General features: G+C 33.8%; 4 protein-coding genes across 4 annotated transcripts; 2 read left to right on the forward strand and 2 right to left on the reverse strand.

Moving 5' to 3' along the window:
- Positions 1-1,421: 1,421 nt before the first annotated feature.
- On the forward strand, positions 1,422-14,360 carry LOTGIDRAFT_121442 (hypothetical protein; the record flags this gene model as incomplete). Its single annotated transcript, XM_009059063.1, has 10 exons — positions 1,422-1,599; positions 1,885-2,057; positions 2,319-2,471; positions 2,825-3,057; positions 5,507-5,973; positions 7,142-7,299; positions 7,447-7,617; positions 7,792-8,092; positions 13,502-13,594; positions 14,122-14,360. Coding segments are annotated over 10 exons (2,166 nt in total), but the record flags the coding sequence as incomplete, so codon positions are not given.
- A 7,616-nt stretch (positions 14,361-21,976) lies between these two features.
- LOTGIDRAFT_163009 (hypothetical protein) lies at positions 21,977-24,717 on the reverse strand (the record flags this gene model as incomplete). Its single annotated transcript, XM_009059064.1, has 2 exons — positions 21,977-22,284; positions 24,528-24,717. The coding sequence occupies 2 exons, from the start codon at positions 24,715-24,717 to the stop codon at positions 21,977-21,979; spliced, it is 498 nt and encodes a 165-aa protein (XP_009057312.1).
- Positions 24,718-31,144: 6,427 nt separating this feature from the next.
- LOTGIDRAFT_163010 (hypothetical protein) lies at positions 31,145-32,456 on the forward strand (the record flags this gene model as incomplete). The annotated part of the gene is made up of 2 exons (XM_009059065.1): positions 31,145-31,502; positions 31,771-32,456. 2 exons carry the CDS (start codon positions 31,145-31,147, stop codon positions 32,454-32,456), a joined length of 1,044 nt encoding a protein of 347 aa, XP_009057313.1.
- Positions 32,457-35,916: 3,460 nt separating this feature from the next.
- On the reverse strand, positions 35,917-55,856 carry LOTGIDRAFT_163011 (hypothetical protein; the record flags this gene model as incomplete). Its single annotated transcript, XM_009059066.1, has 8 exons — positions 35,917-36,083; positions 36,495-36,598; positions 37,342-37,468; positions 38,447-38,503; positions 41,798-41,978; positions 43,567-43,665; positions 46,113-46,710; positions 55,714-55,856. The coding sequence occupies 8 exons, from the start codon at positions 55,854-55,856 to the stop codon at positions 35,917-35,919; spliced, it is 1,476 nt and encodes a 491-aa protein (XP_009057314.1).
- Between the last annotated feature and the right edge of the window lie 16,233 nt (positions 55,857-72,089).

Genomic DNA, 72,089 nt, shown 5'->3' on the forward strand with positions numbered 1-72,089 from the left:
TTGTTCAACTGTTCGTTATGAGGAAAAGCACCATTCCAAGCGTTAAAATCGTTTTATGATATTCATCCCCATATGTTTAGTATAAAAAAACCTCAACCCATTACTTGTTTATTTGATAGGATTGCATACAGCCAGGTCAAACTCGTTTCAAAGAAGTAATTCTTGCCTGTTAAAGAATGGGTGAAATTTCCAGACGATAAATAAAATAACACCTGCATATTCTTACTAATGGTTTATTTCAATTCCAGGGTACTACTGTAATATGTCTATGAGTCAAGTTCCATGTCCACCAGGATACTACTGTCCAGAAGCATCGGGTTTCCCGATACCTTGTCCACAGGGTTATTATTGCGGAGCTATAGATGACTGTAACATTACAAATGCTGGTAGGTAACAATTTACTTGAACTTTATTATACTTGTCTGTTTTTGATTTTGCTTGTATCCCAAGAATGGGAAATCGGCGGTATTATCATATATGGTACTTCGAAAGTTTATTTTTATTATAGGTGCTATTGAACCAAAGAAATGTCCTTTGGGTTATAAGGAATATGATGGTGCAACAAGAAAAACTTTTGATGATACTTGTGAACCATGTATGCCAGGGACTTATGGTGCTCACCCTGATAGGGCTATTTGTGAACCATGCCGAGCTGGAGTAGTGTGTAGAGCTATGGCGACTACAGACCGTCCTGTAGCTAATACAAGTTCCTTAGCTTATGTGGCTGGATATCCAGCAACAAACTCCTACATTTGTCCAGAAGGTAAGGAGTCCCGTTAATCTAAAGATTGTGTTATCCAGTGTCCAAATACTTAAACCTCTCAAAAGTGTAGTTCGCTGTTGTATTTTACCCATGGAATAAGTCAGAATAATTATATTTTTTTTATTTGCAAAAAAGCTTGACAGTAATGGGAAACGGGTTTTAGCTTATTTAACCCCTCTCTTTCGATTGATGAAAACCAGCGTCTAATTATTTTGTAGGATACTATTGTCCACAGAACAGTTCACAACCTACGCCTTGTCCAACTGGTACATTCAATCCTGACCCAGAAGCTGGTAGTCTATATGAGTGTCAGAATTGTCCTACTGACCATTTCAATAATAAAGAAGCACAACCTGGATGTTTCCATTGTGGTACAGATGCATCCCAACCATCAACTGGATCCACAACCTGTATCTGTCGTGGTGCTGGTAGAGATTTCCAGGTGAGGTCCCATCCATGTTATGGAACTATCTATTTTGTTTCAGCATAAGCCATGTCAATCTATAACCGGTCATCAGAAATAATCAAATTGTGATGATAATAATAATTTCAACACAGATGTGTTAAATTTCTTTTTCCTTTTTTGCTTAAAGATGATTTATCATTATGTACTACGAATCTAACAAATTGCAACAACTTACATCATTCATAATATCCTCCTCTCCTTCAGCCTAGTGATAGAAGATGTCCCTGTGCAGCAGGTTACATAGAAACCACAGACCAACAAGACTGTAGTAAGAAAGTATTTGACCTTTGTTTAGAAGGAACTTACCGAGCCCAGAATGGACAATGTCTGGATGAAAATGAATGGAAAATATACTGTTCACAATATGTAAGTGGAGACAATATTAATAAAGGAAATAACTTTTTGCAAGCAAGATGTCTGATTTATTCAAGTTCAAATCGAAAGTGCCATTGATCTATTTCAAGCCTGCTAACGCCTGATGACTGAGAACAAGGCCGTCTCTGGGGGGCATTCTGTGAGATTAAGTAGTAAGTTTATAACTTCTATATGATTCGCTACAGGTGGCAGGTGCCCACCCTTCTGGAACTCTACCACTCTATGGTTATTTGTTGACATTAGTTAATTGTTTACCTTAATATTTAGGTCTGTGAAGGAGAAAATAATTACAAGGGATATAATGGACCATTGGGTCTATGTCTGTGTAAAGCAGAAGACTTGGATGCCTTGTGTAACTTGGAATGTCGTAAAGCTCAGAGAAATACCATCACTTTTGTTTGTCCCGAGAAACCTCTTGCTCCATATATTGATATAAAAGATGGAGAAAGTAGTGTAAGTATGATAACATAGATTTACCAGTTTTTAAATTTTGTTTCTTAGTGAATAGCACTAGTTCACAAAACAAGATGTGATGCATTTAAAGAGGATTTCAGATAAAAAAAAAAACTTTTATCCAGACTATTAGATGGGTTTTGGCATTAAATTTCCAACATTTATTCATTTGTGGCTGAAAATTGTTCATCCCTTTATTGGTCTATTGTGAACAGCTTTTGTTGATTTTGATTTTCATTGTAGATCCAAATCCCAGCAAAGAACTTATTAACAGTGATAAACTCTCGTAATTCCATAACAGAAGATCAATGTGAAACATTTGATGGCGCCAAGTTAGCTGTTCACATAGTAGAAATGAGTAGCTCTGGGTTCCTGGGAGTGTACAATCCACAAAGTAACCAAGTACAGACTATGGTAGAGTCAAACACTAAAGGAAATTATTCTACCAATATCACTGCTGATTACACATCATATTATTCTAGACGAAGACTTTTAGCAACATCTAATTTAACCAGCTCTGTATTCTCTGGAGTATTGAATCCTACTGTTTGTTTGCTTTATGGAGATTTGATGTTCTTCAGTGTGAGCAATACACATTATCCAGTGTATGACAGGTTAGTGGAATACTTCTTTAAAATTGCGTTTCTCTTCTTTAATATTTTATAAACAAAACAACAAGTTATATCATTCAAAGTGTAATTGTTGTTGAAAAGTTGAAGGTCCTTCCACAAAATAATTCTTTGGAAATTACCTTATCAATATAACAGCTAGAACATAGATGTCTTGCATTAATCAATGATATTCTTTTCAGAAACAATCTCTTTAACACTAATGATCAGTTTGATTATGGTGGATTCAGAGCTCTGGTTGAAGCTCAGTCCCAGATAGCTACATCAACAACACTGTTTGCCTATAAATTCACTGACCCTGGAGTGTATGTCTTCTATCTTAGTACTAATTCCAATAAGAAAATGGTAAGGCTTTCTTTCTTGCAATTTCGGTTATTATTCTACGTTGAAAAACCAGACTTTCCACCGTTGATGAAATTTATTATATCCAGTTGATCAGTTGATTACGACTTTGTAATGTATATAAGTTTGTAGGTTTGTTATAGCTAATAATCTTTTTACATTGCAACTCTTATTTTCAGTATATTCGAGTCATGGACCAAGATCAGCAATGTACTGAAGATGGTCCATTCTTTCCATCAACCCCACGTTATATTATTCAAAATGGTATCGCTGTCAGTCAAGATATTTTGAAGGAACCCGATTGGTCAATAATTTTCATTTTACTAGCTGCTGGTTTCTTGGCCATGATATTTATGATCGTTTCTTTGGTAAGTAACACTTTTAGTGGCAGATTAAGAGACATGTCTGACTCAATTTGCTTTGCAGGTTTCAAGGGTATAATAATGTATATGAGTAAATACAGCAAAGAGAAAAGAAACGTTCTGGTTTTCCATTTACAGGTATTGTTCAGAAAATATGGTTGGTCCAAGAGCCTGTATCTTTACCCACTGTATCGTAAATTTGCTCAAACATTTATATTTGATGATTATGCCAGTAAAGGATCGACTGTTCACTGTGTGAAGAAATATCACCGGAATATTCAGGCCATTGCAGATGCTGGAGCAGATTCCGAGGTTGCTACTCAGGCAGCCATTTTGGATGGTAAGTTGAATGCAATAATTTATCAACATTTTAACATTTTCAACATAAAAGAACGATATCTCTACGTCAGAAAGCACCAGGTTTATAAGTTGATAAAATGTAAGATGCAAATATTTGCTTCCAATAGAGTGAAAACTACAATGTTGGCTACATGGACAATGGTAATTATAGTAACAGTATTTGTATGAATGCATTTCTAAAATCATTATAATTACAGCTGGAGCAATAGATGTGAAGAATGATGATTTCTGGGATTATGACAGACAGCTGGACTTGGAGGCATTTAATGTTAAAACTCTTTACGATACACTATCCAAACAATCACGCAGTGTCACACAAGCTATTGGCCAACACAAAGATGATGTTAAACAGATGTACCAACGAATAGCCAACCAATCGGAATCACTTAAAGGCCTCTGGGCAGCCAAGATGAATTTGAAAGGAGGAAGATCATTGGTCACAAAAGAAGATCTGGCTAATTATGAAACTAAGCTTGAAGAATTAGACATTGAACTGGAAAGACGAAAAGAAATTGGTCGACAGTTTGAAACCATTTTGAATCGTCAAGATGAATTACTAAATGATGATGAAACAGGAAGAGAGAAACATCAAGTAAGTGTGATAATATTCCAGCAATACAAGATAAAAAAACTGGTTTTGGCTATTTTGAATTACATACATATTCTCTATGCACTCATTTAAAAACATACAATCCATACTGCAATTCATTTAAATTTAACAAGGCTCATTGTAATTATTTGCAGGTTGAATACCAGACTTGTCTTCGTGAAGCTCATAGAATCCTTACTGATTTTACTAACAGTAAACAGAATGATAACGACGATGCCAGAGAACAGGATTATACCAGCCGACGAATTTCAATTCTTCTTCAAAAAATGACTGAAGCTGTTGATTCTGAATCCCGGCGAGTAGCAGCTTGGGGAATTTTGGGAGAGGGTACGGGATCCAGACTGGTGAAACCTGGTTCAAGGTCACCCTTATCTAAGGAAGAACTATTTGGTATGTGTAGTTAATGTATTTAATGTTTGCATATTTTGAATGCCGATGTTCAGAATTTATACTTTAGCAAGTGATCCGTAAAATCCATTTATCATAAAAAGTTTGAGCAAATTTCATTACAAGAAAAAGATTAAAGTCGTAGGGTGGTTCCCACATAGCTATTGGCATGCCAGTCTTATTTTACAAAAAGAGGTCTCATTTCTGAATTATCTCATTTCAGATTCGAATATGACAATCAAAGCTTCTGACATCATATCTGTAGACAAGGTCACTGGTCTGATTATTCCTAAAAACGACAGTGAAATGATCCTAAATGATGGTACAATTGTACAAGTACCAACAAATTATTTCATACATCCTGAGACGGGTCAGTTATTACCCATGAATGGAAATCTTGGTTTTGATTCCATCACATCAAAGATGGTTCCACTCGTGGATTCCTCTACAGGTAAGTTTTTACATTCATCAATAGCAGACAAAAAAAAGGTACCGTTGATTCTATAAGCAACCAATCCTTACATTCGCATTGAATTTCCAGCTGATATTACCCCCATTCCAGCCTTGTAAAGTACACTTTTTAGAACAAAAGTCGGTTGTCTCTTTAATTTGAGGTTTCAGAAAACCGTTCTAACACTAGGCACTAACAGGCATCTGTTACAGATACACATAGTTGAAATATTTGTTTAGAAACTGGGATGTGTCAAGAGTAGTTTTTAATCGTGTCACGTATATTTATTTTGCAGGAGAAGCAGCCAGGTCCACAGAATCTTTTATACCATTTGTACCTTATCCATGTTCTACTTCTGGTGAACCAATACCAACAAAACTACAACCATTGGCTAATAAAAATAGTTTAAGATATGGACAACCAATGACAGATCCTGTTACTGGAATGCATGTTCCAATAATTGCAATGACAATACATCCAAAGACTGGAAGCTTTTTACCTATTGGGGGAGTTCATATTGATCCAGTTACTGGTTTACATGTTGCTATAGAGATAGGATCTATAATGGTGGACGCTAGCAGTGGATTAACAGTACCAATTCTCTCTGTTACCTTAGATCCACAGAGTGGCGCGGTTGTTCCTGTTGGAGGAACTAAATCTGGAGGCATAGGAAATATCCCCATCATTCCATTTGATGGCTACGTAGATTCTTTGAGCAACAAATTAGTAAGAGTCCAAGGTGGATACCTTAAAGAATCAGAAGTACTGCCTTCTAGTGGCGGATACCAAACTTTACTGGATTCCAGCTTCTTGGCATCAGAGCTTCATGCTATTGCTGCAATAAAAGAATATAAAGATGCTCTACTTGCATCTGGTGAGATACCTTTTATAACATTGTTTTATCATGCACGGATCATTAATTATTGAAAAATGATTTGAAGATTAAAAGATTTTTGACAAAGTGTTAATTATGTTTAATTTGACTTGAAGTAGCTAAATGCATCAAGTTACTCTTCCTGTCCATCAAAGTTAAGCTTTAAGGTTAAAGAGTATTTAACTTGTTTCAGGTGAAGTAAATGTACGCCGTGAAGAAAATAATCTAAATGTAGCTATAAGAGATCTTGATAAAGCTCAATCTAGAATGAAAGGACATTTATTACATTATCAACAAAATGTATCACGAAGAAGACAAAAGGTAGAACTGTTGGCAGTGACTGGCGGTTCACCAGGTAGGACCACTTATACTTTTATTAGTTATATTGGTAATTTTTAACACCAGAGGCAATCCAAAGTTTTACATATACATTTAACACCTGTATATTTATGTTACCTTCCAATAGGATTGAGCCACTGGAAATCAAATTTTTTTGCAACCTATTTCTATCAGCCGTACAACAATAGAAAGTTTTTGTTTTAAAAAATGGACATTTAATGTTTACTACGTGAATATAATGAACTGAACTGCTATTTATTCTTACAAATATGGTAAATAACACCCAAAAAGGTCTTCATATTTCATCAAATTGTTTATTTGTTTAACATTGTTTACACTATATTGTTTAGGAATGTATGAAGACATCAAAACTGGTCAACTGTTACCAATACTTATTGGGACATCTATGTTGGATCCTTCTGGTTCAGGTCATTTAGTGCCAATTCTTGGAGCAGAACGGGATACCAAATCTGATAGAATTATTCCACTTGGTGGCACAATGGAAGATCCTGAAGGAAATGGTGGGTCAATTTTTTTTTTTAATTTTTATAATCTGATTTAACCTTTAATGAAAATAAGATGAAAATTAAGTTGTGATTTGTGGTTTACTGAAACCATTAACGTATTGTAATTAAGTAAATTTGAGGAGAAATAAAATCATGAAAAATTCGTATGATGTAACTGATTCCTCATGCAATAAGTCAAAATTTATTCATTTAACCATTTTCAGGCTTAGTTGCTATAACAATTGGTCGTAAAGCAGTAGACCCAGTAACAGGAGACCTTAGTCCGGTTATATCAGTGAGACGTAATCCAGAAACCAAACAAACTTTACCAGTTACTCTATCATCTGGTGGACACCGAAAGCAAAAGGCACCACCTGGAGCTGTTACAGTGTTAGAAGAAGAATGCATTGCCAGAAAGAGTTTCTGGAGGCGCCAAAGACAGAAAGAACAAGATCTGACAACCAAAGAACAGAAACTGACCCATACACTTCTCTTTAACATTGATACCATTAATACTACTGGAGTACAGAAATATCTTGAAGATATTGAAGCTATGGCCAATCAGTTGAATGATAATAATAAACACGAAGCTCAAAGACGTGGTGCTGCGAAGGAGGAACTTGTTTCTATACTGCCTCCTCCAGTCATTACAATCCTCACAACTGGTGATAAACGTGAACATGAGCAAGAAGAATCTCATGTTGTGGCACATGTAAAATTCATGGAAATTATCAAGAAGTTCTTTGCCAAGCTTCAAACAGAAGAAAAACGGTATAAGGACAGAATGGCAGAACTTGATGGAGCTATGAATCCAGAAGCAGAACACACGTCTCTCCAACGATACAAGCAAGCCAAAACACGTTTGCAAGCAGAGCTTGCAGACCAAATTAGCACTAGGATGGAAAAACTAGATCTTGAACATTCTTCTTTAGAATATGCCCGACAATTATCAGAGTTGTGTGCCATTGAAGCTAAAGCCATCTTAACCCACAGCGTGCTTCTAGCTGGTGATTTTGATTCCAATCTTTCTGGAGTTTATGGTGACTCTGATAAGTCTACTTCAACTGATCCAGAGTTAATTCCTTTACTCAGGCAGCTGATTGCCATGCTGGAATCTGGAGGACCATTTTATCTCTCACCAGAACTGCTTAATCTCATCTATACAGGACATGGCGGTTATGACCTCCATCATATGCATAAGAAAGATCAAGGTCATGATGAATCATTCATCAGTCACACTTCAAGTTCTAGTTCCAGTTCAAGCTCAAGTTCCTCATCTAGTAGTTCTAAATCTTCAGATGACAAGGACAGGAAGAAGAAGAAAGACAAAGACTCCAAAAAGGACAAGAAAATCAAAGTAAAACCACTTCAAAGTTCCAATACTGAACAAAACACTTCAACAGTTGTCATTGGTGACATGTCCAAAGTTAAAGACAATGATCATATGACAGAAAAAGAACGCCTTCAGCATGAGAAATATCTTTTCGAGAAACAGGCATATGAAGCAGCTCAACTGGAAAATAAATTGCAAACCGATGAGATCAATGATATTAACGATACAGTCAGTCAGTTTGAAGATAAGAAGAAAAAGATGGCAAGCGATGTTGCAGAAGCTTTCCGAAAGAAGATTGCTGCCTCTAAAACTGAAGCTGAAAAGGAGAAGATCATGACAGAGTATGCTAACAATCTTACTAAATTGGTAGATGGTTTAGAGAAACAGAAGCAACAGCAATTGTCAAATTTAAGACAAAGATTAGAAGAAAAACGTAGATTAGGAAAGAAAAAATTACACAATCAACATATAATGGAAGCTAAAGCTGGTGGAATTTCGGCAGACATGGTTCCTGATATAAGAGTAAGTGGCATCACCCTCCCAAAATTTTCTTATTGCATTAACAAAATTCAACATAACTGTTCTGTAGTCATGGAGCTTATGGCCTTTAATGATTGTTCTATTATTGATATCCTTCGATAGTATGCTAACTTGGTTACTGGCTAGCTTTTGAAGATAATATACAATACTTAAGAGTATGGGAAATTCAAATCCATTGCTTTCATTAATTTGCAGGTTCGAACAAATCCCTCACAAGATCAGGCATTTGGAATTTATAACAGTTTGTTACCATATGTTTGCATTCAATTCCATCCATGCAACGTTAGTTCGTGATGATTATCATTTTAACATTCAATATTTATTTAATATTCTGTTTTCAGATTAAAACTCATGATGAAATGGAACATGATTTACTCACACTTCAAAAGCAACAAGAAAACTTTATCACAGACCTTGCAAAGGGTGACAGACAAGTTGATGATGGTAAAGCTCTAAATGACGAAGATTTAGAATCCAAATTAAGACAGCTTGGATTAACACAGGACCAAATTAACCAGATTCTAAACAAAACCAAAGATAAAAACGACATTTTCCAGACAACAGCAAAGAAATTGTTAGAAAAATTGAAGCAGAAGAACTCAAATCAAGGGAGAGAACTTGGTTCAGCAGATCTTAAAGGAATGAATGAAGCTGAAGTAGAGTTTGCTAAAGCAGTGTTGGAAAAACAAAGAGATGCTGATAATTTATTGACTGATGAGGTTCTGATGAAAGAATGGAGAAAACAAGAAGAGGTATGCACTTTTATTTTTATGTGCTTTATGTAACAGAATATGTAAAATATCTCAGAACCATGTGATCAGGAAAATTATTTGAAGGTATAAACGCTTGAACAAAATCATGAGCTTCGTTTCTCAAAACGTTTTTTGTAGGTGTAATATTTTCCATATAAAATTATCCACACTGTTACTGCCCTGAAAAATTCATAATGATATTAGTGATTCTCAACATTTGAAATGATGCTTCTCCCACAATTGCTTCTTGTTAAGTATTGTCCCTTTCAAATATTACAGGTGTTGCATTAAAGGACATTTTTATTAATTTAATTTGATGGTTTTTAGGAGTCCAAAAGAAGAGCACAAGAAGAAGCAATCATGGAAATGACCATGAACTTAGCTGCAGAAGAAAGAGAGAGAATTCTGGCTCAATTTGAGAATGATCAAAGACAGGTCGCACTGAAGAGAGATTTACAACTTGACAAACAAAAGGATAAACTTTTAGCCAAACTTGCAGCTAAAAAGAGAATGAAGGAACAGTTAATTAAAGATCAAGCGGTGTCTGAAGAACTAGACCATGTTACCAAGGCACATGTAAGTAACATGATTGCATTGGTTTTAAGAAGGGATGGGTAGCATATAAACTTGATGATGAATGTCTGATTGATTGTTTGTTGTGTTTTCATGAGGTCTTTCTTTTAAATATCTGTCTGGTTCGATACGTTGTTGGAGGTGTTTAAATCTGAGCTCAATTCAGACGAGTTAAATCATAGAATGACGACATAATCCCTTTAATCTTAATAATCTTAATTTTTCTCAGATTAATATATCTGATGAAGATTCAGCAGATGTAATTGGTGAAATAAGCAACAAGCTCAACTCAGGTAAACTTAGTAAGGATCAACAGAAACTAGTTGAAGAACAAATGAAACAACAGGAAGCTCTCGAAAATCAACAACGTGAAGAAAAACGCCGATTAGCAGAAGAGTTGGAATCTGAGTTTCAAAAAGGTCTACAGAAAGTTGATGAACAAATCGATGATGAAAAGAAACTGGTAAGAAATATTATCATATTCATCTCGAATACTAGTGGGTGACAGGAGATGCCACTTTCATTCCAGAAAAGTGCCATGGTTATGTTATAATAATGTCCATGGATTATTTATTCCCAGGCACTGGATATAAATCAGATGAAGTTTGAAAGAGATATGTTGATAAAGGGAGACAAATTGTCAGAAGAAGAAATCAGACAATTGATGGCCAAACATGAAGAGGATCAGGCAGCTATTAGACATAATTTACGGAACGAAAAAGACAGACAAGCAGAGGCACTAAAACTGAAGGTGAGTATGACAACGGTCAATTTAACTCTCAGTATCTTCTAAGGAATGAAATAAAATTGCGTAGAGTTTTTAATTGGACTAATCCTAGATACAAAAAGGTAATATTGCAGGACAGTGAGATTTCAATTCTTTTTGTATATGCATTTGTCACACAATTTAAATGCAAAGCCTTTGGGTTTCCTGTTTGCACAATTACAGGTTCTGTGAATATAACTAAATCTACTCTTTCTGTCAGATTAATCTGAAAAATTGCTACAAAACATCTTTGTACATCATTGCAAAACTCCATCACCTCTGTAATCGACCATTTTTCAAAAATATTCCAGTTGGCTCAAAGACGTAGAGTGAAAGAAGCTCAACTTACTGAAGAAAATAGACTTAAAATGGTTGAAGAACTCAATAAACAACAGATTGAAAGAGACCATCTTAATGAAGAAATAGCTAAAGACTTGGAGAACAAGACATTAGCAAAGAGTATCCAGGTAATGCATCAGAATATTAACCTAATGGACAACAGCTATAGATATGAAAAACAATAGATCAGCCATTCGAGTACACACTTTTTGTAGGGGGATTGAGGCATTTTTTTCACATTTGATTCTGGACTATATTAATTCATCTTTAGAATCCTGCTCATTTTCAGGGTAAAGATGGTTCCAAGGTTGAGAATATGATATACACTGTTTTACGTCAACGTCATATGAAAGAAGCCATTCATTTAGAAGATCAATTAGCAAGAGAAAGAGAAGCTGCTCTTAAACAATCTAAAACTGAAGTAGAGAAAAATAGACAACATGAAAGAGATAAACTTGCTGAATCTTTGGAACAGGTCAGTACTCAAGCTAGAAAATAGCCAATTGCATCCATTCATGGTAGAAAATGTAGCCAATTGTATCCATTCAAGCTAGAAAATGTCGCCAATTGTATCCATTCATGCTGGAGAATGCAGCCAATTGTATCCGTTCATGGTAGAAAATGTCGCCAATTGTATCCATTCATGCTAGAAAATGTCGCCAATTGTATCCATTCATGCTAGAAAATGTCGCCAATTGTATCCATTCATGCTAGAAAATGTAGCCAATTGTATCTATACAAGCTAGAAAATGTAGCCAATTGTAGTAGTTATACCAAAGAATGGTCATGGAAGCGAAAAAGACTTTGGAGTTTTAAGTCTGAAAAGTATTCTGTTATATGTCTGTTCTACCACATTGATGTATAACTTGTCCATTAATTTCGCTGCAGGAATTGATAGAACTGGTAGCTAATGCCGCATCTTTATCTGAATCAGAGTTGGCGGTCAAGAAAAACAAGATGGAGAAAGATCAAAAGGTATGTTCACTGCATTACATCTACGTATATTTTACTACCAGGAAATTTGAAATAGACTACCAAAAAATCTTCTAAAGTTAAAACCTCAAAAATGAGATAACCTCAAAAATGAAATTCTTGGTTGTATTTTTTACTTTATTTTACTATTTGAAACATTATCAAAATGAAGCTTTGGAGGAAATATTTATGCGTTTTTCTTTAATGCAAATCATTAATAAAAAAAATGTCACAGCTATCAAATACTAGATATAAGATCAAGAAAATGTTAGGATTCACTTTTCTCACTGACTTAATGGTAAATCCACTTCAATTATAGAAACTGCTTGCTGAATTTGATCATCTAACTAAAGACCTAATTGACCAGGCAGAGAAAGACACATTGAAACAACTGGAGATTAAAGAGACAAACAAACGTCTGGATATTAAAGACAAACAGCTCAGAGAGTTGGCTGATGCCATGAAAGAATTTTCACCAGTTGACGAGTTGAAACAACAGTACGAAGAAGAATCCAGACAAATGGCTGAAGAAGCTGAAAAGTACAGACAAGAACATGTGAAAAAGATGGAAGCTGAATTGGAGAAGAAGAAGAAAGAGCATGCTGAAAGGGAAGAGGAGAGGAGAAAGAAGATGGTTGAACAATTACAGTAAGTTTTAGAGTCAAAAATCAAATTAGCTCATGATCAGTCAGTTATTAACTGAATTTGACCATTTGACTCATTCCCAACTTTTATCAACATTACTTGCATTGATAATTTATTACATTGCTGATTTTTAAAGATGAGCATCTCTTGATTTACTAGACAAAGATCAATTGAAAGTAATAATCTGTTTGTAGGAAGGTAGAGAGAGAACTTGAAGAAGAGCATCAGAGAGAAGTAGAAAGACAGAAAGAAAGGGAAGCAGAGAAATTAAGACTGAAAGAAAAGCAGTTGGAAGAGCGAAACAGAAAGCAGAGAGAAGAAATTGGAAACGCAGATACAACAGAAGAAGAGAGGGAAAGATTATTACGAGAACATTCAATGAACATGGAGAAAATACGCAATAACCTTGAGGCTGAACAAAATCGTAGTCAGAAATCGTTACAAGAGAAATTGGAGGCCAGACGAAAACGTAAACACGAAACTGCAGTAGCCAAGGTAGAGAAACAAACTCTTTTGGACACAAATCAAGAAGAGGAAGATGAACTACGACGGCAACAAGAAGAAGAAAAGTTCAACACTCCTGTGTCAGCTCCCATTCCAGCAGCTATAACCAAGTCGGCCCCAGTTCAACCAAGTTTTGAATCTAGTGGAAACCAAGAACAAGATTGGGTGAATTTATTGATGGCATCTCCATTATTTAAACAGATCAACGATTTAGAGAGCATGTTGAACGACAACCAGGCATCAGCTACACCCAGTGACAAAATACTAGGTTTGTGATATTTTTTTATGATTTGTTTATACATCTTTTGATGAATACTTGGAATGTAAAGATTTAGTCAATGTTTCCTTGTTTTTGTAAAGTGAAAGTAAGATCACAATAAAAAAAACACAATCAAGCTTCAAGTTGGCTTTGTGAGGAATTATTTTACTGATGTTAATCGTAATAAACTACCTATGTACCGTACCCAATGTTAATAGATCTCATTGGAACAAACTTCAAATCAAAGTCACATACAAGCTTTTGATCCAGACGGAGGTGTATTAAAATGATATTTATTTACATGATATCTTTTCTGTTTTCAGGAGGTGATTACTCTAAGCCTTATATAGATGTCAAAGATGCTCAATTAACAAGCGGTGGTAAACTTCAACCTGTGGATGTGAACAGCATCAATGCCAGTCAATTTGTTATTTATAGATTTGGAGTATTCCTCGTGAAATTATTACGTGAATCTTTAAATACCCCTGATGTGACTATACTCTTGGCTTCTAATCTCCCAGACAATAATTATAGTAAAAATGCTTATAGAAACTCTGTGTACTACGAACATGCTAAGAATATCTTATTCATACGAAAGGAAAGGATGGAGTCTATTGGTGAATTTGTGATAATCGTCCTCCACTCTTTAGCTCATATTAAAATTGGTGATATGACTGATGATACTAATACTCTTTTCTTACGAGAGTTTTATAAAGTAAGCATGCTTTCTGAATCTATGGAACAACTCTGCAACAGCTAATTTCATTTTATTGATTTTATGAGTAAACAACTGTGCATTATACACGCAAATATACGGTATCTCCGTAAATTATAGTAAAGCACATTTGTGTTTTGCTGATTTGCTTTATCGTGGTTGAAAGAAATCAGATTAAGCTATTTTGAGCAATCAAAAACTGTATGTGTCAGTTTGTGCAGTTAAAAATCTATTGAACACATTGCTCTAGTTTGTGATTCTCACAATTTGCTTCAAGATTGTAACAAAATTTAATATTTGTTTTACAGTGCCTCAGAGTTGTATGTCAAGATATGTTCTTCTCTCGTTCCAATTCTTCATCATTCACTCCATCTCATTCATCCACCACTCCATCACTCTCTGTGGGTAGAGGAGTGTTAGAGCAAGCACTAACGGGCAGTAGAACACCAGAAGATAAGATAAATATGGTTGGTGAATTAATAGATATGAAAGTTGATGGTCCAACTAGAGTAGATTTCTCACATCAGGTAATTGTGTTGTAATAAATTCTGTATCTGTGCTGCTATAATAAGGAGGGAGGGTTTAGGAAATACTAGTGATACCCACTTTTGTTTCTTTTTTTTTATATATAAACCCAATAACTGTGACATGTCACTGCTTCAATATCAGTTAAATTTGAATTTCAAATAACTATATACGTGTAATCCTAATAAAGTAATTAGGATTGCAATTTCTAAAAGGCAAACAATTGACAATATTGTATTAGGAAAAGCTTTAGGTATGAAACCAATAGTATGTTTATATTACTTTTTTTGATTTATTATGTTCTATCTATTTCTCAGATTGTCTTTCATATTAGCTTCTTCTGTAATACTTAATATAATTCTTTATTACAGAGATTAAGTCAGAGAGTATATGGGTATGAGAACATGGCCAGTAATGCCAGACTGAGACAATATCTATCTTCTAAAGGAGGATTTTTATCAACTGGTGATTTTATATCCTCAAGAATGGCTGAATTAAGAGGACAAACAAGTACAGCTTCTTCACCAGCACCTCGATTCAGGTAAAGGTTTGGCTTTTTAGGAACCAGTGTAGTGTAGGCATACAAGGCAACTGGTATTTACTTACAGAATATACCAAATAAAACAATATTAGCAATTTGGCCTCTCCAAAGGATATTCGCATGAAGGGTTGGGAAACAGTGAGCATGCCTTGCCCAGTTGACTTACACAAGAAAAAGACAAGATCCAGAAATCGGATGTAACCTTACTGAATGGTAGAGATGATGAATAAGCAAATATCTACAGTATTCATTCCTATTTCTTTCTCATGACCAAATTCATTTAATTTCAGTCCTCAAAGATCTAGAGCTACACCAGTGATACCTTCACCCAAAGATCTACTTGATACACAAATAATGCGACTACAATCACAAGCTGATGATCTGAATATCTCTCTTTCTCAGGTAATAGGACACTCCATTTCATCCTACAAGGCCAAGTTTTCAAAAATATTTTGATAACTCACTCAAAAGCTTTATACCAAAAATTGTCTCTTGTGATGCACAAACTTTTGCTGATTACTAATTTTCAATTTAACTCATTACAAGCAAATGAATTCGGCAGAAAAAACAGCTGTCAAAGTAAAAATCACTCATAAAACAGTTTTGTTTTAGCACAAACCTTAATTATAGGTTGATGTATGGATGTCAATTTTGTTGATTTCCATCATGAGTTGTATTCTGTATATTATACAGGGTGTTGTTACAAAAAAGCAACTATGATTATTCATACTCTATAATATTTATTCTAAACCATATCATTGAAGCAGATTATTTCAAGAAAATTTCTTTTTTAGACTTTAAAAGCTGAGAGCGAAGTTAGAGAGGGTCTGAAGAAGATAAATGAAACGGACCACCCTGAGCAGATGACTAGCATGAGGAAACAGTTGATGACACTAACAGTGGAGAGAGCAGATCTGGTCAAACAGGTAGCTCAAATAGAAACAGAACTAAGATCCAAAGAAAAAGCTTTAAAATCAAAGAAGTAAAGACAAAGAAGTATCGTCCAAAAAGTGCTTTTTGATGTTTATAGAAAACAAGACAGTGAACCAAACTGAACCTAAAAAGCGTCAGTCAGAAATGCAATAATTGAAATACTAAAAACAATGGAATTTTGAAGACGGACCTACAAAATATGAAGATTTTCAAATGAAAGCCTGGAAAGTGCTCTTTATTTGAATTGTACAAAAAAAGTTTGTTTTAGAGATGACAATATTATGACAACTCCAGAAACTTATGCTGAAATGACAAAGATATTGTGCCTTGTCAAATTGAACTGTGATATTGATGTATTGAATTTTTAATAATGTTTTGTATTTATTGTAATTGTTTTGTATCCTGCTGTGAAATCATTTATTTTCCTGTACACTGAATCTTGCAAATGTAGATGTAGCGATCAATCAAACCCCATCAAAGTGATTTAAATTGATGAGTTCACAGAATAACTCTATAACTTTTGTTTTGATTGCTGTGTTCTGTTTCATAAAAACTAAGATACAATCAAAATTACGTAAAAATGTAAAATATACTTCGGTGTTTGACCAGATTTTGGAGTAAGATCAGATAAAAGATATCCTGAAAAAATATATACGTCACATATTAATTTAAAAGACAGAGCTAAGCATTATTTTTATTTGCTTAATGTACACTGGTTTCTTGGCTGATTAACAATACTAAAACTTCATTAAAATATTTTATTTTTTATTTATGCAATATTTTTAAGTTTGTGAGCTTGCACATATTTTTCTGGGCAGGGGCAATTTTTGTATATTTATCAAATATGAATAAATCAAATATTTAAATATACATTTAATAGAATATTTACAGTTTATTATCAAAATAAATTCACATTGTATTTATATTAAGTCCAAAGTTCATAATTAATAGATCAATATTGTATGCATAAGCAATATGATCCAAATATTAATTATGTTCAATATTTATTTTAAATATTGTAAAGTATTTATTTCGAACATTCCGTCCAAATATTTTTAATATTGATTTGAAACATTCCGTCCAATATTTGCATATTTGTACCTTAGGGTTATGAATAAGATTGTATTAAAAAAAAAAGGCCTATTACTAACACTAATCAGTATTAAAAGTTTAAGAGAAGGTCTGCCAACAAAGATGATATTTTCACTTTATATTTGAAGAAGTGAAGGAAGACAATCAATTCCGTCCAATTGTATTTTGTAATTATATTTTATATATCTGTTTATTAAACTCTGTGATTACCTATTACCATCAATATTTTCTATCCATGTAGTAGATTTCTCTAATGGGTTCACCACCTTGTACCAGAGAAAAAACAGCAGGCAGTGTGAACACCCCTCCAAGAAGGCAAAGTCTACCTTTCAAGTCTTGGATCACTCCACAAAATTTTTGCTTTTGAATCAGAATGTTTCTTCCCAGTTGGCTAACTGTGTTCAGCATCTTAAACATCTTTCAGACCCATATTTTGAGATGTGGTTGTTGTGTGGAGATATACAACAATAGGCATTATATCATGATCACTAAAGGTGTGAATAGACAAGATACTGTATCCAGTGGGATTACAGATACAGTAGAATCAAAATCCTGCCCTGACCCGTACATCGAAAATTCCTTACACCATCTATTCACAGCTTTTTACTATTGTTTGACAAAATACTTATGGTACAGGCATTTGATAAATGTTGAGAGTATTTTCTTAAATCACTCTGCAAATAAAGGGGCTATTTAATATTGAATACCTTACCTTATTAACTTTGTGGCCTTAACACTGACCTTGATTATGTTTTCATTTGCCAGGAGAGCAAATTCACTTCCTTTTTCAATTTCTTGGGCTTATTGAGCATTACACTTTCATAGCTCTTTCCAAGTCGTCTTACCTGACTGCATCACATTGACTTTACCATGACAATACTATTACTAACTTTTCTACCAACTTCTCTTGAACTCATGGATGGAGAGAAAATTTAAAAACAGGTAATAAGTAATTACAGTTTTATTGCAGTAATAGTATAATAAATATATTGACAACAATAGGCAGTTATTAAAATATGGCAGTATTTCAACATCTGGCAGTGAAACAATTTACAAAAAATAAAACATATTACTGATTGAAACAGTTTTTGTTTGAAACAATTCAATCAGAAAGAAAATTTAGCAACGGAGCAACATATAGCTCACATTTTTGTAGGTAGTGTTAATAGTTATGGACAAAATTGCTTCTAGAAGTAAAATGATCAGGACTGCTTCTGACCAGGGTGTGCACAAAATCTTTTGCATGATTATAGATACAATAAAATCAGAATTAAATATGTTCTTATTGTTTACAAAATAAAATGATCAACATTTGTTTAAAAACAAATCCTCACAATAGAAATATGGTCAAGATTCAAAAACATGTACATAAAATATGTATAACAAATTGTGAGATTTCAAAATTAATTTGAAATCAAAACACTCCTCAAAATAAATAGAAATGTGACTATTCATAAAAATGCATATAACACTATGATTTTCAACATTTGACAATACCAGTGAAAACTGAATATCAAAAACCCTTAAATACAAAACAAACTCTTATAATCAACATTTGTTTAAAGGGACGTTCTCCTTTTTTCATAGGCAAAAATTTTTTTTTGCTCAATGTGAAAACTATACACCAAAATCTAGAGAAATGTGCCTTTTCACCGTTCTGTAAGTGTTAACTAAAAGAATCCAGCCATTAGATTTTTAAAACTAAAAATATTTGAAACTTAAAACATGCTTTTTTTATGAAGAAGTTTGATCAAGAAGATACATAGATATAATAAGCATACTTTATAAATATTTTCAGGTATAATTTACATTTCAAGTAAAGAAAACTTTGTACAAAAAATCAGAATACCTCTTTAAAACTCTTAAAATCACAAACTTAGGTATTCATTGATTTAGAATATTACATAATTTTAGTACTCCATCCCTATTAGGTTAAAATCAAGACTCTTCGATAAATTTGACACTATACAAATTTTTTTTTAACATAAGATAAATATAGCACTGATTTTAATCACAGAATTTCAGATTGGTCATCAATCTTAAAACAAAAGGCCTATGAAACTTTGCTCATTTCATCATTTGAGGGTCAAGGGGACTACAGGTTCTCATGTAGGATACAGGTGGAGAGTTTACCAAGTTTTTAAGTGGCTTTATTCGAAAATTTAAAAAAATACCACTGGCCTGCGGAAAAATTCCTTGAGAGGAATCCCTGGCATATGAGCTTTCATGTCAAATGATATTGGACACAAGATAAGATTTTCATTATAAATATCATCTTGATATCAGTTACATAAAAAAAAGGGAGTCTATATCCAGTACAGGTAAATTTGAAATATCAATATTATTGTCTAAAAGCGGAAATATACTGAATGTTATAGTGAAAATAATTTTGAAATATTTGACTATTCACAAAGAACAATTAGTACTCATCAGTCATCAGTTGATATTGTTGGTAAAACGAATGAACTTACAATGTTAGTTTGAGCACAACAGGAGATTTCAACAATTCATGTATATTGAAACTGGTGCTCTTAAAAAAAAAAACTAATTACAAAATCAACTCAATCAACCTTAATTTTCAAATTATTAAAAAACTAAAGGCCAATAATAAAATAAGCAACTTGAAATCAGATTTCTGAAATGACATAAGGATAAGTCTATGGACAGTTACATATGCTTTCATAACAATAAGGATAAGTCTATGGACAGTTACATATGCTTTCATAACAATAAGGATAAGTCTATGGACAGTTACATATGCTTTCATAACAAGAGGTATTTTATACAATAACTAAAATATTATATACAACAAAATATATCACAAATTGGCAGTAATAGGCTGGTTACTCATAAAACAAAATAAGACATTAAAAATAATAGCATATATATAACAAAATAAATGAACATAAAAAATTCAAAGGCCCCATTTAATTTCTAACAGACCTTCAACACTGAGTTTTAGTCTAAGTGGGCAAAGGCAATAGGAAAAATCAACTAAACCACTCTTACAACTGGTATAGTTGTGCATTACCTGATACACAAACCACCTCTATGACTTCATGGCTGATCTCTCCTATTGTCTTTTTAATTTTTTAGAAACAAGCTTTTCATATCCTGAACTGTATTCAGAAGATAGATTCAGAAAAGGTTTTCTAAGCCTTATATAAATGTATAGAGGAGACACTTTTATCTCAAATTTGCATTATTCAAATTTCTTGGCTCAAATTTTAAAGGTAAAAAAATCTCTCTTGAATCTCTCTAAATTCCCTTACAAACTTTTTCACCATAGCAGCTGTTTTACAGTCTACATAACTATGTGATATAATACATGAGTGGCTGGTAAAGCAGATGTTACCATGTAGTGTCACTTAATGTTAAACGTACAGATGCAGCATTTTGGGGGATTGATTTTAGTCTTGAATATACATTAATAGTCTTCAGAATTACAAGAAATGTACGAAAATTGCACAATTCCTTTAAAAATACTCGAACTAGGAACTTTATTCACTATTTCTATGTATGTCTTTTCTATATATCACAGAGGATCTTAAATTGACGAGTCCTCATTTTAACATTCAAATTCTGAACACACTTGAATTTGATGGCTCAAATTTGGACTGAGAACTGTGAACACTATAACTGATTGGCTAAGTTAAAAAATTCCTGTTTCTGAGTCTACAGTATGATTGGTCAAAAAAAAAATGGAGCATCCATCCCTTTAATGTCATACCCTTTGTTATATTACTTGGGTAATGGTATCATGGTATATGATGCTTTATTTCATTTACACTATGTGTTCAAAGGGTTAATGTTCTAATAATATACAAATGTCAATCACTTTCTACAAATAAATTGGAAGTCGATTATAAGATATGCGCATATAATTAACTTCTATCACAATATCAATAACAAATATACATCAGTATAGCACTAAAATCAGACAGTAATATGTTCTATAATGCAAAAGTTTTTAAAAAAAAGTTGCAATGCTAGTTCAAAATCAATGCAAAGTCATTTTCTTCCATAAAATGTTAACTAATTCAATATCAAAAAAATCATTTGTGGAAAACAAGTTTCTTAAAAAATCTTGAGTGGTACAGCATCTTTCAATTAGCAAAATTAATTTCTAAAATTTCACTTAACTTTGCATAATAACAAAAAATACAATCAAAACAAAACAGACCTAATAACAAAAACAACATTTGAAGTCATTGCTTTCATTTTTATGAGAATTGGAATAACAGCCTCAAAATAGTACTGTTAATCTTAGAGTCTTTGGTTGGTAAAAATATAAACATGAGCACACTTTATGTCTTCAAATTTTGTTTTCACAACGGGCCATTTTCAGTCAAAATTTTTGACATTTTTTGGGTTGAAGTTTATAGCAAGGAAATGTATTTCTTTTCAAAGTAAACTTCTAAAAACATTCTATGTAAAGTACTATTTTAAGGCTGCTATTCCAATTTTTATAAAATGAATGGTTAAAATTTTGAAAAATTTTTACTTTGCTCAGACAATAAGTCTATCAGCAAGTCATAATCCAGTGTCTATACAAAATAAAGATCCAAGATCAGTCAGACCTTTTACGTTTCAAGGGAGACGACTCCATTTTGGGAAATTTGTCTATTCTTGGTTTGTTTTTTTGGGGAGATTGATCATTCTCTTTCTTCTTTTCTGGCGTATTAGGGGCTGTGACCAATAAGTTCATTAAAGAGTCTGTACCATTTAGATTTATATCATTGTTTCCACTGTAGAGTATCAAGGCAGCTTGAATGGACAACACACGCTCATGGTTCTTGGCACCATCAAACAAGTCCCAATACACACTGTGCTCCCATATGTGTTTAATAAAACAGACTTTTGACTTGTATAGTTTACCTGGAACAAATTGAAAAATTGGAGAAGTAAATATAAGGTGACATCATAGATTTCATATCGTACAAAAAATATGTCGTTCTTAGATAGAAATAACCGACAAAAACTTGGTTGACCAACGTCTTAAACGCTATACACTTGACAAAATCAGTTGAATTTCATAATCCAGGATTCATCTGTAGGACTGGGTAAAATAAATGAAATAATCGATTATCATCGATATGAATTCATATTTTACATTACCACTAGGAATTTATCATTTCAATTATCGATCATCAAAATACATATATCAAGTATGTAACCTTTTTTGTGTGCTCTTAGTTTCCCTTCAGCACATGACTGACTCAGAAGTACCCATATTAAACTATAATAACCGATCAAAGCAATTAATATTAATTTTATCTTACAGAAATAACCCATGGAATTCAAATTTGGACATGTCTTTTGATTAGTATTTAGAAATTTTTAACTTAAAATATTTTGCTTATTAATCGATTATTGATCAGTAGTCTGCTATTGATAATCTTAATTTGGTAATCGATACCCATCCCTACAGTCATATATCAATTCACACAACATTGGGGTCTTGCAACTTAATCAACAGTTTGAGAGATTGGCTTCAACATTTATATAGAGGCTACTTCAGTTTAATTTTGCTTAAATAAAAATCAAATTATTTTTTTGCATTCAGTGCATTCAAGCTAGTTTAAAAGCCTATTAAATGACAAACATGATATGGTATAAAAAACATGAACACTTTAAAAGAAGGCATGCAAATTACCTTTAACTGATCTGTGTCTAATGCAGAAAATTCAGAAACCACATGATGAAAAGCAGCATGCAAAAGTGTAGGAAATTAGTGTTTACTGAAGTAGATTAATTGTCTAGTCTCTGTTCATACTCCAAGCTAGTCGCTGGCTGTATGTAAGAGAGATGAGTTCTTGAGTGCAAGCGTGGATGTTAATATCTAAGGCACATATAAGGAACAGAGATGATCGATGTTGTTTATAGAAAAATACCACACGAATATCGCTTTATAGTTATCATTGGCAATAACTTCATCTGAGATTGCCATAAGAATTTTTATTTGATTGCAGATGAATCATAAAGATTTATTTCAAAGTGATACAAACCACGTAAATTAGATATTCAATAATTCAACAATTATATCCCATCCATGTAATACAAGCCCTATATTAGCATAGAGGACCTTTCACACCACACCTATCCTGTCTCATAGTTCCATATCAATAAAGGATTATTGTCAAAACAAGGTAAAAAAAATAGAGTTTTTGCCTTTTTTTTTATTGAGAATTGGAATAGCCGCCTCAAATCAGTACTGGTACACTTAAAATGTTTTTAATTAAAACATAAATATGAGCCCACATTATGTCTTCAAAATTTGTTTTCACAGAGGACTATTTTCAGTCAAATTTTTGTCTTTTTTAGTTGAGATTTCTTTTTATTGTAAACGCAATGTAAACTTACAAATTTTTTATTTCTATCAATGCAGACATTCTAAGACTAACAGTGCTATTTTGAGGTTGATATTCCCATTCTCTTTAAATAGAAAAAATTCAAAAAACTTTTATTTGGCTCAGACATTAGATTAATGACTAAGGGCACAGGTAAAGGACATATAAATCAACCTCAATAAAGCATTAATTAAGGCACTATAGAAGATTAGTGATGAGATTATACATTGTGAAAAGGTAAGTAAGTATTAAGCTGGACTATAATTGTATTAGAAGAGATCTCATTAAGTTGTTAATATGGAAGAGTAAAACAGTCATAAGTCAATATACACTTGCCTAAGGCAATTGTAAAATGTTCAATGACAAATATTTCAAGTGAAAATTTCATTTATGCAACAGATATTCATTATTGAATTTGAATTGCAATGTCGGCCCACTTTTGACTTATGTAGCCTAATAATACTTGTAGGCTTGTAGGAAAGACCAAATAACAAAATATCTAGATTTATTATCAATATATAATATCATATAGCAATATATCGCCAGGGAAAATTTTTTTAAATATGAGAATTTGTTTTTTTATATGAAAATATGTTGTATTTTATAAGAAAATAATTATGTTGTTTTTTAAGTGAAAATATGTTTGTTTTTAAAATAACTTATGAAAAGTGGTCCAAATGAGTTATATAAAGTGGTCCGAGTTGTCTAGTATTCTTACAATTGACTTAGACAAATGTGTGCATTGACTGTAATTAACTGACATTAACTTACCACAAACAGAGCAGTTCACCCCACCACCATAATCTGCATAGCTTCTCAACAAAGTAATGACATCACACAATTCTAGCTCTTTAGGCCCACTTCCACCACTATCATAATGTTTCGGAGATTCGAACCGGGTTCTTTTTGGTCTCGGTGTATAGTCAGTCACATTGGTCGGTAGAAGACTCGATAAAACCATAATGACAACAGCTTTTTACAAGATTTTTTTAAAGAAATTTTCACCACTTCTCGCCATTTACTGTTATTTTTGTCAATAACATTGTACCGAAAAGGAGGACCAATCAAACTGCTTTACTGAGCAGATTCGGCCAATCATCGTAGGGTATAGCGTTATTCCGCGGGAAATTCTGTCAAATCGGAGACAATTCACCTCGATTGACCCCTTGTTTCCCGCCAATTCTTGATTATCAAGTCGGATATTTCATTGTAAATACTTAATAGCTTCCCTCGAATATCCAGGCTGTATCTTTTACTGTAAACCGACTTAGCACATTTTGATGGCAAAATATAGCGTTTTCGGCAACCTGCGAGATTCACATTGAAAATGCGGCGAAGGCCTCTAATTGAAGACAGTTTTTGAAAATAGAATTGATTCTGACACATACTTCGGGGCAAAAACGTATAAAAATCATTTAGTAAAATTTGTTAGAAAGTAAGGTTTAAAACTATATACTAACTATGTTAACCACATTTTTATCTAGAAGATCTCTTATTTGTGACCTTGGCCAGTGCTTTACATAGGAGCTTTTAGGAACTTGGGTCATAGACCCCATGCATGAAAAATATTATAGATTTTATAAACGACAAGGAAAGTAGGCAGCGGCGGCTTAAACAATTAATAAATTACATAATACAATAATCGAGACACCTGTTGGTATCAACTGACAAATAAGACTCCTGAATGAAATCGAATTTAAAATTACCTATCTATATATATACCTAGATTGTTGTAATTCAAGTGTAAATTGATCAGACAATAAGTAATTAAGCGTTATATATCGTACTAAAATATCTAACTTCAAAAGCCACCTAATCCTAGCTATTGCTATTGTTGTTTCACGTTTCTAATATTTTCATTTCTTCATTTTATGTATACTATTTTATATAACAAATGTCATCGCATTGTTTTATATGCATGGTTTATGTAATACATAAACTCCTCAAAGTGATATTAATTTTTCACCTTATAATAATTATCTTTTCAATGCTTCTAATTATAATATTTTATTTTTTAACTTTTATACTTCATTGTGTTACTTGTCATATACATGTACCTGTGTTTCATTTTATTTTTTATTGGAAATCATTGTACTGTTCTATATTTGTATGATGCCTACAAAGGGCGTATATATACAATAAATCTTATCTTACCTTATCTTATCTTAAAATAGAAACACCCAATGTAATTTCACCATTTACAACATCGCCACGCCTGGTGATTTTGACCAGTAGAATGGTATACCGGACTATTGTGTTAGATAAACAGAAGTTGATATAAAGCTATTGGCATCCTCACTGAAACCATTTTATACGACATACAGAACGACAACAACTAGTAAGCTAGTAAGCTAAGGAGTCAATTGTTGATTCACAGGAGTTCAACAACCGTATATTGATGTACATCTTTTTTGATATGTTCTTAGCCGGTTCGGACCCTAAAGCAACCTCTTTGGACTGGGCTTTTTTTTCACATGATCATCAATACTGACGCACAAATCAAATGTCAAAAAGAAATTGACGAAGTTGTTGGTTCTGAAAAAAGAGTCGTGTGGGCGGATAAACCTAACAGGCCGCTCTAATGGAATGCTATCGATACTCAAATGTTGCTATGACTTCGCTACCTCATACAGCTACAAAGGATACGATGATCAAAGGGTTTGTGATACCCAAAGGATGTATAATACTCGCGGGTATTAATTCCATTCACCATGATCCAAACCTGTGGGAAAAGCCAGAACAATCCATATCCATAAATAAAAAATAATTTCTTATTAAAATCCATGCAATGAGAAGTAATCAATTGACCAGGATATTTTGTAATTATTATTTTTCAGTGTAATAACCAAATGTGCTTTGAGAGTTCGGGCAAAAAAATTATAAAATATCCTGGTCCATTGATAGCAGAGCTTAAGCCTACGCAAAAAAAACCGCAATGATGTAACCCGTGTTTTTTTGAAAAACTTAATGCCCCTAAGTACACCTCAAGTCAACGAAACCAGATAAGAAATGACAAACGTATTGCTTCCGGTTATGGCGTCAGAGTCACACAAAGTGAGGTGGGGTACAAAACCGTCTGTCAATTTTACAATGCAATCGGAAGACCGTTGCATGTCCAATATAATTCACATTAGTAGCGTGTGTGACCACACAGACCTTCAATACAGGCGAATACTCTCCGATGCATATTCACGAGCAAGTTTCTCGCGATATTCTTCTTGTGTTTTCTTTTAATCGTTGTGTAAGCCCGAAATGCCATTCAACCCGTTCAAGGATCACGCGATTTTCATTTTTTTGAGATTTTCCCACCCTAATAAGCAACGCTGGGGTATAATTCTTATTGGTGTGTTTGGGCACTGTAATTTGGATTGACAAGCTATAAATTTTTTGTTAAAATTTCTTCCAGTCGTTATATTATGTTTCATTATATGTATGTATGTTTTATGAATGTGTATATTAAATGTTATATTATATTATCGATTCTTTGTCAGTTATTGAATAAAATATATATTTATACAAAAAGTAAAACTCAAATTCCAAATGATGCAACCAACGATATTTCTGCAATTTTAGTACGTCAAAAACTATTTTTAGAAATAACCCTTCCCTCATTAAACCCCATCATGCTCAATTCAGTTATCGATTTGATTTAAATTAATTATGATCCAGAACACACAGGATATAAATTCACAATCATCTCTTGACAGTTGACAGAGACCCTACATATATAGATGCAAAAATATAAAAGAAACTGTTTCAATTTCACGGAACACATGTTATTCTGTAATAATTCATGTCTTCGGTCCATTCAATTCACGATACCTCAGAGCTGTAACGATCATCAATTGTTACCAATCTAAACTGCCACCAATTGTCTCTTATACTTAGCGGTGGCTAATTCGTAAATGAGAACAGCCTCCTTCCCCTTAGTAGCCTCGACAGTAACCTGGTTGATAGGCTCTAGTTTGTATACATTTAGTGCTGATGTTTCAGAAATGAATTTCTGGTCTGCCTTTGCTTGTACAGAATTAGTAGAAATAATATTTGAGTCGAGGTTTCCATCCGAAGATTGCTTACCGTTACTGGCGATCTCTGACCCGGAGCTTATTTCGGAGCCGACGTTGAAACCAGAAGAAACTTTATCACTATCAACACCGGTTGATTCTGAGACAGACACAGTTTCTTCCCCAGCAAGGGTAGAACTTGCTTTAAATTCACCTTCTATCCAATCAGTTGCTATCGTTGTTCCAAGTGCTCCATTAAAAGCATCCCCTTTTATTTCACCATTTGCATTATCGCCAGATGAATTGTCTGTCGTAACTGAAGAAAAACTTGCTTCCAGGATTTCCTCTACCACAGCCGCCGTTGTTGTTCCATCTATATCATTAGAAACATCCCCTCCAATTGTCCCATCTGCTGTACCGAAAAAAACCGTTTCGCCCTCAACTGTAGAAGAACTGGTCGTTGCTATATATTCACTATCTACCACAGCTGTTGCTATCGTTGTTCCAAATATTCCAGTAGAGGCATCCCCTATAATTTCACCATTTACATTATCGTTAGGTGCGTTTTCTTTCGTAACTATAGAAGAACCTATTGCTTCCAGGTTGTCACCTACCACAGCCGCTGTTGTTGTTTCATCAAGATCAACAGAAGCATCCTCTCTAATTTCACCCGTTTCACCCGTTATACCGAATGACTTAGTTGCGTCCCCATCTACAGAAACCATTGTCGTTGCTTCATAGTCAATTCCTACCAGAGCTGATGCTTTTGTATGTTCATTTAGTCCAGCAGAAACATCCCCAGTGATTTCACTATCTACCACTTTAACAGACCCAGATTCAGGCGTAACTGTGGGAACGAATGTGGCTTCAAATTCAGTTAGTACCACAGATCCTATCGTTGTAACATCTGGCAATTCCATGCCGTCAAATGAACTGGTTGAGTCTTCTGATGCTGCTAGGACGATTGTCGGAGCCACGTCTGATGCAGTTTCCAGGGTGGAGATTCCTGATGCTACATCATTTTCATCAGGTGTTGTTGACCCTGTTTCAGAATCCGAGTAAGTGTTGTTAGGTGACAATCCTAAAACGAAAACAGTCAAAGCTGAACTTAAGGGATCTAAATATCAGTGACTGGATGTTGACGGAATTTTGAATTTTATGACCAGGAGAGTAGAGAAGTTATACTTTCATAGAAATTGATTAACGTGATCCATCTTGCAATTGAATAATCAGAGAAGTAGCCTGGTTGTGCTTAGAATGATCTATTCCATAAATTTGCCGACCATAAGTGAGGTATAAAATACAAAATTAAAAGTTAAATAATATACTAAATACCACCGGCGAAGTAACTTATTGCCGTTCTTCAACTAATTTACATTGGATGCTTAGACATCAGTGAGTCTGCTTACCGTTCATTTTACCAAGGAAAAGTCCAGTTCCAACATATCTTTTTGGAATGTACCTGGCTTGTGAAAACATCACAGCTATGGCCAAACAACACACTAAACGTACATACAAGGTCCTCATATCAGAAATCTTAAAATATAACAGGAATTCAGAATTAATTTGCATTTTGAGAGACATAAAATCCTTGCTGGAAAATCTGTGTTTTAAGAGGATACGTTCGTGGCTGAAAACAGATCTGAATAAATATCTCACATTTATGCTATTCATGGGTTCGTAAGGTAGACCTATATCATGTTTTATGTGTGACGCCTGTCAATGGATAGAGTGATCAGTTTAGTGAAATTGGCGATGAAGAATGGGACCAAAGTTGATAATGCTTTCAAACTATTGGGCTTTTCAAAAAGAAAAGCAAACCATTTGAGACAACGCCACGATCTCCACTCACCTTGTTCACAACACCACTAAAATCAGTATGAATTGTGAAGTCTGTCCGGATTCACAATGTAGCCTTATCACGCCCCTACAACTCCATTCTGATTGGTTTCCTTTGTCTGATCTAATTGGTACATATAAATAATGACAAAAATTTGCACTGTCTGGTAAGCATTCTAGAGCTATTGACACTGAAAACGTTTGTTGTGTAATTGATTCGTCCAGACTCATTTTAGTTCAGATTATGACAATCACATTATGTTATATATATTTCATAGTTTGTACATGTATATGGTACACATTTTATATAGCATTCAGACCAGAAAGAAATCTGAAGTAATAGGACCGACTCCACATTTTAAGAGATTTCTGGAAAAAGGTATAGAAGGTTGAATTTCAAGATTTAACATGGATATAAATGGCAAATGAATTACTGGTCTATGTCCAGATGGCAAATGAATAAGTGGGCTGTCGGTCCTTATATAAAATGATAGTTGTCTCCCTTGATTATTTGAACAATATATCAACTCATAATGGAGCCATTATGAAGAGAAAACAAAATGTTAATATATATATATATTTATATATGTTATTTAGCAGTAAGCACACGTACTTTTACCACGATGGAAGTTTAAACATTTCTTCACATTCATCTTCTGTTCTTTAGAATAGTAGTTTTTCAACCACCTTTTAAATACATTCAGATCAATACCAGAAAAATAAACAAAGAACCTCTCTAAATTTTGAGATAAGTAAATAAAAGTACGTCTCTTTTGGGTACTTTTTCGCTCTGATATACACCCACAGTCCTCCCTCGATAAAAACAATAATTCGTATCCCGAACGCTTCATAAATGTTAATGAAATCAAAATGTAAGCATTAAGTGAAATCTAATCTGAATGTCATGCAAATCAGCAATTTCATTTTATGCATCATAGAATTTAATGGACTGTTTTGGTTCATCTGTTCACATTGAATTAATCCGTAACTTTTTATATTTTTCTTTCTCTAGTGTCCAGTCAAGACGATTTGGTTCGATCTTTCGACCTTTTGTCATTTGCCATTTGCCATATCACCAGGCCCAGGGTGGTTTGTAGCAGGGTTAGCGAGGCGCAGTAAGCGAAACAAATAAAGCTCTCGTACCTTACATCTAGTGGCGCTGAAACAGTGCCCTGCTTTTTTTATTTTTTTATGTTAATTCTAAGCCGTAATGTCATCTTTACATTTTTTTAGGTTTAAGAAGGACTTGACCAATCCTCATGGTATTGATCTTTCTCGGATTATCCGTACCCATTTACAGCTGTTTCGAATGCTGTACAAGTGAAGACGACTTTTTCACGGTCATCGGATTTTCACATCCCGATACAGATAGACCAGTAGAATAGCATATCGGACTATCGTGTTAGATGTAAACAGAAGTTGTTTTGATATTTTGACCTCGCCAAGCTGTATGTGTTTTGGCTCAAACAGTTCAAGGGTTAACCAAGTAGTTAAACAGAACGACAACATCTAGTAAGCTTAGGAGTCAAGTGTAAACAGCTTAGAATGTTGAATTTGGGTGTTTGGAGCCTGACAGGAATCGTTGTCGGGGTATTGGTAGTAGCTCTATTGGTTCTGATGATAATTGGATGTGTCTTATCCAAGCGAGAAATTCCAGGGATACCACCAGGACCATCATTTCTTCCGTTGGTAGGAAATGTTATTGATATGAGTTGGAAATATCGTACAAGAAAGTATAAATATTTTGAAAAAATGGAGAAAAAATATGGATCTGTGTACCGATTATATTTTGGTCGTCAGCTTCTGATTTTTCTCAACGACATGGACTCCGTGAAAGAAGCATTTGTTATAAAGAGATATCTTTACAGACAGACCCACGGAGAAGTTCTGGGTGGCTCGCCAGGTACAGAAAGGTGGATTGGGTATAGTATGGTCAAATGACCAACTGTGGGAATGTACCCATAGGATCGCCGTTCGTGGGTTACAGGACCTTAAAATTGAAGAGAAGGTACTTAAAGAGACTGAATGCATCCTAAAAGAATTTTTGAAGCTCGAAAACCAGCCCATGGAATTGAATAAAATATTGCTAAGAAGCGTAAGCATTATTATAGGAGAGCTGATATTTGGAAAAAGGTTCGAGTATGATAATCCAGATTTTATCAAAATTCTAGCATTCTTGATTGAAGCTTCTCATGGTGAAGGTCCGTTAACGCCGATTAATATGTTACCCCAGTTGCTTTACCTTCCAGGAGCTCGTGGAAAATTCAAAAAGCTTATAGCTGGTGCTGAACTCACAAAGACTTATATTTCAAAGAGGATTGTTGAGCACAAGAAGACATGGAACAAGGATAAGCCAAGAGATTTGATTGATTGTGGACTGGCTGCTATTGCTGATGCTGATTCACAGGAGTTCAACAACCGCATATTGATGTACATCTTTTTTGATATGTTCATAGCCGGTTCGGATACTATAGCAAATTCTATGGACTGGGCTTTTCTTCACATGATCGTCAATACTGACACACAAATCAAATGTCAAAAAGAAATTGACGAAGTTGTTGGTTCTGAAAGAAGAGTCGTGTGGGCGGATAAACCTAACATGCCCTACTGTACTGCTACTCTAATGGAATGTCTTCGATACTCAAATGTTGCTATGACTTCGCTACCTCATACAGCTACAAAGGATACGATGATCAAAGGGTTTGTGATACCTAAAGGGAGTATAATACTCGCTGGTATTAATTCTATTCATCACGATGAGAACCTGTGGGAAAAGCCTGAACAATTCAAACCAGAGAGATTCATCGATGGAGATGGGAAGATCATCCACAACGAAAAGGATCAGAGATTGATTTAGAAGGGAATTTGTATACTACTCTAAATCCAAAACCATATTCAGTTATTGCTAAATCTCGAGTACATTAAATTACTCAATTATTGCATTGTGTTTATAAAACTAAATTTTCTGATATCTGTCCCATACTTCAAAATGACCATGTTCAAAGTTTTGTAAGAATATGGGCTAACAACGTGAAGCTCCGGATAATCGAATTCGTTATTTTACTTATCATAGTTTTAAAAGTCTCATTGGTGCACGGTAACTTGGTCACAGGAATTAAGTTACTGGAAATATGACCACAGTAATACGGGCACAAGGTATGATGGTCACAGTAATACGGGCACAAGATATGATGGTCACAGTAATACGGGCACAAGGTATTATGGTCACAAATTACCCGTTTCCCTTATTACAATGACCAAAATACCTTGTGCCAGTATTATTGTGACCAAAATACCGTGTGCCCGTATTACTGTGACAAAAATATCTTGTGCCAGTATTACTGTGACCAAAATACCTTGTGCCCGTACAAATGTGACCATAATACCTTGTGCCCGTATTATTATGAATATTCCCGGCGACCAAATTTCCTGCGACCTGTTTATGGTAAACATCTTGTATAAATAATAAATGCAATAAAGCCTTAAAAGTGGAACTTTATGAAGAGATAAAGCAAGCTGCTATAGATTTTACCATGTGACAAATACCTCGTCAGATATCCAGAACAAAAAGAACCTTCCAGAATATAAGCCTGCTTCTGCAATTGAACGAAACTGAAAACCTGGAAGCTTACGTACTTCTTTGCTACCCAATTGTTATAAAGTCAGTAAAAGTAACAACTTCTGACGATTGTGTTCCGAAATTATTTTGAATTTGAGTCAATATTATGCTAATGTTTGGTGGCTTTGTAATAAAAAAGAAACATTTGAGAATCTAATATATTATTTAACATTAACATACATAATATCAGTTTGGCAGAATGGTCTATACAGCTGTTAACGAAGGGCCTAATAATTACTATATTTTGGGAAACCAGGACAACACAATGTGGTAAACCAAGTTCTGTAGGTCATAAACACATTGACAAGATCGATCTGAAATCTGTAACTGGAACATTTTGAATTGCTACCGAATTCACATCGAATGCGAATCAAAATTTAATAACATTAGCCAAAACTCTATTTTGGTATGATAAATTGTTCCAGTCTAATTAAAATTAGACCAAACTTTCGTTTTTATTAGCTTTTATCTTTAAATAACCACTTCAGTTTGGGTCTAACGCCTGGCCTATTAAATATTTGTCAAAATAACCTTTCGATCTAACCCTGTTTTATCCAATCAAATTTCTGCCCTCTTCAGCGCTGGAATTTTGTGAGATTAAAGGAATTCGAATGGTTAAAGCAGATTTAATCAGATTAGGACAAAAGGTCATTTTGACGAATGTTCAAGACGGCTGTCTGTAGACACTAACTGAAGTAAAAAGCTAATAAAAAACAGAACGAAAGTTTGGTCTAATTTTAATTAACTAAAATTGTTCAATCTAAATTGAACCCTGAATTACCATTTCAATGTTGCATTATGCGTGTATGCTTTTAGTATTTTGCACAATTATCCATATATGCATACCTCATAAATTTTTTTTAATTTTTCTATTGAGACACCCTTTCTGTCAATACCTTTCGATATCCAACTAAAGAATGATTAAATTGAATGCCCTGACACTTTTATTAGTCGGTTTAAAATTCTCAAAGGAACCGTTTAGTGTAATTTCACGATGTACATTAAGAATAATTTAACAGAACAACACCCTGGGTTCCCAAACATTGGATTAAACAAAAATGAAAAAAAAAACAAAATCAAGAAACTATATTATTAGCTATTTACAGCAGATTCAGCAAGATGTAATGGTTTGTGGCTAACAACAGATTTTAAACTTCGGCAATTGGAAGATCAAAACATGCTGGTTGATCGGCAATATCACATTATTTGATTAGACCTTTCCGTTAAGAGTATAAAGCAATTGTAAAATAAGACAAGACAATCAATAAACAACTTGGTCCAAAGATATCCTGAACGTATGAACGTTGAGTCATTTGATCACATTTACCCTATGTAAGAAAGTCATAAATGCAACAGATAGACCTTTGACTCTTCACCGTCGTTTTTGTATCATCAAAAGTTTAACCTAAGCACGAAGAACACTACAAAACTATTTAATTTTGGAAATAAATATGAAAAAAAATATATAAACATGGTTTAGTTTACTGTAATTTGATTTAATGTGGGTATATCAAAACATATTCCTACAGCAGTGAGATTTCACAGAAAAGATTGGCAATAAATCCATGACATGACCATAATTGTGCAGTGGTTATTGTGTAGCATACGAAACTACTTATATGATTCTTACTTTCAAATGTGCTATTACAAAGTAAGAACCATACATACATAGTTTTGTATGGTGGTGAAGATAAAAGAATTGACCATAATACCTTATTTTTGATTCACAAATCAAGAGGATATTTATATCTGATCATTTCTTTGGCACGATTCCCCTGACATACTTGGTACAACATGGATCATTACTAAAATGAATCCCAATTACAATATGGCATCATTTTCATGTGAAACAGTTCTTACATATTGAAGCAAATCTCATGCTATACATTAATTTGTCAAAAGTCAATGAACGAAAAATGTCCAATAATCCAACTTTGGTACCGAACTATTTGCTTCTTTTCTGCTGCACTTGACAAGGAACACTGTCTATTCAATCCTTTCTTCAGATACATTGTTGAAAATAAATATAACCCCATATATACAGCTGCCGGTATACACACGAATATATACGATATAACCCTTCAATATCAACCAATATAAGAAAAGTCCCTGCGCGGTACCACATTATCATTGCATTGTGCCCAAGACACTGTCCAGTTTCAACTTGAATCCACAAACCAAAGACTATTGCTTAAATATCTCGTTCGTGGAAATTCCTTCTTAAGCGTGTCAGCTTTTCTCCATCTTGTGTAATGCAATCATCTCGTTTCATAAAAACCAAGACACTGTTTGGTTTTTTCCTTTTCTCCAATCTGGATAGCAGGACGTGCAATACATTAACCCTTAACATCTTTGGACGGCAACAAATGACTTCACAAACTAAAACTGTATGAAACCAATATAACAGAATCACTCTTTGTACATTTTTGTAGTTTATAAAAAACAGATCTTCATTCCACAGCATATTTTCAGATGATGTATACTTTTGGAAATAATAAAAAAAAAATGTTACGGGATATTCACTGCTTTTGAATTATCATCATGTACCAAGGATCCGTGATCATTTTTACTTGACCTAATGCAGATGTGGTTTCAGATTTCATTATCACAGCTATAAATCAGCAATACTAAGATGATCTGATAATTTATTTGTACGGCGGAATGAACTGTTTACTAATAAGAATCTCATTAAACTTTTTCATTGTTTCGAATTTTCAGCAAGTCTTCTCATTTCGGCCTCAGCGTGGTACCTTTCTTGGTGCAATAACCGTCCTCGTGTGACCAACAGAAAGATAAGTTCGAACATTTCAGCTACTGTTATTAAACTGAAACCCATAAATAGACCAACTTGACCTCCAATAGAACCTGTAATGACAAGAAAGGTCACAAGGTATATACTGAAATACTATTGACGAAATATTGGCAACAGCTAATGAACTTTTCACATGAGGAAGTATATAAATCATAAGTAAGTGAGTATTTCATAATGAAAAGTGGTATTAAGTGTCTAGAAGAGTAAGCATACCCTGCCTGGCACCACACCCGTCATAGCTTATCAACACACACTGCAAAAAGAAACGCGCCAACAGAAGACAGCAACTTAAAGACGAATTTTAAAAGTCGAAGGGACGTAACTGATGAAAACCCCGTCAACTCGGCTGATCAATGTCAAAAGGTATGGTCAAAGTCAAGGACCAACTGATAGAAGGATCTTAAGCACCTTAATTCTCTTTTTTTTATCTTTATGCACGATAAAAGATGGTCAGGAATGCTTACCTAGAAGTTTCTCGAGTGTATAAACTGGAACCTGTTCAATAACGGTCACAACGGGATCAGCAAAGAAAAAATGAAGTACAACAACATCAGCATCCAGATTTTGGCTGAAATATAAAATCAAAGTAACAGTTTTCTCCCTTGAATTAATATAAATTTGTTTAAAATCATCACATGCTATTGTAGTCTTCTATTATATATTAATTCAGTTACAGTTACCACAACGTATAGTGTAAAGTTTTGTTTTCTGGTAAATTAGCCAATTAGTAATATTAGCCCCGCTTTGAACTGGTACTCCATGTATCTCCTACCGCATTGTGGCTTCTACCCTAATCTCTATCTTATTCCTCTCAATCCGTTTAATTACTCTTTTTAATCCCTACAGCTGTCTTTTTACACCTCTTCCCTTTTGCCTTTATTGTTTGTTTCCATTATCAATGTTACCTGTATATATATACTTATGTTACTGATTGTTTATAACTATTATAATCCTGATGACGGTGTGAGAACTACATTGGAACGTTGAAGTAATAAATATACCAGAAGTATCTATCCATAAAATTGTCTTATTTATCTATATCTTGTGCTTCTAATATGCCATTGAAAGATTAATATTAAAATGTTACTGAATGAAAGACAAAGGTATTTAAAAAGAAGAATCTTTGTCTCTATATAGACGTATATTGCAAACATTATTACCGTTGGCCACAAAATGTGTTAATTGGAGCTATTTTATTTTAATGTGTACGCAGTATACATATACATGTTTATGCCTTGAAGTCTATAACCCAAAACCCAAAATATTTTGATGTGCGCAATAAATCTACCATAAATGCAACTAGAAACTTACACTACTTTTTCAAAGCTTTCAGTAGCTCTGAATTTAGCACAGGAAATCGAAGCTTTGTGGGTACTCTCTTTACATGGCAGTGGGCAGATACATTCAGATTTGGCAGTTCCACCTCTGTAATAGTCCTCTGGAATATAGAATTGAAATGGATTTTGTAAAGCATGAGTAAGGCAGACCAATCATCATATTATTTATTGTTCTATCCAATTCGAAATGTGTACTAATAACCAGTAAAAGATATATAGATCGCATAGCGTGATACTCTGAGTAACAACATGATTCAACTTCTGTTTTTATTTTTCTATAATGATGTATTGAGCTCTAGTTTTACAATGAAAGTATTTCATTATTGTATTAATTTTTGTACTAATTATTATTAAAAGCCTGCTGCCTCAGATAGTCCACGTCTCCCCTTTACATGTTTTACTGATGGTTTGCCCAAGGTAGAGTGCATGTTCATTCAGACTAAATGACGTGAATGGGGTTTTACGTCCTGCTTTTCTGCACCATGTGGGCTAATGAAGACGGGCAACGCCATGCATGATGCGATGAGGAAAATTTACCAGGACAGCGGCATTAGCCTGCTCTTTGTCGATTTCCAACTGTTCAGGCATCTTCAACGTGCACAGCCTGTAGCACACATGTATTTTGATCAATGCCGACTATGTATATTTTGACTATCTAAATATGAAATCTGATTCATGGGTGCTACTGACCGAATTTATGTATTTTTTCATAGAATATTGCATTGTCAATCAGAAACCAACCCATCACAGTTTTCTGAAAATTTTGATTTTGTCTGGAACAAATATCGCATAATTCCTTTAAAAATATCTCAATTTAGGAATTTCATTTCCTATTTCTACAGATGTCTTTTCCATATATAGTAGTGTCTCAAACGAAAGACGACTCGTCTTTTAATTTTCAAACGCGGATATTTCTAGACATACATGCATTTGAAGGCTCAAATTTCGACGTTGAGCTGTGAACACTGTTACTAGCTAAAACAATTCCTGAGACAAACGACAAAAAAATATAGCGCCACGGTCCCTTTAAACCTATATTTGATTTTAATTTCAAAAGAACAAAAGTATTGAAAACCTACTTTCAGCTTCTCGGTAACATTTTATCAAACGGTCTATGTGGCATAAACTTTCGTTTCCTGTAAATATATAAAACAAGACAGAGTAAAACAGTGGACTTTATATAAAAATAATGACAAGGCCAAACATTAATCATTTTAGATAATTAGATTTAATTATTCTTACATTAATGTAATCGAGAGCACAATCAAATTAGATTGAGTTTGTTTGGTGCGATTAGATCACCCAGTACAGGTGAATAATGCGAAAAGGTTGTAATATCATGCCTTCAGTTGTGTATTAAGGAGGAAGGTCATGTGGCCATGGCCCTCCCCGCAGACCTGTGAAAGTTTTTTTTTAAAGTAAAAATTAAACACCCCGAATGCTCAAAATTCATCTAAAACCCGTAGGATTCTGGGAAGCCTCTGGGCTCAAGGGGCTTCGATCCTTCCGGCCCCGCCTTGTCCCTTTCACCTTCATGCACGTGAAGCGACAAGATCCGACAGAATAGATTGATTAATTCCACTGTCACTGAAAATGGCTGGACCTATACTGAATAAGACTGAACGACCTCCTTTGTGAGATTTACAATATCAAAACAACCTCCAAATATTGAGGTTCTGTTTGGCTGACAAAATCAGATAACAGCTGAATTATCGACGACTATATGTTCATACAATTGGTGGAAATCGGATTGATCAGTCGATCTGAGCGAACCGACGACAACAATTAATTCAGAAACACAAACAGCCAGTTGCTGCCAGTTGTTCGAACTTGTTATACGTTCAGTTAATAGGTCTAATAATATACGACAGGAAGCCGCGATCGTCTCTAGTTGATTGCTGGTAGCAATCGTACTAAAAAAACTGTACCAATTTAGACTGCTGTCTTTTTCAAGACGTAAATTAATATGACTTCATCAAATCTGTAATAAATGCATGCACATGATGTTAAAAATTTCTTAAACGCACCTGCTACCAGAACACATTAGGAAATATTCATAATGAAGATGTGAAATTAATTATACCACTATTTTTATACTTAAAATGAATATCAAAAGCTTTGATTAGCAGACCTATGTATTTCAATGAAGATATTGCAGATTGAATTAATTAAATGTATTGCAGATGAGTCGTTAGGTATGGCTATATTTTTATATAAACATATTGATATGTAAAGGTTTATGTAAAACTCTGAAGCTCAAATCATACATAACAAGATGCGGCAGACGATTGGGTTGGTCATGGTGAGCAACGCCTTTCACCATGTGGTTTAGGCACTTAAAGTGCCTCACACCATTACGATTACCAGTTAGGTATGGTGGCGAATAATGAAACTTGTCACGATTACCGAACGCACAACTCAGTTGCGTCGCGTTCGAAAGTTATGACGATATTCTTATTCGCAATCGTACGAAACCGGTGATGGCTATGGAGTGAGGGCCATTTTAAGCAACAACTACCAACCTGAAAATCAATGTTTATCACTTTAAATCTACCATTTATGAGAGGAAACTATATTTGAAAATCTGGAGAAACTATTTTTAATGTCACTAAATAAAATATATTACGACTGATATAAACAGTATCATATTGCACGAGAAATAATACCTTTCGCTCGAAAAGGAAATGTTTTGGCCAAAGAAAACAATACCGTTAAAACTGATTTGGATTTGATTGGATTCGATCGGCGATAGTGTGAGGAGTTCTTGACTTTATCATATTATAGCGAATGGATAGTGTTACTAAGTACCTATTTCAAGGATTAAAAACACATTTCCAACTGAATTATAAATTGATAAATATTAGATAATGTGTTTAGGCCATTATTGTAGAATTCCAATCGGGTGTTAAGTTGTAATGTTAAGGATAATCGACGTTGTATAAATGTTAAAACTATTTAAATTCAATTAAATTATGAAAGTGAATATTATGACCTTTTATCATGAATATTCAATTACATATGGAAACGCCCACTTAATGCTAGACACAGAACTGAATATTCATCATCATAATGCAGGCATAACACCCTTTGTTGTCTACGTTAAATACCACCAGCAAGTAAGATAGTCGATGCCCATTACGATAGTCTGCAAGAGACATTCACCCCTGTTCATAAACGAAAGATGATTATTGCATATTCAAAAACAAAATCTTTGTTCGTAACAAACTAAATTCCGTGTAACAATCTAACCTTCTCTAATTTCAGATCAGAACAGAGGAAAAATCCCAGCAGTTTGGGCCAGCTTCATTTCAATTTTCAACCTTGTACAAATTTTTCTATTGATTAATCTAGTAACTACTGTTTAACACTGCTGTTACGACATAATAGATGCATTGTCCACGTTTTTGAAGTTAATATTTCTGCAATCTCGCCTATTAAAGTAACAGATGTTTATTCAAATTGCATCGCATAAATTCTTTTATAGTATTGATCAAATTAGCGTTCGACTGTTATCAACACATTATTCAAAAACCAAAGAAAACCGTGATAATTATTATTATGTAGATTATTGTATGATGCGTTTACACTGCACTGATATTTAGCCGTGGCGTACTCGGTCCGAACAAAGACCACCTCTCCTTGCGAGACTCGACACACTTGAAACTAGAACGATGTCCCAACTCTCTCAACTTGACACTGACACTTTTCTGTCGAACCGTGCTGGATAATGGATACAATTATTGCATCGACGTGGATCTTTATGTATCGATATAGTAGGATTACGCAACACGTATAATATTCTGGTATCAATACAGTTAATCCTGCTTTGTTGCTTATTCTAATCCAATACTCTCCAAATACTAAGGTCTTAAGGGACCACCTTCATTAAGAGACCACTTTGTAAAATTCCCAAGAGTGGTCGCCTAATACCGTTTTTACTGTTTATAAGATAACGATTGAATAATAGTCTACTGTCTGACACCTTTATAAATATGGAAATGTTTGAGGCTCTTTCGTTGCTTAAAGTATTTTGGTGTTTTTATTTGCCTTGATCCATTGATAATTAACGACTTACGGAAATATGGAAAATACGATTTGCGAAATAACATTCGTAACTAGAACTCGGCTAAATAGCTAGAATTATATCGAGTTGTGACATGATAACCAATCTGTATTATGTAATGGACACATGCGATATAACTATTATGCATTGAAAGTAAATGTATATTTTTCTCTAAAGCGCATGCTTGTGTACTGATTTTTCAATTGTGTACCGAATAGAACCAAGTGGTAATTACAATTTACAAGTATTTAATCTTTTCACTTCCCTTTCTTACTTGATTTTAAAATACGTATAATTGTATATAGCTCTGTCTTAACACCACGTTAATACATGGAAAAGACGTTAATTTTAACAACAATTCCATTACCTTTATGTAGAAAGTGTCGACACCCACAGGTCTGTACCACATAATCTATAAAACATTCATTTTCACACGCTTCTTTCGTATAATTTTCATAGCGTTTTAATGGATTCACGAATTTATCGCTGTTGGTGTCCACACAGGTGCTTCCACCAAACGCCTTGAACGGTGGTTCTAGTCCAATTCTCTGAAAATGACAAAAACAATATCAAGTAGATTGAACGTAATCCGAGTTTTTGGCCCAATTATATTAATCTGTTTAACACGTGTAAGGCAAAATTTTTGAAGAAGATTTCTAAGCATAAAAAGGTTGAGGATCAAGTTGATCTTGTGACTGGCAACGGGATTTTAACGACTACTAACGACTTTGGACGAATCGACTGAATCAGTCGCATAAACCACAGTTGCCACCCACAAATTGCCATTGTACTACCCTTTTGCAAAGATTGGCGTTTGTCCTCGTTGAAATCAGCGATCATCTAATTGATCGCATTACTAGCTAGCATTCAGTTTCTCAACATGAGAATTTCGGATCCGATGGGATGCTTTAAGTCTATTTGAACCCATCTTTGGAATTACAGCTTTCATGGAAGTAACACGGATGAAACCTAATGGTTTTACTTCGTATTAATCTACCACATTGAAGTGATGGATAACGGAGGACGCCACGCTGGTTTCTGACATTTGTACAAAATATTATAATTAGGGTATGAAGCATTAAAAGAGTTCACACCACTTCCAACAAGCCCAGGACTTGGCAGGGACAGAGCTTACAAACACAATGAACGATTGTTTTTTTAGGTTATTAAATGAGAAGAAGAAAAGTCATACGAACAGAATTATATAATGTACCAAATATGAGATTTGTTGGTTCTCTGAATGTGATGCCGAATTGACAAACCCTTATGGGCGAGCATTACTTACTCTACTGGCGAAAAAGTATTACTGGATGTCCCATTAGGGTCAACCTATCCTGCCTTGCTGGCGACAGTCGTCACAGAAATCATTGTATTCAAAATTCAACTTTGACTCGGAGCATGAAAGAACATAAAAGCTAATAGCTTGAAATGATATGAGAGTTTCGCTTCCTTGTTTGTGCTTCTGATATATCTAGTGAAGACGAAATTAGTGTAGATAATAGTCCACAAGCAAAAGCTAATCTTAATCAAACAGTAGCAAAAAACAGATCCAATTTCCTTGTGTGCAGGAAAGTAACAATGTAATATAATTTACTTTTCGAGAAAATTAATTTCAAAGTTTTGGACATCTGTCGTTTCTATTAAATATTCATAATGATATAATCTGAGGTAAATGTAAAAGACTAAAAATAAAGATGGCTATTTATGACACTTGTCTGCAATATCATGTTACCCTTAATGGTTGTTTGAAGCTTCAAACGATTGTAAAAATGAAATGAATGGAGTTTTCTGCGCTATTTAAAAGGGTTGTAAATATGTTTTCTAAAAAATTTTAAGTGAATCGCGGACACTGATAGCATCAATTTCACCATTCCAGTTTTAAATCAGACGTCGGTTTTAGTGGAATTGCAGGAACCACAGACATCCGATTGAAAATTGGAATGCTGCAAATTCATGCTTTTAGTGTCCCCTATACACATAAAAAATGTAGAAACCCTCTTTATAGTCCTTTTAAGACTTCTTAATTGAGAGCAGTCAAATTTACTTCAGTACCCTTAACTGTCTTCACCACAATATTTCGATAGATGAAATAAATGTTGAGTTAGTTTCTATTTCTCTTATCTGAGATGTACTTACCACGTGTTTTGATACTTCGATCTCAGACGAACAATTGGCTCCAACCACAAAACCCCGAGATTGCGGTAGAGGATCTTCTTCAACATCGTGTAGAACTACCTGAAAAAGAATGAATAACAATGATTTTAAATTGGTGTTGTTTCTCTAAACACAGTCCTTCTCTTTTAATTTTGTGATCATTTGTATTTGGCAGTTACGGGATTAACTAAAACTCAACCCAGTGACAATTTCTGTTTGTAATTGGTTATTTATTGGTTTGAATACATTCAGACTAATTTTCGTCGAATACAACCAATCATAGCACTCGATTACATGCCAAGCCACAGACTTGCATTAACAAAATTCCGCATAACAAGACATGTTTCTAATAATGTCAAGGTATTAGACGCAGATTGTGAAGATCTAGAACTAGTTGAGGGGCCTTGTCAGTGGCAGCACCAACCTCCCAAGACAATTAGGGGGAATTCTGAGAAAATTCACCTTAGAAAATTTTCGAAATATTGAATTGATATGGTGCATTCTGACACATATTTGGGAATAAAAACGTATAAAATCATATTTTTATGTTTAGTTACGAAAGCTCGTCCTTGTTCACTTCATAAGTTAATTTGCGATGATTATCGTTTCTGGTCATCGGATTAGTCAGTTATACTTAAATTGATCTTACAATCATTATCTAATCGGACTACACTACATTATTTCCGAAAATCTGCACTTGATATCAGTTTTCGCAAATAGGACATCAGGTCAATATATCAACTACACCATCTTAATTGGTGATTGTATTTATCAGTGTATTAGGACTGTTATTAGAACATTCCTAACCAATTAAATTCACAAAATGGGATACTTTATTATATTAATAGTAGTCTATTAACTTCATTATAGTATAATCGGAGCGTAAACCATATTAGCAATATAACCAAAGTCAATTTTTTTCTTTCGGTTATTGAATGAGAAAGTAAGTTTCAAATTATCCTTCGACCACTTAAAGTTCAGAAAGTTAATATGGTGAGTGAAAAGTGAAAATGTCAACATAATTATTTGCTATCATCATCACGAATTTGTATCAATGCTGAAATATGAGCTATGTCGGGTGATCAAGTCATTAAATTGAGTAAAATTGTGTTAATAATTGGCAACAACTTTGTGCAATTATGTTATGACACATTATTTGAATGGATTGGATTCTGACAACAGGCAGATTCTCACAAGTAATGGTCCTGGAATTTAAATAGCCTTTAATCTTGACGAACGGCACATAATCGCCTAGCAAATGCCACGCCAACTCTCTAATGAGCTATCTCATTGCTACATGGTGTGATACGACGCAGAAGAGTGTCGAAATTTTTGCGATTAATATTATCTCTTATCGCCATAATTACAACCCTGGCATGATTTACAACGAAAATGACTTTTATATTTTTGTTAAATCTGATAGACTTGATCTGAATCTAATAAGATAATCCGTGTACTGGTCAACCTGGAACATATATTTTAAGAAATCGGCAAGAGATTGATAAGCATAGTTTCTGATAATTTTTGAAGGGTATTCGATAAAATCGCATGGAAATCTGGTGACCTTAATGAGTCATTAGCACATTACCACATTACCCCAACTGGAATTTTGTAAGAATGATCAGGGAAAGATCAGTGCCGAGAGGTTTGACCCTACGGTAGAAAGGATCCTTTTGTGAGGTTCTAAAGCACAGTCGGTCAAAGCGTTGGTTCTAAACACGACGTCATTTGGATGGTAACGTTTAATGTGATAGTCATAATTCCAGTGGACCCATCTATAAATGGGTACTGATAATCCGGGAAAGATCAATGCTAAGAGGTGTGGACAAGGACCAGCTGGTAGAAAGAATCCTTAACTGTGAACCTAAGTTGTTATCCTTGTAAAATATAGGCCTAGTTTTTTTGTTTTGTTTTCTTTTTTCTTTCTTTTCTTTCGTGAAAAAACAAGATTACTGTATTTGTGAAATTTCGATATACGAATACGAACTAAAGGATTCTAATTAGTCCACTTTTGAAACTAGATAATTATAGCTTGAAGACGATTTGTTTCTGATAACAAACGTTTGGTTTTGGGTCAACCCATTATGTTTCTAGAAATTAATCAGTTAAGAACTCTGGAAATGTCAACTATTAACACGGTAACAAACCTAAGGTAGACCAATTAAAATTCTTGAACTTCTGTTGTTAAGATTGTGGTGTTACTGACGATAAAGGCATGGTATTTGAAAGTAGTCCGCATGGACAAACTTTGAAAGAAATCTGATTTTAAACTACTGCTAGCAGATGACGGCATATTTGAGAATCCGAATTGCAACGGCGACTGAAAAATGTCAATTGTCGTCACAAGTTGCTCATGTTCTAATTTCTAACAAAAATCGGACCCGGGCCTTGACTTCAGCGGTCTGAATCTGCAACCATTCGGTTGATTGCGGACGTCAACAGTCGGCAATCTTATGCTTCAGCTCTGCGAAGGATGCGATGCCGTTAATTGCCAGTTGCCTGCTCTTATGGCTACTTTTCATACTTACTTTAAAACCTTCAAATTGGTAGAGTCTATAAGGAATATCACTTCTTGATGTAGTAACCAGTACACTTAATCCACGTAAAGCATTACTCACTGGGTTGGGATTAATTACTTTTTTCGTCTTTTTCAACTTTAACGTATCAACCGTGAAACAGATTCCCATTTCAGTCACTCGCGTAGTTAAGGCAGCACTACAGTCTTCCCAGTAATAATCTCCCCAAGCACACCGTAGTCCCGTGCCTTTGATCATACTGTCCACTTGAGTAAAGATTGTATCCACAATTTCTTCAGCAGATTTGTTTCCAATGGGCGGGGCATTTTTATACAAGCCTGTCAGCAGTCTTTTGCCCACTAAATGGTAGATACCGGTAATTTCTGTTAAATGTGGCATGGCCATTTGAGTTCGATTCGACATGTCTTGGATAAATTCCTTATTAAATATATTTAAATCACAGATAGTAACTGCAGGAAAATCATCTTCGTCTACGTAACGAATGTTAACACTAGTAACAGTGGGGTAACGATAATAATCCGACAGCTGAACGTATATTGTCGTCACCAATAACGCTGCCATAACAAGCACCACTATCACCCAAAATATACTGAAAAATACAAAATTAAGAATTTGCATACTCTTAAGATGCTATTTAGATAAAACGTCATAAGCAGTATAAGTACAATATATTCCATACTTTTACAATATATATCTTAATATAGGTTTCCAAATCTAACCACGAACATATTAAAAACTGAGGAAGTATAAATACGGTTGCCTTGAAGGAACTACAAGAAGAGCTACTATCTTCTGATTTCTGTACCTATTACTTAAGATGTCTTTTCTATATATTGCAGTGTCTCAAGAAAGAAAAAACGATTCGTCTTTTTGATTTTCAAACGCAGATAATTCTGAATACACATGGATTTGAAGGTTCAAATTTCGAAATCTCAAAATACAATTACTGACTGACTCAGCTTCCGTTTCTGAGACTAAGGTACGATTGGTCAAAGAGTGGCGCTTCTGTCCTTATAATATATTTATTTGGCTATATGATTCTTTCATATTCGGAAGAACAAAAATGTTCATCATTTACTAGGAGATTTAGCTTTTAGAGAAAGGAGGGGTGAGTTTTCTCAATTGCACAGGCTCAGGGAGGAACCAATACTTCAGTAAGAAATTGGAGGCCTCGATTGACAAAAAGGTTTACATGTCTAATAAGTATTGTTTAGATCTGATAATAAATAAACATTCTCTTTATTCGTCGACATTTAAGATCTACGTTAAATTTTTTATATCAGTCTGGCTCATTTCCATGTCTCTAAAAGTGCTAAAAAAAAACCACAATTTCCTCACAAATTACACGCGGGTTGCAAGCAGGTCAATCGCTAAGGGTGTTAGTTGGTTTCTATTGTCATGCGAATAGAACTGGTGACTTCGGTAATATCAGCTGTCCTTATTCAAGTGGATCCCTTCGCCCATCGTTTCAGTTGTCTGTTCCCGGTGGCAGCGCCAAACCTCCGAGAATGGGGGTACAAATATGAGGCAGACTGACAAAATGGGGGGAGGGGGGGGGGGGGCTGTCGAGGCTGAAATTCAAAGAATGGCAACTGTGTGGAGGCGTCATAGGCTCAGGCCTCTGATGAAGCGACTGAAAAAAAAAATTTCCGAAAAAGTTAACTGATTTGGCTCATTTTGACATATTCTAGAGCAAAAACGTATAAAATTGGTTTAAAATAAAGTGGAAGACAATTAGGGATACAAACCAATTTTCCCTTTTTTCCCTGTACCTCCACTGGCGCCGCCACTATCTGATCCTTTTGTTACCCATTGATATTACAAACCTAATTAAGAATCACAAAATGAGACGAAATGTTTTGTTAAGTGAACGCAAAGCTGTTAATGAGTACGCACAATCTGGAAACGATAATTGCTAGAAAGTTTGGCACAGAACCCGCTAGTAGCAAACTAACTACATCATGGTAGCGTTTCTTAAAGGGAGAGATGCGTCATTTTGGGGGATAGATTTGAGTCTTGAATATAAATAGTAGTACCAGAAATGTACGAAAATTGCATAATTCCTTAAAAAATATCCCAAACTAAGAATTTCTTGTCCTATTTCTATAGATGTCTTTTTTATGTATGGCAGTGTTTCAAGAAAAAACAACGTCTTTTCATCTTTCAAACGCGGGTAATTCTGGGCACACATGGATTTGAAGGCTCAAATTTCAACTGTGAGCTGCGAACACTATTACTGATAGGCTTAGCTAAACAAGTCCTGTTTCTGAGGTACGATTGATAAAAAAAAATGGCGCATTCGACCCCTTAATGATATCTATAGATATCTTCAAAAGGTGTAGGCCTACTGGGTGCAAGTTTGTTTTTCGGCTATCCCTTGAGAGAACATTCATTACTTATCATGTCGCCCAATCAGTGGCGCTAGTAGTTTTCGTGGGTCGAATCTCTATCGCCATGCGAAGATCCGGTGACCTTGAATACAACAGCTTTCCTCATTATCAGGTCGATGCAACCTAACATATCTCAAAAAGGTGCACCGAGTGCAAGTTTGTTATTTTCTGCAATGTCCCTTGATGTACATCCAGAACATAAATTACAAATCCGTAACTGAAACTGTGAAATATATTTCATCGAACTAAAAGTAAACATTTTAAAGCCATTAAATTTTGATAAAAACATTTGATTTGAAATACGACTTTGATAATGGAAAATACGTTAAAAATGCCTTAGAGAAACTCTTTCAATTCCTTATATTTCTTATGCTGGTGTTAAAACATATCTCGACACATGGATAATCACTTCCTTATGGACAAACACAGTTAAAGTGCAGAAGATTTGACCATGCTACAGGTACGATCTTTGTCCCTGGATTTTCAAGGCTGCTAGCATCTGATGGCACCGGGAAGTATATGACCGATCGATGTGTGCAGCTGCTCAACTAAATGAGTGGGTTGGAGCCCCTCCACTGGGAATATATGCTCTTCTGCATTCTGAGACCCATCTGTAAGTCAATTTAATGCCTGTTAATGGAAGATTAAATTTCATTCTGCAGTTAGTGCTATTTCGCTCATTTATATAGTTTTTTCTATTTTGTATTTTTGTCAGGGGGTGAGGGTGCACTTAACGAAGGAGGCCCGGCCTGTGGACTTGGTTCAATCAGTCCCTATATATAGTAGTTGAGCCGCTGGATGTATCTCAGCGACTGAAAAAAAAAACATTAGTTGCTCATGTTCGACTCCCTATCAAAAGCTAGATCTGGTCGTCGATCTAATCAGTCGGACTCTGCGTTCATCCAACCCATGTGACGAATCGGATGAGTCACTCAGTCAAACTCATCTTATTTTATTATATCGATTCTTTTTTTTTAAATTTAAACGATAGCTTGAATAATGTTATTACCTAATCAAACCTTGCGAACTTTAAAACCCCGCCTCCTCCATTTGTGTTACTGAGTAAACTGTAAATCAAAATCCCAAGAAAAGTGTTGAGAACTAGTATCCTGCAGTTTAAAAAGTATCAATTACACTTTGAAAGTCCCTTTGAACACTGCGTCCAATTCTGTTACCCCGCAGTTTACAAAAAGACGACAAAAAGGCAAAAGGTTAATCAAAGAATTAATAAAAAAAAATTTATGGACTAAACATCATCAACTTTCTTTAAAGATTCGTAAATTTAAAGTTCTGCTTTCAATAACTGAAGACTTTGAAGTCCTTTATGATTTCCATCATGGAATCATTGATTGAATTGAAAACAGTATCTGACAGGAATTTATGCTAGGGAATTTTTTCAAATTCTTTGTGAATTCATTTCCAGTCGTATTTTATGTTAAGCCATGCACAATGTGAATTATTTCATTATCAATGATACGAACTAAAATAAACTTCCAATGGAAATCTTTATAACACAGGTCGTTCTCAATTTATGTTTTATGAAAAGTCCCCCATATTCGCTGAACAGTAGTTAACTCGATGTCGAAGTATGTGGGCTATATCACTTCGTCGTCTAATAGATTGTAAAAGATAACTGAAGATGATTTTTGTCCCTTGTCATCGGATAAATCGATCTTACATTCATGGACTCTTATCACATCATCCTTAAATCTGTGTTTGATTACACTTTTTGTAAATACGACAACCATATAAAAAACAAATCAGCAGTTTCGTCGAAGCATGTGAGTTTCGTTTCGTCCGAATGGTACCTCAAGATAACAATGATCAGGTCAAAAGGTCAGTAGTTTCAGTCCCTGAACCGCTCTTCCTTAGAATATAAGCATTCTCAATACACGAGCAATTTTTAGTTTCGTTTGTGGCCAATTTGCGTTTAAGACTCATCTAAAATGAGATTTTCAATATTCAGTAATGTACAATGTAATCTGATTTAGTAACGCATGTTTATTTGATAACTATAATGACGTTATCTGAACTACAGATGAAGTTAATCATATTTGCAGGTACATATTCCTGGATCTTCATGCACTTGTCTCAATATAATTTGTTATCTCTTTGAAATGCAGAATAATTAATTGAAGAATGCAAACTAAGATATCCTCTACCACGATACATGCGTTCCATTCGACTACTATCTTGTACCTTATTCACTAATTAATGACCATGTTTAATTAATGCTTTTCGTGTGATTTTCAATGCACTGACATTGACCAGCAGACATCCAATTAATGAAAACTCTGGTCGACTTGTTTTGCAAAGTAACAGTACAGTGGAAGTGTACATATCGAGAAATTGGTCGTTCTTAAGCAACTGGATTGTGGCTGCTTTGACCAGTTTGGTCAAATATCATAGTAAATATTAAAAAAAACATGAGCAAACGGCTTCACCACAAAAATAACTTCTCTTACATGACGCAAGTTGCAAACTATCCAGCTATCAGTTTCCGACAGTTGCAAGGTAGATCTGAGTCTTAGATCATATATACTGTTAATCTGTTGTTATCAAAATGGCGTTATCTTTACCCCTGATGGAACAGTTATAAAATGCATAATGAAAGGTATGCCAAGATGTTCATACCTTTGTCTTAGTCTAATTAATTCTGATAAATAGCACATGCCATTAAATAACTACGCCTTAGCGGGCATATCAAAATACAGACATTCCATTGCGCAGGCAATATAGCCATTAAGTAGAAAGTTTCAACAAAATGATGTATTTATTTGATTGTAAGGATAGGTTTTATTTTAACCACAGGTGGTAATACTTCTAGTTTTATTACACATTGCAATGGGAATTCAGAAATTCTTATTTTGTTACCACTGTTGGGAAATGTGCCAATAATTATGCCTTTACTTTGTCTTTCATTTTACCAGTTGAATTCAAAGGCTTGTATGTAATCCCTAACTCATCAACCGGACGTGAAATTTAATTATAATATTTCATACAGCGGAAAGAAATTATAGAATTTGTTATTGAAGTAATATTGTTTTTTTTAACAAATTAAATTTTGTTTCGACTCCATATTATTGATGTCACCGAATATTATTCAAAATTCAATAGTTTCGTCCTGTGGTATAAAATTTAATAATCCATATTATTTGTTATGCCTATTTGGCGCATTATATTTTACGATTGACATTTAAAGGATCTAAAGTAACGGATCATTTTTAAATTCCACTTAATTTCACTACAAAATATCTTTTAAGTGTCTGGAACACTTAACATAACCTAATCATGAAGAAACAAAAATTACTCTTTCTAACCTGTGCATTTAAACTAATTATTATTTTAACAGCAGAACTTGGCAATATGTTACCTAACAATGATCTATTTATACTATGTACTAGATTATAGTATCTTGTTAATCTGTTCCAAGCTTCTCGGGTCACCTGTTTTATAACCATTCCAACGCCTTTCATCACCAGACTTCACCTTAATGATGAATACTAAGTAAAGTAAGTATCTCCAGCCTTCATCTTTATGTTTATAGCTATCGGGGGTTCTTCCCTGTTTAATAAACGTGATGGTCTCCTGATATACGACGATCAGATTCAAACGACCCACCATGAAAGTGGATTAGGTAATCAAATAATAATGAACTGGTCCACACTCAAACGGAACGTGCACAAATTTAATGGAAGGAAGACCGACACATAAATTTTAACCTGGTAAATCAGAGAAAGAAAGAAAAATTTCACTTAAATATTGAAACGGTGTACATCGTAATTCAATGGCCTATATATCACTAAAATATAGTTGCCAATGTGCCACATTAGAATAGGCTATTCAGCCGTGGGAAAATTAACTCAAAAGGGGCTATATATACTAGTTTTGAGGCGCTTTGTAGTCTAGCATAAATTTTGACAATTATGATTCATCAGTCCTTCTATTCAGGCAGGCGGAAAAGAGGATCCTGAAATGAGTCATGGAAAGAAAACAGTTAGAATGCATTAGAATGACCTGAATAAAAGTATTCTCGCAATGCTAAATAATATGATGAGTGGTTTCAGCCATTATTATATTTCAAATTATGCTATTTAGGGCAGTTATCGTGTCACATACTAAGCGAAAACTGTCGATGACTATAAGTGAAATGTTTAGTTTGAGTTGAATAACATTTGAATATAGATGAAATCTACACAACAAATTATTTCATATTCTATGGATGTTATTCATTCATTTGTTTTGTTGTGATGATGATATATCTTGAACATATGCACAGTTTTTATCAAATGATCGGGTTCGACGTCATAATGTACTGTTCTTGAAAATAAAGAAGGCAATTGTTACACAAGCATTGCATTAAAGGAGCAGTATGCACAATTTTTAATAAAAAAATATTATAAATTATATCTGAAAATATTTCTAAAATATGCAATTTTCACCTATGTATTTACTACATCAAACCGAATTTTGTTTTAAAATGGTTAATTTAAAACAGAGTGTACTATTTGTTAAGTGAGCGGCTTAAACTAGTTTTGGTGTTTGGCTTCATGAAGACATTAGATATTTTTTGTTGAAACTTTAGAATACGTAGGAGACATGTTTTCTTAATTAAAGCGTATAATTTGCTTAAATCCACACGATAGTTTTCTAACACATACGAAAAAGCATAACAAACTTTAACAGTTTAGGCACACCTTTAAAATAGTTTTAACGTTAAAAATTAGCGTCAGAATGGTAAAGTCGTAGCTCTCCTAATTTCTTTATCAATATGGTTATTAAAAAGAAATAACGGAACGTTCAACCACGATTTCATACGACTACATATTATGGTTCCGTGGTTTCTTCTACATGAACAAAAACAAAGTCTGGTAACATTTAAATCGCGATATTCTTTTTGTTTCACCTAACTAATAGTTTAATAACAATACAAGTGTACTCAACTATGTTAATCTGATCAAATGCATGAAAAATGTCTACAAAGGAATGCGATCGCCCAAGTAGAAAATTACCCCCACACAGACCAGTCTTTTGACTTCAAAACACATGCTTACATGATCAATAAGTAAAATACTCAGTATCGGTCTCATTGCAGCTATTTTAAAGATAAGAAACACCACAAAACAGAATCTGTAGATAATCCATAGTCAGTTGTACAATACTTATACAATGCCAGTTATACAATACAAATACAGTATCAGTTATACAATACTTATATAATGTAAATTATACAATGCAGAGACAATGTCAGTTATACAGTACTTATACAATGTCACCTATAAAATACTTATACAATGTCTGTTATACAATACAAATACAATGTCAGTTATACAATACAAATACAATGTCAGTTATACAATACTTATATAATGTAAATAATACAATGCAGAGACAATGTCAGTTATACAGTACTTATACAATGTCACCTATAAAATACTTATACAATGCCAGGTATACAATACACATATAATGTCAGTTAAACAATACAGATACTATGTCAGTTATACAATACAAATACAATGTCAGTTATACAATACTTATATAATGTAAATTATACAATGCAGAGACAATGTCAGTTATACAGTACTTATACAATGTCACCTATAAAATACTTATACAATGTCAGTTATACTTATACAAAATCAGTTATCCAATACAAATGCAATGTCAGTTATACAATACTTATACAATGTCAATTATACAATGCAGAGACAATATCAGTTATACAATACATATACAATGTCAGCTATACAATACTTATACAATGTCAGTTATACAGTATTTATACAAAATCAGTTATACAATACTTATACAATGCCAGCTATACAATACTTATACAATGTCAGTTATACAGTACTTATACAAAGTCAGTTATACAAAACAGAGACAATGTCAGTTATCCCATACAAATTCAATGTCAGTTATCCAATACAAATACAATGTTAGTTATACAATACAAATCAATGTCAGTTATACAATACCTATACAATGTCAGCTATACAATACCTATACAATGTCAGTTATACAGTACTTATACAATGTCAGTTATACAATACATATATATACAATGGCGGTCATACAATACTTGTATAATGCAATGCCATCGACCTTCCCTATCTAACTCTTATAATCGAGTCATTTTCTGCCTCGAAAGCATGTACACAAGAGCGAAAAATAAGTAAAAAACAAAAAGTAGAAAGAAAGTCTCGATTAGATAAGAACTCAGTAATAAATAATGATAGGATAAAGTCAAATAAACACAAGCCACATGTGTTTCGATCTGAATTCAAAAGAGGAAGGCATCAAATAAAAGTAAATAAAGCAGGCATCATTTTTTGAATGTTACCCTTAAGTCTGGTCGCAATCATTTTAACGGAACTTGTTGGAATTTCATCAATCAAGTTCTAGATTTCACTCCATCAATTTGATTAAATCTATTAAGATAAACGGAGAATCGTTTGTCAAAATAAGATGGAAGATTATCGGAATTTCTCGTTGAACATGTAATGTAATATATCAATGCTGTTTTTATTATAAACCTACATTTTTTTGATAAAATGATGTAAAAAAGACCCATCACTTGACAATTTATAACATTCAGAAAATAAAATTTTAAACATTAAAAATGACGATCGGATCGAATAAATAGATATATCATTCCGCATAAATATCAAACGTCAATCGTGTTTAATTTTGATGTGTTTACAGATTTTGTTACCAAATTTCGAGGATTGGTGGTGGAAATTTCACCAAAAGAAACTTATCTGAGATAATCAAAATTGCAATAGTTTTGCGACGTTTTATTTAATATATGAATTAAAGCATAATCTACAAAGTCATATTTAGGTTTTGAATTTGTAACGTCCAATTTTAGAATGCTGACAAACTTTGTTTTTTTTTCTGACTTTGAACTAAAACTAAGTATTTGATTACGTCACTAATCGCGAAGGGCCTTAGGTGATAAGGCACATTTAAGATTACTGACGTCCTGAACCTAATGTTATTGGAATTGCAGGAACTTCAGCTACCTAACTGAAAATTGTAATGGAGCAAATTGATGCTGTGTCCCCGATACACATAAAAATTTTATGAAAACCTCTTTACGATCCCTTTAAGATCACACTTTAATTTCAATCGATCCAATTAACATATCAATCAAACATTGTTCAATATGCATGCATATAGTAAAATGTAAAGCTTACTGTCGACCACGATAAAGTTGGGTATCCACAATGGAAGGAACTCCGTGCATGGATGAATTTCTGGCATAATGTTTCAAAAGACCCTTTACATTGGTGTCTTCCCTATCTGCGTCCTTCACGGTAACTTCGGATTTTTCCTTCATCCTTAACAGTTTAAATCCGACTCCTTCACAAATCCATGGAATATTTCGAAAAAATATTGGCGAAACTTTTTCAAATTCACGAAATCAGACATTCAAACCCGTGTAAATTAAAACATAATCTACATATATGAATGGTGTTTCGTTGCTCTATCGTTTTTGTGGTGTAAGTATAACTGTGCTCACGATGTGATGATGCCAACACCATAGATTCAAATGAGTAAGAATTACTGTTACACACGTGTGTAAGAGCGAAGTTGATAAACAAAATTACGTTTAGTATGTACATATAATAGCATGATTAAGTATACTTCAAATATCATTATTTTTAAATATATAAGTCGTATTAATGGTTATCTGAGAATAAAAATTCAAGAGGATACATGATTATGCTGTTATTATTTTTTTTAATGTCGATTTGATTGTACCGCCATTCAAATGGAAACATGCAATTTCTTCTTTACCCATAAAATGTATTAATACCAAAGCAATAAAATCTTCGGCCTATATACAACTCATACTGAACACTCACATTAGAGCAGTAATGAGCGCTGTTCTCAATTTTTTGAAAGGTTTGAAAAGTTTGAAATGTATAAGCAAGTTTTCGACAACTACTGTACATCATGCCCTCGCCTATGATGTTTGATATTGAAAATGAGACTAATTCATCAAAAGTTTAAGGGGTAAGATAAACCATTCTTCCGTGCCTTCTGCTGACGTTAAGAGGAGATGGAATGAATGTAGTTTTACGTCCTACTCTTCTGCCCCTAATTGGGCTAATGCCGTGCAGTGTGCAATGGGGTTACTTTTGCCAGGAAAGCTGCATTAATTTACTCTTCTTCGATTTTTCACTGTCGAAGCATCTCTAACGTGCACAGCCTGTTGCAAGTTGCACACGGACGCCTCGATTTATTGTCCCATCCGAACGACTACATGCTTTTACAGCCCTAACGTTTAGAAAAGGTAAAAGTAGAATTTTGGAACACATTCAAGCTTTCGCTTCTTTAAAAAAAAAACGGACTAACAACTTTTGATAATGACGTCATTTTCAAACAGAATAATATGGAGTTGTTCGCTCCAATTTGAATTCACTTGGTAAACTAAAAGCATAATCGTTAACGAAGGTGTAATTAAAAACGCAATATTGACGTTAATAGCTCTATGGACTTTAGGGAAGTTAAAATGTCAAACCCAGTCGGAGAGTGACATCGGATCATGATTACTTTCCTGGCACGCTATATATTTTACTGTCTGAATTTTTAATTACTTGTTTGTTTTTGCCTTTGACATGAAGCTATATCAGCTTTACTATTTAGCGATATCAGCTTTACCATTTAGCGATTTTGGCTCTACCGTTAAGCGATATCAGCTTTACCGTTCAGCTTTACAATTTGGCGATATAAGCTATACTATTTAGCCATATCAGCTTCACCATTTAGCGATATCGATCAGTAATATCAGCATTACCATTTAGCGATATCAGCATTGCCAGTAAGCGATATCGGCTATAGCGTTTAGCGATATAACCTTTACAATATAGCGATATCAGCATTACCATTTAGCTATGTTAGTTTTACCATTTAGCCATGTCAGCTTTACCATTTAGCTATATCGGCTTTACCATTTAGTGATATGATCTGAAGCATTTAGAGATATCAGCTTTAACATTTTCAGGGATATCAGCGCTTTTAGCAATATCAGCTTTCCCATTTACCGATATCAGCTTTACCATTTAGCGATATCAGCTTTACCTTTTAGCGATATCAGCTTTACCATTTAGCGATACTAGCTTTACCATTTATCAATATCAGCTTTACCATTTAACGATATCAGCTTTACCATTTAGCGATGTCAGCTTTACGGTCAGAATTTCAATTAATGATTTTACGACTACACACAGATTGCGTTCGTTATATCTATGAACTCATATAATTGTCTTTGACCCGTGCGAAAAGGTGGTTTATGAGTCTCTAGCAGACTCGTTTATTTTCACCTTAACATTTATTATGACAATATATCCTAATTCATGAGACTTTTATGAAGTTTTTGTGATAACCGCAATTTGATACGAATATTTCCTCGTGATAACAATCAAGTAATCCTAACAATCGTGTCAGAGGGTTAATTTCTTTCACGGCAATATATGTGACCTACATACCACACTGTTTATTGTCAATATTATGAGTCCTATAACTTGGTTGGGCAAAATATAGAATTATGTGGGGTTTTGTTAACTCTACACCCACATAACTTATAATGTTTATTAGTTGAGAATTTTGTCTTGATGCACGAAACGCAGTACTTCTTCAATAACACTTAAACAACCCTATCAAATTTTCAGAAAGCTATTTCGATCCATACTTTTTTAATTACAATTTAAACTTTTCAATAATTAGTAAGTTGGGTACTGTAAGAGACCCTTGATACCACTGGGAGACGTGGTTGTCATGTATCAATCATCACATTTTCCCCATGTTAACTGAACACGATTTAAAATTTTTAAAACTGCGAAGTTCGACCTAATTATGAGTTCAAGAAACTTTGAAACTGAAAGAGGAAATTACATACTTGAAGCCATGATTTACTCTATAAGAATTTAATGACCTCATTATCAACAAATTAAACGACAATCAAAGAAACTTAATGACTTATCTCAGAAAAAGATCCTACTTACTTTCTTCCTCTATAAAGCTTGGAACCAACAATTGAAGGTACACCATGCATAGTAGAGTGTTTGGCATAATGTACCAACAGGTCCCTAACCTGGATAGCATCAGGAGTAGTGGTCTTGGTGTCATCCTTCTCATCCATATACATCTTCATGCTTTCTTCTGGCACTATGGCTTGAGACCTACAATAACCAAGAAAATATTTATGTCTTTAAATTTTACCCTGAAGCATAGCTCGTGTTTAATTGTAGGGGAACTTTTCATCGACGCAGCATACGGTACAGTTGTCGATAGAACCGAGATTAGAAGAAATAATCGTTTCCGCATATTATCCGGGTGGTCTTGTATGTTCCTTTTTTATTTGCTACTGTATAAAAGGCCAACACCACACTGGAACTAGTCTAGTCGCTCCTTGTAGCCCTGTCACACCGGACTGCAGCCATTTGCGATCTTACAGCGACATGAAATGTACCAGTCGCGATCAAACTGGAGGAAAACTAGAGAAAAGTATCTAAAACTCCGAGTATCTAGAATTCCGCGACAACATTGCGTTGTAATGTTTACTGCGCTTTCATACTGCTCAAGGAGAGGTTACAACGCTTGTCTGACGACCTTCTCGATTCCATGGGGTTTTCAGCTCATTGCAGAACATGTCCAAAATAAACGCTGAGACTCCACGAATAGTGGCGACAATCGCATAATGTGTGGCATGTCCTGTTCCCTAATGTCCTACACGCTCATATCACACTGATGACGACCTTAACTCTGAGCGTACTTCCCATCACAGTGTGACGGATCCATTAAATCTACAAACAACAAATATTAATAGCACAGTGTCTATAAAATTCCGATAAGAGCTATGAAGATAATGCAATGTATTCTGCTTCTTTTTCTTTTGTAGTCATTAATATTTCGTAAACATCCCAATGTTAAAAGTCTTGTAGTACATTTTCCTTTTTACTATACAGACCAGACACACAATCATCTATTAACGCTATGAACCGTTAATGAGGCTTAGAGCTAAAATAATGATGAAACTGACGATCGCAATTATTTTTTATCATAAATTTCCACTCAATTCAGCTAAAACGAGACAATGGGACAATTACGCATGAATATGATATATATTTTTTTCATATTTGTCGTCAATAATATCTAGGAGTGGTATAAATATTCTGATAAATAAATATTGATGCTTCATTTGGTGTTTGTTATCCATGATCTAGCGCAATTCTGTTTAGGCAAACAGTAGTGGCAAAGATTGTCATAATTAAAGCACTCCAATCGAAACTATTGTTAAACAAAGTCAATGTTAATAATGAAAATCACAGAATGAAGTTGTAAATAAAACAGTGTATTTGGGTTGAATAATTAAATGACACAAATATATTCGCCTTGAATATCAACCGGACTCATCCACATTAACCTTTATGACCAAACGAATACTGTTTTGTTGCCATAACGCAGTTTTATCAATTTTTACTACATTAATTATTGTTGAACATTATTATGGCACACCTGTTACACGATACATCAAATAAAAAATAAAAAAAGAGTTTATTGACGTAGTCATGCCCTACAGATTGTCTTCTTTAATCAGATAACACATACATATAATATATTTATTCATTATGTTTATTGATGGTTATGACTTGAAACAAAAGTGTATTGCAATTCAGGGCACAATTCAATGACTCTATAAGCTTTGACGAAAACATACAAGGGTGTATGCATTGTAGATGTCTATGTAAAGTTCGCTTTGAGTGCACTAAATATGATTTTCTAGCTTTTTGTGTACATTACATATCGGACGAAAAGGCACATCGGAACCGGTCATTTATGATCTTCGCTGTAAAGCCTGCAGTCGTTATCAAGTACTTCAAATCCCTATTTTGAGCAGAGCATAAGTGGATTTGATTTTGATATATAATTTAGAGCGGTATAGCGTACCTATACCAATTGCCTTGCACAGTTGAATTTCAGGATTTAGAGTATAAGTCAACCGAAATGAAAAAAAGGTACATTTCTCTTCCTTTTTTTTTCGAAATCTGAATTATTATATATAATATCACTCTCCTTTCATTTTCAGAAACAACCTTAAGTTCAACATGTTGATCACTTATTGGTGATAATTGGTCTTATCAGTCGGCACATTATGACACAAATGGTCCCAATTTGTTCGGAATTACTCGCATCTTACCAAGAAAAAAAACTTTGACCCAAAACATAATTTAGAATGTAATAGAGGTTAACATGTGCATAATTGGGATGAGATAAAGCCTTGGTCTGTATCATCCAGTCTTAATTCTTAGCATTTTGACACTGCTAGTTAATTTCTTGAGAAAGATTTCGTGGCAACTATTGCAGCCACTGTGTGCTTGTTCGTTGTTCGACTTCAATACTTAACGGTGTTTGTAATGATTCTTTTATACCATGTTATCTTCTAACGTTGAAATGAGATCAGCCACCGTACGTTTTCTTTTGCATTTTATTACGTATAACTTCAATTTTTAACAGTTTTGGTAGTGAATCCTTTAATATTTCTGATCTTCTTACTTGGAATAAGAAGAGATTTGACATTGTCGACAACAGTTGTCGAACAATCATATCTAATAGGGTGTAGAGGAGCCGAAATAATCAGTTTTATTAAAATTAACCCAAACTTTGGTTCCTTTTTTTTCTTAGCTTTTATTTTTAACACAGTGGTTATAAAAAAGAAGATCTAATAAAAAACGGAACATCTAATCTTATCAGGCCACCGTTTGTCAATTTGGAAGCAGGTTGAATTCTAAATAAAATTTAAAACTGAAGTTATGCACTTAGAATAAAATTTTGATGATTGGCGTAGACAATGATGTCATGTACATACTTACAATAACATCAAACGCCTGTACAATTATAACAATGGTTATTGAAGGAATCGAGATAACAATTTAATGTTAGTGTAGACATTTCTGCAATTAGATTAAATACTCATTTAACAATACATGTGAAGCTCTAATCATGACTTACAATGATGTTAAGACGATTCCCGTTTGTGTTATGTTGGAAATGATATCTTTTAATACAATATAATTTGTCCAGGTCAAGCTCATTGTCGTCATGTATTACTGAAGGGATTTTACATTTTGAACGTGTTCCACGCCATATTTCGTTACCATTATTGAATTATAAGATTGTCTTCAATTATTAATTATATTTGACTTTTCTGTTAATTTTTTTAAGGCGTTTGTTTAAAAAGTATGATTATACAGAGTTTCTATTGAAGTAAGATTATATGGCGTTTCTATAAAAGTATGATTATATGTCGTTTCTGTTAAAGTATGATTATAATACGGCGTTTGTATTAAAATATGATTATATTTATATTAAGTTCTATTAAAGTATGATTATGTTTATATTAAGTTCTATTAAAGTATGATTATATGTCGTTTGTATTAAAGTATGATTATATTACGTTTCTTTTAAAGTATGATTATATGTCGTTTGTAATAAAGTATGACTATATTACGTTTCTGTTGAATTATGGCGTTTGTATAAAAGTATGATTATATTTATATTACGTTCTATTAAAGCATGATTATACAACTGCTTATCTATTGATGTATATGAGTATATTACTTTTGTATTAAGGTATGATAATATAACGTTTCTAAAGTATAAATAGTATCAATGTACATTCATTTTATTGTCCCCATGGACTAAATATTAGACAGGACCATGTTTTATTGGTTTGTTGGACATAATTATTATTATTAAAAGTACTTCCTTTTGATTGGAAAGTTCTGACAAGACAATGATGATAAATGTGCAATTTATTGTCTTGAGCTGTAAACTAGAAATTCTATTATCATATGATGATATGTCGCTTCTATTAAAGTATGAATAATATAAGAAAATGTGTATGACGTTTCTGTTCCTGTTTGACCTGGTTAATTTCTTTAAATTAGTTCATAAAAAAACCTTTTAAGAACGAGGTACACACACACACACACACACACTAATTCAACACTGGTCTAAAAACATCTCAGTTGCGATTCAGTTTATTAAAATATATTTTGTGAGAAGTACTTCCTTATTGAAAGGGAAGTTCAGACAAAACAATTATAAGTTTCAAATTGCGAATTATTGCGAATATTCTCTTGAGATGTAGGCTAGAAATAGAGATTTTACAAAAAAATAAAATATCATATTTTTTTACCATGCTGATCTTTCAAACTTTTTTGGTTAATTGTTTAAAGATATGAAAAGACATTCGAGGTCATTTATAGATCTAACGCATCTTAATGGATTCTTTCTACGCTTAAGTTTCAGCAATATGTATATATGTTGCCGCTTAAGATAATCTGATGACGAATTGAGATTCCATTATCCACTGTATTTAGTTGGACCTCAACTAGACTGCTTACAACCGGTGTCGTCTAGGAGAATCTGGTCGGTTCAGTCAACCTTAGTCCACTGACAACTGAACAATCTCATTTGTTGTTAGTTTCCCTACTTTCTATTAAAAATCTGATCTGATCGCTCAATGGATCCGATGATCTGCCATCCCCGAAACCTTATTAAATTAAATTATGTAAGTGTATTTGGTATAAAGCCGTACGGTAAAATACACATACCTTTTTTTCTACAGCGAAACATAACAGTTAAGTTCTGCTTGATTTAAAACTCATTTACAATGAAGCCAAGTATCCTTCTGATGCTGTCTGAATCAATCATTATTTACAAACGAACACACTAAATGTCGGAATTTACACGATACTGTAGAAATCATACCCACAATAGTGCACGGACCTGTACCTTATGTATTCACTTCTTTCTTACTTTATCGAGTATATCTATTTTCAACATAAAAACTATATGGGCGATAATCTAGAAATGAAAATATCTAATAATACAGCATTATCCTTGTAACGGACTGTAAATGAAAAAGGATGCTATTCTAAAACGCATGTGATTCTGTTATGTACTACCTAAGAAGTGTTGATTATCAATTTACTCGGAATACATATATCAAAATATATATTAAATATAATAGTCTAAAAATCTCAGGTTAAAACTGGACATTATTGTGAAATAAGTCAAGATTTCTTTTCAAAAAGTTATTTAGTTCTTAAAAGTCCTTATATTGACATTGATGTTTACCTGTGTACGGAAGAAAGTCGTGATTTTTATATACAATACTTGTATTCTGACGAATACCTCCCTTTAATTCAATTATATGAATCAGATTGTCTAGAGGCGCAATTTTATGCCCACGGTCTAGTAACAAATATGAGTAATCATTAGCTACTAAGCTAAGACAATCACGGAATTAATTAATTATTACACATTTGTTGGATATGTTGTCTCTCCTTAAGGCATTCTCTGATGAAAAATCCAGTCGCACAGTGGCAGGCCTATCGGGCGTCCAAAAAGGGTTGAGCATCCCATCCCACGCTACAGCTAAAATTGAACGAAGAGTTTGGACTTGGATTCGGGATCTTAAAGCTTAAAGGTTGAAGAATGATCACGAGGAAGTCATCTCCTCCAGCAAAGTCACCGGCCTATTGTTGTTATAAATATTCAAAATTAGTCGCGGATTTTTTTTTTCAGAGTTTCATCTACTGACATAGGTACACGAGGAGAGAAGAATCTTCAGTCGTTTTCCGCCATCGGAAATATTATCAAACTTGTTTGATATTATAAAATCATGTCGGAGACGCGATAATCTTGTCGTGGAAGCACGTGCATACACGTGATTTTACTCAAGACACTAATCGGCGACAAAAGTCTCCGACCAAGATCGCTCGCTTGCAATAAGAGTTGCATCAGCTTTACCAGAAGGATGAGCCTCTCCTGCCATTCTAGCAACACCAGCCACAGTATTAATTCTAGTGAAGCTCAAATTAAAATCTAAAAGTCTAAGGCATTTTAGTGTACTTAGGATGTCGACTGCGAAATAAGGCTAAAATGAACACGAATACTCGTTGAGGGCGAACGGACCTCGATTCAATATTTCCAATTCTGTGACCAAGGCCAATGTTTCTGTTAGAATCATATTAATCTTACAAACACAACTCAGTGTAAATAATTGTCTTAAATTACACAACACTAATACACTGCACACTATCAAAGAGATGCGCTACATAATGATCAAATTTATCGACAATATCACTGATATTTAGATTAGAATTTCCAGAACCGAGGAACTGGTAAAAAATTAAAAAAAAAAGATTTTGTATGCTTCATTATTCATCGACAGGATAATTAACACTAATATCTATTATTTTTTTAGATTATATTTAAACGAGTTTTGAATTTTAGATTAGAATTTCCAGAACCGTGGAACCGGTAAATAAAAAATAAAGACTACAGATTTGCATAATTTTAATCATAGCCATTTTTAACTATCTCATCCTTTGATTTTGTTTCCTACTTCATGACCTAGACCAGTGCTCGTTTGAGAATACTATTCTCATCTCATTATTTAAAATGAAAATGCTAATACTTATGTAAATAGAAAGTAGAGGCGTTTGAATGATTTCGAAATACCAGTTTGTTTCACAGATCACAAGTAATTCATACTTATCTAAATTAGAACAGAATTAACAACAGAATTCCAATGAGTGACCGATCATGAAAGGTCAAAAGTATCTTTTAGTTTATCCAGACTGTACATATATGGATATATATGGGTGGTTAATTATATGCAGTAAGAACAAAATGTTATGATTAAGAATACATGCTTATTCAATGGAAACACCAATTAATCAAATTTGACACTAAAAAATAAGGAAACCCTTCTTTAACAACACAAGACAAGGGATGTCTTTTCTGAAGCAGTAATAATAGTCTCTGGTTAATTAAAAACCCTTATCCAATTCAGGCAGCAATATATCAAATGCTATTCTCTCGATATACTCACTACTCAAATAATTATTCAAAGAAAACAAATTCGTAAAAGGAGACTGTTTGATCTTTATATTTTTGTAATTATGTTGTTTTGATCGTATGGCATGTCGTTTTTCTAAAACAAAATTTGTTTTTGTGTTCTTGAAGAGGTTATGTCTCCTTGACATAAGATATACTATCCTGGCGAGAGCAATTCTCTAAATATACTGTCAGACTGTTTTCTTCTAAAACATACAATATGCTAAGATAATTCAATGTGTTACAATAATTTCCCCGAACACATGTATTGTAGTATCAACTAGAGTTCTACGAACACAAATAATGTGATAATAATTAGACTTCTATGAACACATCTAATATAAAATCCATTAGAGTTCTATGAGCCATTCTGTTATGATAGCTATTAGATTTCTATGAACACATCTTATATGATGGCTATTAGATTTCTATGAACACGTCTAATAAGAAATGTATTAGATTAGTTCCATGAACCATTCTGTTATTAAATAATTAGATTTCTATGAACACATCAAATATGATAGCTATTAGATTTCTATGAACACGACAAATATGATAGCTATTAGATTTCTATTAACACATCTCATAATTATGATAGTTATTAGATTTCTATGAACACGTCTACTATGATAGCTAATAGATTTCTATGAACACATCAGCTAATTTGGCATATAAATAGTTAGCTTATGTCATTAAAAAGCAAAAAGTCTCGATTCCATTGTTTTGGTACCGATCAATCCAAGACATTGTTCTGTTTCTGAAATCATTGAAAAGGAATTAAATAAACTGATAAACTGAATAGAATGTCTGGACAAACACAATATAATTTATTTATTGCGAGACAATTGTGTTTATGATGAATAATCTGTTACAAGAGAATGAGACCACTATATAGAAACAATATCTAAATTTAAATTGAGTTAGTGAGGTTGAATAATAAAAGATGTTTACGGCAAAAAATACTACAAACCATTTCGTAGACCGTGTGAGCTGTTTGAAAAATAAATGAATTTTGTGGGAGGAAAGGTTCGTTTCTCCCAAACGTACTGGCCTAGAATGGAACAATATACTACATTCAGAAATTGGTAAAGGAGGCTCGAATGGCTGGATTTAATTTAACTTACAGAGATCACCTTCGCGACATTCCGTTCAGTTTGTCCTACGATCCTCATTAAGTTGCAAGAGGTAGTGAGGTGAATTATATTACGAGTGAGGAAGGATGTTGACTAAAAAGCTCACCGGAAGGAGTTTGGGCACAGCAAGGGAACGTGGTAAATGTATACATTAATTTCAACATTTTCTGATACTAACGGTATTGTTTCTTTTCAGATCAACTGATGCTGATTGAGTGAATTTGAAAAGTAGAACCAGAGACACCACCCTTTGTTTGATCAAAAGCACACTAAGGTGGTCATGTCGCAAGGTGACTTGGAGCAGATACAGCCAAGATTGAAGTTGAAGTTTGTGTATACCAAGTTTCGTTGCTGTGGCATACACTTTCCTAGTTGGACTATATAACCGTTGCGTTAACTGTTTGGGATATTCAAAGCATATTGAATTCCAACTCAGTGTACAGAGAGAGCTTTTCGATGTTCGACAAGAGTATAGCCTACAATCCTCAATTAAGGTTGCTATATGAGTTATTTACGAGAAAATATCAAATATATAATATTGCTAGTAATTGCATACGAGGTCGTGGAGTACTGAGCATACATTCCGGAACAGAATTATCTACCGACAGCTGACCTGAAACTTTTTAACCTAAATTGACAAAAAAATTATTTGACTTAATCTCGCAGGCGGAAGTATACTCATTTCATAGTCAATAAATTGTTAATTTGAAAACTCATACCTGGTATTTGATAATGGTGTTTTTTCTGTAAAACAGGTATCCATCTCAAACTCTTATGTATGTCCAATGAAACATATAGAGCTAAAAATCCAAGATTATCAACTAAGCGTAGATTCTAATAAACAACACTAAGTCAATGTAGGTTTTCAAAATGAAACATGTCACAGATCATCAATACTAAACTGAATATGTTCACAGTTCAAAGACAAACTTTTCAGAAAAATATTACTATTCAAATGGTATTCAGGTCTCTGAAACTGTGTCAACACGAGCTATTAAAGAACCTTTTGGTCTATGAATTTAAATAACCTGTAACAGAAAAGCTATAATTTTCTTGAAATCGGCTAATACGCGTAATCCATTAATATATTATAATAACCATTATTCTATCAATTATTTTAGAATAACAGAGAATCTGTTCATGATTCACAGTATAGAGGAATTACTTGGCTGCGAGAAAAATCCACCGAGAGCATTCCCAAGAGTTTTAGTCTTGAAATGAAGCTAATGTAACTTTTCCATTTAACTTTACTATATTCTGATATATATCATTGTCCCAACTGTTTCTTTTAAACGTGTTGAACTTCTGGGACACCCGATCCCACTGTGTCTATCAACATAATATACGTTAGTTTGTTCTCAGTTGACAGGCACTGGGTGTAACGTTCTTTCGTTACAATTATTTAATTTACGCACAATATTGTATAATCTCTCGAATCATAAAAAAACTCCTTGAATTGAGCATCAGGTCCAACATTCCAAACCACTTAAAATACAATTGTGATAATTATCTAAGATACAATAATTGCCCATGGTATCATTTCTTCTCCGTAGCAAATTTGTCTCGACTTATATTATCGTAATGTTTGAATCTACTCACGATATTTCTTATGGAATCTCTGAAACCATAAAAAATGAATCGATGGCAATCAACGAGATTTGGTTCAACCCTCCAAACCACTTAAAATACAATTTTTATGATTTATCTCTTAAGAGACAATAAGTCCGTGGTGATATTTCTGCTCTGTAATTTGGTATATTACAGCAAATTTGTCTCGACTTCAATCGTAATATAGAATCAAAGTTTAAACGACTTTACGAAAAATAACCTGATTGGCGGCAACTGAAAGTTTCTTATTAACTTCAATATCTCAATGGAAATCTAAAAATGATCGGCAAGCCAATTCCCACTTATCCTTTATATTCATTGCTTATTTCGATTATTGTGAAATTATGAAGATAATTGTTATTTATATGCCTAATAAATTAGATTCAGATAGCGATTATTAGTCGTAGTCAACCTATTGACAATTTAACTGTCGCCAAATGAATTTCAAAGGTGAGAGAACCGTCTCTTGTGTACATTAAACATCAGTTAGATATTCGGTATCCATTCTCCCTTACTGATGATCTATTGAAATGGTTGCTTTATTGAGACTCGGTTCATGGATACGATGTTCCTAGGTGAAGGTGCAGTAAATGTCCATGTTTACGATGTTCCTAGGTGAAGCTGCAGTAAATGTCCACGTGCACGATGTGCCTAGATGAAGCTGCAGTAAATGTCCACGTCCCTGATGTACTTAGGTGAAGGTGCAGTGAATGTCCATGTTTACGACACACGAGGTTGTTTTGATATTTCGTCTATTATGTTTTCTGTAGTATTATTATACCAATAAACGATGTACTGTAGGTGCCGTAGATATCCATTCATTATTTGGATTTACATTTTTTTGTTTCACATTCAAAATCTTTGCATCGGATGGAGTTTCATTATACTTTTTTTCAAATATATCATATCTTTACCAAGTATATTAGTAAGGAAATTTTAGAAATCGTCCTTTAAATTTTAGTAAAAATAAATGCCAATTAAACCCAAAAAGTACGTTAAAAAAGGCTTTTCAATAAAAAAACAAAATAATACGTTTGTTTTTACAGCATATTATATTTAACGATCGACTTAGTTTCTAAAAAAAAACTATTTTTCTCGGGAAAAACATCTAATTAGATATATGGTAATTTTGTGACATATGAGAAAACGAAATGTGACATGATCTATTTTTTCATCTTTTCCATAATTTAGTTTTCAAGATTTTTTTGTGATTTATTATGTATGTATGATGTTATTTTCAATTCAAATATGACAGGAAAGAAAAAAAGCTCTTCACAACTTGTTGTTATTGAGTAATAAATTCTGTAATTTCTAGTTATGACAAGTCTTGTCATTAGCACTTGATTGCTTATTCAACACGAGAAAAAGGAGCTTTCAACTATCCACGAATTATATTTTACAAAAATGAAATATTTTCACTTTTAAAATAGCGCTCAATACAATTGTGAGCGATATAGAAATTAATAAATGAATTTCTAGAATGAAATTTAAAACAAAATCAAGGTCTATTTCGAAAAAAATAAAATCTGGGAAGGTAGCAGAAAATTGGTATGGATATTGTGCATTATAGCTTTTAGTACCTCGAACCAGAGCTCATCGAACAGTGGCGTCATACCTCTTTTAACCTGGGGTGATCGGTGCTCTGGTTTTATCGAGCTTCTTGATTCGCAACCGAACTGTTATATTGTCTACAGTAGAGACTTGTGTAATCCAAATAACTTTCATTCGAATGATCAGATAGAACTAGAAGCTCGGGTCTGACGCTCGTTATGTTTGTTGGTCATTACATTTCTTTTACTTGATCAGATTCGAATTCGACCCTCGCTCGACTTCCACTCTACGTCATTTCTTCATTAACTTTAGCTCAACCACAAAGGTTCAATTGAGGTCATCCAAATGAAAAAAAACATACGTGGAAAAATAAAATTCAGCACAATTCTGTGTTTTCGATTAGAAAAAGCCACAAATATTTAAACCGTTGGCTTCTATGCTTTGATCATATCGAATACATAACATTTACTCCCACTCTTATTTCATGCTCGGTTCACTATAGACTATGGTATCAGTATAATATGATGTTTAAAATCTAAATTATTTGTTACCACTTGACTGATGGTATCTCATCTTAATAATGGTACTTCTCTCCACAAAATACATCTATTATCTGTAATCTGATAAACTATTAATGTGGAATATTTGATGGTAGCTTTTGACCTAAATTCAATCTGTTTCAAGCTGCGAAAGATTAAATTTCATATATACTTTATTATACGTAAAATAAATTTCAGATTTTAGGAAATACAGTTTACTAATTGGCTAATGACGATCACTTCAAAATAAATTTAAGTGTTTGTCCAATCTGATAGCTCAAGCACTAAATGTTCTGTATTTTTGTGTGTGAAACAGAGGTAGGTAGGTAGGTAGATGACAAGTTAACGTTCGCTTCCAGCGGATGCTGATATCGCAAAGATGTGAAACAGATCCCGAACATCACCTAAATACGACTTTTGACTTCTGGAAGGTTGGTCTTTATATAATCTGTAGGGCAACTTCCGGTTAGTTCTTGAACGCCAGTGAATTAATGGATTATTCTTTGAATTAAGTGAATCAATTTATAGGATATAATATAACTCTTTATATCACAGACTGTGGAATAGTTCGGACAATTTAAATATATATTGTTGTTTGAATATTCTAGAAATATTAGTTGACTTAAACCATTTCCGCCAAGGGGCTCAGCCTTCGTTAAAACCGCCATTTGCACAGATGGGACGTACTTTTAACCTCTGTATTACGATGTAAAATAATGTATGGTTGTTATTCAGTTACATTAAAATATGGTAACACAATGTGAACTCTAATAATCTTTGTTGAGCTACAACTATCCACACGGACTAACGAAAGATTGGATACATGTCAAATGGTTGAAATATATAGGATATTTTTTCAAAGAGTAAAAACCAAATTAAAGTCATTAAACAAAGATTATTTGTTCTATTTACATAAATAGAAATCACACCACACAAAGTCATTAGTTGTTTTTGTATATCTTTAAATTTAGTAACAAAATTGTAATAAGATACCGTGCTCGCTTGAAGGTGCTAGTTTAAGAACAAATAGATCAATTTACTAAAAATTCTACCCTTGAAATCCGAACACTCTTGTTCTATCGCTGTTTAATTCTTCAAGTACATTTTTGTATGTATGGTGGGAAAAGTGTTTTCATACACAAGAACTACCTTCATTATAAAAGAGTTCTGACCAAGAGGAGACAATAAAATTGAACGATTAAATTAGGATCGATATTAATTTACTTTTTTAACGATGGATTGTAAATATGTAGCTTATATGGTTATGTCAAGTGTTGTTAATTCCCTAATAAAAATAAGAATCGCAAAAGAGGCCACCGTTACGTTAAAGTCAAGGCATGAAACCAAGGTTCATCGGCATTGGGCAAATGACGCCATTGTATCGAATAGGCCAAGTACAGTTGAGAAGGCATAATAATATTTGTTTACATCTTTTTTTCCTAATAATTGTAAATTAAAGCAATTGAATAAACTATTCAAATGAAATGAAATGAATGAAGTTTTACATCCTACTTTTCTGCACCTTGTGGTCTAATGAAGACGGGCAACGCTATGCAGGGTGCCATGACGGAAATTTTGCAAGAACAGCGGCATTAGCCACAAAACCACCACTAGTTTTCAAACTAACATCTTTATTGATACACAAATGAACAATAACTACCCCGTCTTACCATTTCCACCAACAACTATCCCAACTCAGTTTGTTGACGAGTTAATGGTGGACGAATTGACATGCAGACGAGTTGACCTGTATGTCGAAAATGTCTACACTAAAATCTTGTCAGGAATGATATCTATAAACTCATGGTCGTAATGATCCATATA

The sequence above is a fragment of the Lottia gigantea genome (genome assembly GCF_000327385.1).
Source record: "Lottia gigantea unplaced genomic scaffold LOTGIsca_37, whole genome shotgun sequence".
NCBI lineage: Eukaryota > Metazoa > Mollusca > Gastropoda > Lottiidae > Lottia > Lottia gigantea.